We start from the raw sequence: 71373 nt of genomic DNA, 5'->3' as shown, positions 1-71373 counted from the left end.
GGACTAAAAGACACGCACTTTCTCACCCCAAGGTGACACCTCAGGCCTTTCCCCTCAGATAACCTAGGCACGTCACTGTACAAAGGCCCAGCGTCTTGCCTTGATGACAGTAGGAATGGGTCATCTCCTGGACTGATGGGTTGTTCTACTTTGGCCATCCAGCTGTCTGCTCCAGGCATGCCCAAATGTCCAACCAAGGCTTCTAGATGTCTTCGTATTGAGTTCCAAGTTTTCAGTGGACTCACTGCCCACCGCCCTTCACCCCACCTAACTTCCTCTCCCCTCCCCAATCCATCACCCTAGAGAATTTCCAGGTACTTTATTCCTCTAGAGTGGGTGCCTTGCTCTCCCTCATACTACCCAGAATACCTCATGGTACTGGCCCAGCTGCAACGCCCCCGTCCCAGAACACCTCGTTCCATGTAGCTCTGCCTGCCCTCCTTCCAAGTTCATGCATGAGTCCCCTTTGCCAAGAAGCTCTCTTTAATCAAATTCATCCCTACCACGCCCAGGTTCCTTCTCTCCCTGCCCCCAGCTTTAAACCGATTCTGGCTTATTCTGGATGTGGGTCTGCTCCCCACCAGCGAACACAATTCCGTCCTCAGGCAGATTTCATCTCATCCTTGGGTCATGGACAGAAATGGGGCTGGGGCCGGACAGTAGAGAGCTCGTGGGGGTGCACAGAGGGAAGTGAGGCCCCAGAGTCTGAGTTCTGGCAGCCATCACTGCAGGAGGGCCACCTTCCAGAAGAGAACACTGAAGCTCTCTCCTGGAATGGTGGGGCTGCCTGGAGCCGCAGACGGCAATTATCACAGTGCTCCGGGAATTCAAGTGCCATCAGCAGTTTCCAAATAGTCCCCTGGGGCAACAGAACACAGCCCTAGGCCCCCAAGACTTGTCTAGCAGTGGGCCAAGCAGGGGCTCCCCCCACCCACCCCCATAAAGGGCACAGAGTGGGGTTGGGGGCTGAGGTCAGGTTGAGCGTGGAGGGGTCCATATTCCACAACTCTGCAGTCAATTTCAGGGGGAGCTGGGCAATCCCCAGGCTCTTGGTGAATCAGAGCTAGAAGGAAAGTTAGTGATTGCCTGTCTTCTTGTGGTTCCTGGCCCGAGGCTGCACAAAGGCTGGGGTGGGGGCTCTCAATCTATTCGTTATAATTCATCTGGTGCAACAGGCTCTGAACGTTTCCCTGACATGAGGCTGCAGTCAAGTAACTTGGCCATAAAGAGCCTCTGCTTTTTCCTGGGATTTTATCATCTGGGGTGGCACTGCTCGCTATCTACTGCAGATCCGAGTCTGCTCCATACATCTTCTGTTAACAAGAAATGGGGAAACAAATTAATCATTACTTACATGCAGTCTGCTCAGTCGGCAACATTTTTCAAAGCATGACCTCTATGGCAGTGGTGGGGGTGGGGATAGACAACAGAAGGTGTCTTTGGTGGTGAAAAGGTAGGAAAGTATTAACCGCTCTAAGCCTGCAGAGGATGCAGCTGAGGTCCAGAGACCTCTAATCTCTTTAGATTTCTAAGGTTGCACAGCAAACTGGACGGATATCAAATTTGAACACCAAGTGTCCGACTCCTAGACCAGAGTCCTTTGCACCGGGCCATTTTCCCTCCCCACCTTCCCAGGGACCACAAAGACTCTCCTATACATGATTTATTCCCTTTGACATTTGTGAGTCCCTATTCCTCATGAGAGCCAGTATTTCAAACACTCTCTTGCTTCCCCTCTTCAGAGCCTTTGACCAGCCTATGAGTATTTGTTCAAGAGTAAGTGCCGAGAGAGTTCATCCTGTATGATTCCATTTATATAAAGTACAAAACCAGATAAAAGAGATGTATGCTGTCCCCAGCCAGTGATTACCCTTGGGGAGGTGTGACTGGGGAGGGGATGAAAAGAGTTCTAGGGTGCTGGTCACACTCTGTCTCTTTATCCGGGTTCTGGTTGCATAAGTGTGTTTAGTCGGTGAAAATGTCTCAGACTGTGTATAATAATGACACATGCATTTTAATGTATGTCTGTAATAGGCCAATTGAAAAATGTTAAAGGTATGCGATCAATAACTACTTGTCATTGATAGATGGAAGGGGACACATTGGGACTGTTCCTAAGCAATGCTTTAAATATCGAACAAAGCTACTCCCTGGTCAGTGGTCCGCAGAGCTGTAGATGCCCTTCCTGCCCCCACCTTTTAGCTGGTTAGCCAAAGGCCTCAGCAGGGGCAGTAGCTTCATCAGGACCAATAACCCCTGGCCCAGTTCATGCCCAGCTTCCTGGGATTAGTGCCTGTTTGTAGTGAGCGAGGACCCTGAGGGGAATGCCCAGCCTGGCAACAAAGAGAGGGCTTGCCTGCATCGATGGGAAGGAAGGCAGGGGATGGTAGACATTAAATGTCCTCTTGAGAAAAGGTCAGTTGGAACCCAGAGGCTGGTAGGACTTTGCTGTGAACTGACTCAGGTGGACACAATGACATCACCTTACAGATAGCTTCCAACCGGCCCAGTTCTTGAGAGAAGGATGCATCTGAGCGTATGAGCATATGAGTGTTTCTTGGTGCAAGTGTGTGCCTGGAAACAGGCCTTTGCTCTAGCCAGTCCATCTGCCTGGAACACCGTGCCCACCCTGCCTGAAACCTGCCAGTCCTTGTTTCTACCAGGCAACATCCTAGGCAGGCTTCCAGGCTCAGTTCAAAGTTCTCATGTGGCCTGATACCTCGCTGCCTCCAGGCAGAATTACTCCTGCCCTCCTGCTCTGGGCCCACTGCATGACTCTACACTTGGCCCGAGATGCAGAAGAGTGATGTGTGTGCTATCTCCGTGGACTGAGGGCAGGAACGCAAACCCTAACTCTCCCTGGATTGTTTAAGGGACAAATATGCGCTTGGAGCTCTGGGATTAGGGTTAATCCCTTTAATCAATGAAAATCATTAGCAGATTAATTAAGAGCCCTGTTTGGAGTGCTAATTCAAAGGCTAATAAGCTTTTACTTTAAGCAAGATCTGATGCTTTGATAAGACCTGCCAGTCATTGTTTATACTATTGATTGAAGCTGAGCTCTGGCTGTGGAATGCCTGAGCATGCAATTCACATATAATTCCTCAAAGTAATTTAGGCACACTTTTCTTGTATTGACAAGCATTATAATGACTATAATAAACTAAGGAAACCTCAGGTGAAACAACACATGACTACGCTTGTCAATAGAGGTATAGCCATGAATTTCATGAATGCATCTCCTAAGCCCTTTTTTGTTAAGGATTTTTGTCCAGGTTCTGATCAGAATATGAACTATATGAGCGACTCAATAGCATTCATTTATTGATCCACTCATTCATGCATTTATTCAGCCCCACCATAGTCCTAGGCTTCGTGCCAGAAGCCGTGGGAAATACTTTTAAGTAAATAAGACGTGATTCCTGCCCTCAAAGAGCTCATCTTCCAGTGAGATTGGTGATCCCAACAACCCCATGAGAATACAAAAATGCTTTAAGAGAAGTACTAATAAGACATCCAGAGGAAGCTAGATCCTGCATGGAGAGACTGGAAAAAGTTTTTAGATTGGAATGAGTTGAATATGTAGGATTTTGTTCATAGTAGTATATTCTTTTCCTTCTACAAAAGTAATTCATGTTTCAGAATGGCCAAAACAAATCTTGAAAAAGAAGAAAAAAGTTGGAAGAGTCACACTTCCTGATTTACACGTACAAAGCTGCAGTGGCACTCTGTATCACGTATCAAGACTCTGTGTGATAGCATAAGAATAGATATAATAGATCAATGGAATAGACTTTATAGTCCAGAAATAAATCCATATATGTATGGATAACTGATTTTCAGCACAGGTGCCAGGACAATTCAATGAGTAAATAATAATCTTTCAACAAGTGTTGCTGGGGTAACTGGATATCCATATACAACAGAATGAATTTGGACCCCTATACTAAAATTAAGTCAAAATGATCAAAGAGCTAAATGTAAGAGGTAAAACCATAAAACTCTCAGAAGAAAACATAGGAATCTCTTTGACCTTGGATTAAGTGATGGTTTCTTAGATATGACATCTAAAGCACAAGCAACCGCCCCAAAAATATTGGAAGTTATCAAAATTAAAAATTTTTGTGCTTCAAAGGACATCATCCAGAAAATGAAAAAACAGAAGAGCTCTAAGATGGCAGAGTAGATAAACACTGTGCTTACCTCTTTCTGTGAACACATTAAAATTACAACTGAATTATAGACAATCAACCTGGAGAACCATCTGAAGTCTGGTTGAACAGAAGTTTTATAACTGAGGATATAAAGAAGAAGCCACATCAAGACTGGCAGGAGGGGAGGGGGCATGGGACAGGTGGCCCCAAACCTCCGTGTGATGGTTGAGAATCAGGAGGGATATCTTAGCCACAGAGGCTCCCCCCGGAGAAGCGGGGGACCCCAGCCTCACACCAAGTTCTCCAGCCCAGAGTACTGGTGCTGGGAAGGAAAGCTCCCACAATATCTGGCTGTGAAAAACAGTGGGGATTTCGACCATCTGACCATCCGGGTAGGATGAAAGGCTGCGGAAAACTCAGATGTCCTCTTTAAGGGCCTACACAGAGACTCACCCATTCACAGGTACGCACCTTGGGCTCCAGCAGAGAGACAGTGACTCAGGAGGCATTGGAAACATACGGGGAGAAACGGAGTTTATGGTTTTGAGACGAGGATTGGAGGGACAGTTGCCATTTTGCCTGCGTGGGTCCTTCCCCTGTGTAGCTGGCAGGTGGGCTCCATCTTTCCTGTATAGAGACCATGGCCAAGTCTGAATCTGAATCGATCTGGTAAGCTCTGCTCGCTCAACCAAGGTGACTCCTTGAGACTCTGCCTCATCCAACTCACATACCACACAAGGTTCTATCAGCAGCTGAAACTTGTGGGATCCGGCAGGTAGCAGCAGGCCTTGGGGTGTCCTGGAGTTTTGCACAGCTACCCCAGGTCTGGTACTGGTGACAGCCATTCTCAGTTTACAGCGTGGTCTCTCCCACTCACCTCCAGGGTTAGCACTGGCAGCGACCAACCATGCATCGCTTTGTAGCTCCTACCAGGTAATCCCAGTCACAGGGACTAGCTGACCTGGACCTACACAGGAGTCCCTCCCAAGAGGCCCCAGAACCAGTATATCTAGAGGCCAGCTTCAGGCCACAGCAGAGCACCACCTAATTAACCCCACAAGTGGCACAATCAAAAGGTGATCTCAGCTGGCACCAGAGTCCACGGGGGCAAATCCCGCTCAGTAGGGTAAGCCTATGGCACAGCAGCATGTAAGCTATGGACATGGGCAAACCCCACAGCCAGTCAGCCTGAGGGTCAATTCTACCTAATGATGTGTCAGTAGCAATTAAGGCTCAACTCTAACAGGGGGACACACACAACCTACACAAGGGACACTCCTGAAGCACCTGGCACAGGTGACCAGGGAGACTGTGCCACTGGGCCCCACAAAGTACCTTGTACATAAGGCCAACCGGCCAAGACTGGGAGAGGTAGCAGATCTACCAAATACATAGAAACAAACACAGAGAGGCAGCCAAAATGAGAAACAAAGAAATACGTCCCAAATGAAAGAACAGGAGAAAATTCCAGAAAAAGAACTAAACAAAATGGAGGCAAGCAACCTACCTGATATAGAGTTCAAAACAATTGTTATAAGGAAGCTCAAGGAACTTTGTGAGAACTTCAACACAGAAATAAAAAAGGACATAGAAACCATAAAAAGAACCGGTCAGAAGAGAACAATACAATAACTGAAATGAAGAATGCACTAGAAGGAATTACCAGCAGGCTAGATGAAGCAGAAGATTGAATCAGCAATTTGGAAGACAAGGTAATAGAAAACACCCCATCAGAACAGCAAAAAGAAGAAAGATTTTTTTTAAATGACAGTTTAAGAGACCTCTGGGACAACATCAAGCATAACAACATTTGCATCATAGCATCATAGGGGTACCAGAAGGAGAAGAGAGAAAGGAAGGGATTGAGAACCTATTTGAAGAAATAATGATTGAAAACTTTCCTAACCTGGTGAAGGAAATAGACATACAAGCCCAGGAAGCTCAGAGAGTCCCAAACAAGACGAACCCAAACAGGCCCACACTAAGACACAATATAATTCCAATGGCAAAGGTTAAAGACAAAGAGAGTATCCTAAAAGCAGCAAGAGAAAGGCAACTAGTTACTTATAAAGGAGCCCCCATAAGATTGTCAGCTGATTTCTCAACAGAAACTTTGCAGGCCAGAGGGATTGGCACAAAATATTCAAAGTGATGAAAAGCAAGGACCTACAACCAAGAGTACTCTACCCAGCAAGGATATAATTTAAAATAAAAGGATAAAGAGTTTTCCAGACAAGGAAAAGCTAAAGGAGATTATCACCACCAAACCAGCATTACATGGAATGTTAAAGGGACTTCTTTAAGACAAAAAAAAAAAAAAAGAACAAAATGGCAATAACTACATATCTATCAACAATTACTTTCAAAGCAAAGTAAATGGATTAAATGCTCCAATCAGAAGATAGGATGGCTAAATGGATAAGAAAATAAGACCTTTATATATGCTGCCTACAAGGCTCACTTCAGATTGAAAGACACACACAGACTGAAAGTAAAAGGATGGAAAAAGTTATTTCATGGAAATTGAAACAAATAAACAAAAAAGCTGGAGTAGCAAAACTTATACCAGACAAAATAGATTTTAAAAACAAAGGCTATGAAGTCCGACAATTAAGTTCTCAAACTTGTCGCAATGATGTTGCTAACCTTTTTTGATAACAGAGGGATTATTCATTAGGAATTTGTACCAACTGGACAAACACTTAACCAAGTTTACTATTTGGAAGTGCTGAAAAGGCTGTGTGAAAAAGTTAGACAAAAACGACCTGAACTTTTCACCAACAATTCATGGCTTTTGCAATGTACCAGCTCACACGGCACTGTCTATGACGGAGTTTTTAGCCAGTAAACAAATAACTGTATTGGAACACCCTCCCTCCTCACCGGATCTGGTCCCCAATGACTTCTTTCTTCACCCGAAGATAAAGGAAATATTGAAAGGAAGACATTTTGATGACGTTCAGGACATCAAGGGTAATATGATGACAGTTCTGATGGTCATTCCAAAAAAAAAAAAAAGAGTTCCAAAATTGCTTTGAAGGGTGGACTAGGCACTGGCATCGGTGCATATATTCCCAAGGGGAGTACTTCGAAGGTAACCATAGTGATATTCAGCAATGAGGTATGTAGCACTTTTCCTAGGATGAGTTCACAAACTTAATTGTCCAACCTCATATATACAAATGGCCAACAAGCACTTGAAAATATGCTTAACATCATTTGTCATTAGGAAAATGCAAATCAAAAACCACAATGGGATACCGCTTCATACCTACTAACTAGGTTGACTATAATCGGAAACACAGACAATAACAAGTGTTGATAAGGATGTGAAGAAATCAGAACCCTCATCCATTGCTGGTGACAATGTAAAATGGTGCAACCGCTGCACCATACTGTAGAAAACAAAAATTAAACATAGAATTACCATATAATCCAGCAATCCCACTCCTATTCCATTCCATACCCCAAAGAATTGAAAATGGGGACTCACACAGATAATTGTTTGCTACTGTTCACAGCAACATTATTCACAATAGCCAAAAGGCGGAAACAACCCAAGTGTCAATCAACAGGTGAGTGGATAAACAATGTGTGACCCATCCATACAAGGAAATATTACTTAGTCTCAAAAAGGAAGGAATTTCTGACACATGCTAACAACATGGATGAACCTTGAAGACATTAAGCAAAGTGAAATAAGCCAATCATGAAAGGACACATATTTTATTATTCCATTGATATGAAATATCCTGAATAGGCAAATCCACAGAGATATTAAGTAGGTTGGTGGTGGCCAAGGGCCAGTGAGAGGGAGAATGGGGAGAGACTGCTCATGGGTGTGGGGTTTCTTTCTGAGGTGATGAAAATGTTCTGGAGTTAGGTACTGGTGATGGTAGCACAAACTACTAAAACCCATTGCATTATACAGTTTAACAGGGTGAATTTTATGTTATATGAATTATATCTCAATAAAAATGGTAATTCATACTTACCATAGTAACTTTGGAAACAAACGAAAAAGAAGCATTGCCATATTCTTACCTGGAGGATGTCTCAGGTGAGAGGACCCATCAGCAAAGAAGACAAAGGAAGGAGTGGGTATACCCAGTGTCCGGTGCCCGGCTGGCTCCAGTGAGGGGGTCATGAGAGAACGTGGGCAAGAAGTAGGCTCCTGTAATGATCACCATCCCACTGAGTACTGAATATGTGTCCTATTGACTTGATGGAAACCAGTACATGTTCACAATACGTATGAACAGCGAACAGCAAGCGGGGAGGGCTGCGTTATTTACAATGGAGAGAAAATGGAAACACACACAAAAGAATAGGGCCCCTGCAGTTGTGTCAGAGAATGTCACGTGGAAAGAGGTGCAAGATACAAGTGACAAAAAGCCTTCTCAATAAGAACTTGATTTGGCAAAATACAACAAAACAAACAAAAACCCCATCTTTGCACATGAGTGGAAACAGATATGCTACAATGTTACTGATGTCTCTGCTTGTGTATTTAGCTTTATTTTCTTTGTCTTGTGTTTTCTGTTTAAAAATTATTTTTGTATAACTATAATTATTTTCTAAGTAAAAACTAACGTGTATTACTTATGGAATTAAAAGAATAAAGATAAATGTTAATTTAGATTAAATGGTAGAGAGAAAATCCTATTTTGCCAATTTTCTGGTTATTCATGGGAGAGTCCAGTGAATCTAGGGATGGTGGGAGGCAATATCAACGGGTCAACTAATAATCTGAAAGCAACGTGCTTTTTACCTTCAACTACAGGGCAGAGCCAGGAGCTCAGAGGATGAAGGCAAGAACACGATTCTCAATATTTGATACCTGATGAAGCCAGCAAAATGGTAAAACATTTTAATTGACCATAAGAAAGGCCTTTTATCCATGTATGCATTCATTCATTCATTCATTCATTCACTCACCTGTTTGGTGGGCACCTGCTCTGTGTCAGGCATGGAGCTTGGTTCCAGTGTTCACTTGGATGTGAGACATAGTCCTTGCCCTCGGCAAGCCACAAGTTGATTTATAATCAAACTACCTGCCCCATAATAAAATCACCTGCCTAGTAAATAGTTAACATTCATCAGTGTTTCCTATGTGCCATGTATTAAGTGCTTTACATAGATCATGCTATTCACTCCTCTAGACAACCCTACGAGGTACTTACTAGCGTTATTACTCCCTTTTAAAGATGATGAAACCGAGTCCTTATCCAGGTTTCTTGGTTTGGAAGGTCCACCTTCCACCCTAGGACAAAAGCCCTCTGGGCTAACATTACTGAGCTGCCTGCCTCCACATGGCAACAACAGCCTTTGTTAACACAGCCAGGAGGCGTGTGCTGACCTCCATGACATTCACAAGCTCTGCCTTTGGGCTAAGAGCCTGCTGGGAGCTGGGGACATGATGACTAAGGCAGGGCCCACCCTCAAGCAGCGTACAATACCGAGGTGGGAAGTAGAGATGGATGCTGTCTGTCCTTATTCCACAGAATTTGAAAAACCTGAAGGTCTGAGAGGCATTTCTGAGTTTCACAAGTGACAAAGCTCGGGAAGGGTATAGACAGTGCCTGACACATAGTGAAGCTCAAGATACATTAGCTGTTATTATTTCTAAGGTCACACAGCTAGTCTGCAGCAAGACTAGGGCTCAAATCTGGGTCCTCTAGCTCAAAATCCAACGTTTCTTCGAGAGAAGTACCTGGGCAGAGAAGTGTGTCACTGAGCAGAGGTGGGTGCAGGTTGTGTGGTATGAACTTTATACAATTTGGGAGAAGCTCTTTAAGAAAAATAATAAAACTTACAAAATATATGGCCATGTGAACACATTGCTAAGGTCTCTTTCAAGGTCCTAGAAAGGCCCATGCAGGTAAGGGGTTGGCCATGAAGCTTCATGGTAAATCCACCTCTGCTCCCACATATGGAAGATTTGCTACCTGAGTGGTGGGCTGGGCTGGCTGGTCGCCAAGTCCCTTCTAAAACTAAGATTTTGTGATTCTGAGTTCTACGGTCTATGCAGCAGCACTGCTCTTAGACCCAGGAGGGTCCTGCTTTGGCCCCGTGCTTTAGAGGGCCCAGCATTTCACATACACTCACAAAATAGATTTGTTAAGAATCACATGGGCACCTCCTATACTCAGGATACAGCGTGGCCGGGAACCTCAGCATTCACTCCCATGACTAAAGCCCGTCAGGCCCTAGAGAAATGCTTCTCCACATCATTCACTTTGTGCCTTTGAAGCAAAAAGCTACTGAATCCTAATGCTGGAAAGAAGTGTGGGAGACAGACTGTTTTTGGAAAGAAGAGAAGGAAGAATTTGAGAGCAAAAGTGCTTACAAAAAGGTGAATAAACTCACCCAATCCTTCCTCTCAGGTAGCAGGAATGTAACAGACTCCTACCTAACAGTCTCACTTCCCAGAAGTGCCAAGTGTCTCTTTTCTTACTTCTCTTCATGTTCCAATTTGTGGTCCCAGATGTACGAATGAATTAGTGCATTAGTCATAAGGTGCATGTGGCAGTTGAGGGATGTTTTGTATAATTCTTGTATTTCTGTATTTATAGGTCTAGACATAACATGTAGGAGGCATCATACCAATTCTTTACACTCCTCTACAGCACTGGTTCTCAAAGTGTAGTCTGAGGATTCCTGGACACCCCAGAACCTGTCCAGAGGGTTCATGAGGTCAAAACCATTTTCATAATACTACTAAGAAGTTATTTGCCCTTTCACACTAATTCTCTCATGAGTGCACAGTGTTTTCCAGAGGCTGCTTGGTGTTTGATGTCATCATTGCTCTGACATCTAATGAAATGGGTGCTTGTGTTTTAAAAGTTACCAGTTTTAATTTCTATATATGGTAAATATTAATAGTTATAATTTACATAAACAAAAGCTCTTCGGGGTTCTCAACAATTTTTAAGGAGTTCTGACATAATAGTATTTGAACACTTCTATTCTATAGCTCCAGATACTGCTTTAAGAAATTTTCACAGTATAAGGGATACCAGTTTATATGATGAAATAAAAACATTTTGTAATTTTTTGTGACAGCGATCATGTATCATATGCCATCCCATTATTTTGTTTGTACATGATACATAAAATTTGTGGTTTAATTCTGAATCCAAGTATTGCTTTGAGAATTATATTGTTAATTTCCAGCCTTAGCAGAGTGAATTTTCTCCAAATTAAATTTTATAAAAAACTAAGAACTATAATGACTGAGGGAAATGTATCCAATTTAGCATAGCTGTTAACAAAACACAAATCATATGAAAATTTTAATTATAACCATAAAACTGGTGACTCTTCTATGACAAAGGCAAGAAAAATAAATTTTGTTGAATAAACATAATCATTTATGAATTACGTATATATTTACTGCTCAACCAAACGTTACCAGCCCATCAACACCCAGACAAGTGCAAAAAGATGAATAAATTAATTAAATTTAGTCTTTCAATGTTTTGTCACTTTCAGCTATATAATAACCATAGCTTTACACATTTAAAAATTTTGTTGTTATGACAGTATATTGTCAAGGTAGGCTGAGAGTACATATTTTATTTAACTCATTGGCCCTTTGTTAGCTTGATTGATAACTTCAAATTTAGACACATGGAATGAGAACCTTGTCAGGGTCCTCCAAAAGTTAAGGGTGATGGTGGTACAGTAGTACATTGGTTTTCGAACATAATCCATTCCGGAAGACTGTTTGAGTTCTGAAACGTTCGGAAACAGCTAGGTTTCAGGATCGTGCACTCGGTGGAAGCCGCGTGACGTGTTCGACTTCCACGGTGTGTTTGAAAACCGAAGCATTTACTTCCAGTTTTGCGGTGTTTGTAAACTGAAATGTTCGTCAACGGGACATTCAAAAACCGAGGTACTGCTATACTATGGACGGGGTCATCATTTCTCACAGAAGTGGGCAAGAGTTCCCAGAATGTTCAGATCTCACATCAGCCACTTTTTGCTCAAGCTGGTGGTTTTGCTACCAAGGGAGAGAGGGAGGTGTGGAATCCACACTTCAGCTTGAATCATGGTGCTCACTGTCTTTTTCATGGCCCTGGAATTGCCTGAGCAGTGTGAAGAATCACCATCCACACACAGGGAAGCCCTTGGAGAATGCTGTGTAAGGCAGACACTTCACATATGCAGAGAACAGGACAGCGAGACTAAAGGGGACCAATCCTCTTGTCCCCCAGCAGTCCCATGAGGGCTGCAACCATGCACTTGAGTCCTAAGTGAGAATGAAAAGCAAAGCATCTCCCTTGGGCCAGATTATCCTCACAGAAAGCTGGATCTCAGGCTGTGACTGGCTCAGGGCAGCTCCAGGCCCCAGGTTCCCTGTGGCTTGGCAGTTACCACTAAATAAGCAGTCCCATTTGGGTGCTGCATAGTGTTCAAAAGGTGATGCCATGGGGCAGTCGGTTAGCTCACTTGGTTAGAGCACGGCGCTCTTAACAAGGTTGCTGGTTCGATCCCCACATGGGTCACTGTGAGCTGTGCCCTCCACAACTAGATTGAAAACAACTACTTGACTTGGAGTTGATGGATCTTGGAAAAACACACTTAAATAAATAAAAGTTTAAAACTAACAAACAAAAAAACAAGCCCTCCCTAAAAAAAAAAAAAAAAAAAAGAAGGTAATGCCATTTCCTTACCCTCAGACACATCAGGGTCAGGAGACTTGGAGGACAGATATGCCAGTCTCTACCCAGGGTGAAACTCAAAAAGACATGGGAGCTGACTGGGCCAGGTGAGAGGGCTAAGGCGGAAGGGTGGAGATAAAAGCCGCGTGGAGGTGGGAAGCGGACTGATCATCCTGGGCCTGAGAATCCTGAGTGATGAAGGGCTTGCAGTATGGCAGATTGAGGCCAAAGGCTGAGGCCATGCTCTGTCACTAATTGAGTTCTTATGGGCACATACTACCTGCCAGACCTTATTCCATGCAAAAGTGGTCCATTTCCCCACAGTGCTTACAATGTTGAGCACTTACCACATTTCGGGAACAGAGTCCCAGAGAGCAGTTTCTAGGCTCTTGGCCTCACGTGGAAAGGTGCTGGCTGGATTATTAGATGGCCATCCGCTGTGGCTGGATGGCCATCAGCTGTCACCAGTTAGCCATTAGCCACTAATATAACTGCCTTGCCTACGCAGAGGGTTGGTGGATTGGTTGGCAGCCGGCAAATTGCAGGTCGTGTTGATCCTACTTCCGGTGTACCATGTACCGCCCGGCCGCCAGCCAGATGGGGATTCAGGAAGACCCCTCGTTGGGGTACTGGCGGATGTTTGCTTTTGTGTCTCAACCAGCCACCATTGAGAATATAATGGTATGACTCTCCTATCTATGACTCCGTTGTTCCTTTTGACCTCACTATATCTTGTGTTCTTGTGCGGGGAGCGGGGAGCGGGAGCCTAGTCACTGCATGACAAACATACTGGCTCAGAAGGGGCCACAAGGGTCTCAAAGATAAATACAATTCTAAGGAGCTTACAGTAGAGTGTGAGAGGGATAGATGCTAATTAACAGATGTAATTAACAGATGATTGGAGTAAGTCACTTAACAGCTAGAGGACTTGAGTTTTTTCATTTATAAAATAAGGGCGTTGATTGTCTATTACTTACATCCCACCTGCTTCCAAAAGATTTTGAGAGAGCTTCCAATTAAACACACATTTTATAATAATTTTGTTAAGCTAGAATTATAAAATTAAAAAGCAAGTGGAAGGAGAGAAACCAATTGATAGGGGAGAGGGAAAAACAGAGCTAAAATGAGGCCAGATTAAGTTAAGAAGTCAGATGTCAACCATCCTCATTATGTTGTTGCTGTAATGGACCGTTAAATATGGCTCTGAATTTGCTGGTAGTCAAACCAAAAAGAGAAGCAGAATGGGTCATATAATTACCATCACCTGATAAAAGAAAACGTATCAGGTCTTCAGAAGAGATAAAGTTTTTCCTGGTAGTAAATACTAAAGATAATTTGCTGTGTGGGTCCTTCCTTATATAAGTAATGTTGATTACCATAGCAGATAATGCCTTCAGTGGTATTTTTTTCCAGGACAAAAACAATGCAGTGTTTTGCATGTGGTCATTTCTTCTGCCAAACATCAACAGATGCCAAGAGTGTAACATTGAATGGAACTGGCCTGAAGCCATTTTTGCACGGGGCAGCTAAGCTAATGTGGCTCACGTGTATAGTTTCCTGATGATATGAACTGATAAGCAGATAGAAGTAAGAATATGTACAGGAACCGTTTTCGAGTAAGTTGTTTCCCCACACTATCACCAGCTCGGGTATTGGTGAATGTTTTCATTTTTGCCAATAGGTAAAAAAATGATGTCTACTGTGGGGACAGAGCCAGGAGTGCAGTTTCCAGGCTCTCGGCCTCACATAAAAAGGTGCTGGCTCAGGTAGTAAATGGCCATCAACTGTGATTGGATGGCCATCAGTGGTGGCCAGTTGGCTGTCAGCTGTAACCAGTGAGTCATTGGCCACTAATATAACTGCCGTGGCTACGCTAGCAGAAAATGGGGGCTAGCAAGGAGATGGTGGCTGAGCTAGCAAGCGCGGATTGTAGTTAGGACGGCGGGTTGCGGATCGTGTGGATCCAGCCTCCAGTGAGACTATAGTGCTGTCAGTGAGACTATAGTGGTATGACTCTGTGGGGACAAAACCCCAAAAAACAGTTTCCAGGCTCTCGGCCTCACATAGAAAGGTGCTGGCTCGGGTAGTAAATGGCCATCAACTGTGATCAGATGGCCAGCAGCTGTGGCTAGTTGGCCGTCAGCTGTAACCCGTAAGCCATTGACCACTAATATAACAGCTGTGGCTATGCTAGCAGAAAAGGAATGGGGGCTAGCAAGAGGATGGTGGCTGGCAAGCGCGGACTGCTGTTAGGCAGATTATGTAGATCCTGCTTCCTGTGTCTCCAGCCCAGCCGCCAGCGAGAATATATTGGTTTGACTCCCCTATCTATGGCTCCGTGGGTGTTACTTTTTGGCCTTACCATGTCCTGAGTTCTTGGGTGGGGAGTGGGAGCTAAGACCCTGCACGACAGACTCCCCCATCTATGGCTCCGTGGGTGTTCCTTTTTGACCTCACCATATCCTGCGTTCTTACGTGGGGAGCCGGAGCAGAAACCCCGCAGGCCGTCCCGCACGACACTACATTCTAGTTTTATTTTGTACTTCTTCAATTATGAGTGACATTGAGCATATTTATTGGCATATTTATATTCAATAAATATACCTATATGTTTATTGATATTTCTTTTTCTGTACGCTACCAGTTTATATTCTTTGCTTATTTTTTAAAACTGCTTCCTTATCCTTCCTCATCTATAAAACAGAGATAATAACACTTATAGAGTTACTCACTGTGAGATTTAAAAGAAATAATCTATGTACTTAAAACAGTGTCTAGCACATAGTAAGTGAACATTAAGTTTAGCTATTATGATGATTAGACTTTTAAAAATTCACTTGTATGAGTTTCCTTGTAAATTAAAGAAATATCCTTTTGTCATATGTTTTCTCCATTATTGGAGTAACATTTTTTATGGTAATTTTCTATATGGAAGGTTATTTTTTTTTGTTTTTTTAATTGTTATGTGGTCAAATGCATCAGTCTTTTCCTTTATGACTCCTGGGTTTTCTGTCTTGATTAGAAAAGCCTTCCCACTCCAAAATTATAAATCAATTCACCCATAGTTTCTTACAGAACTACTATGGTTTTATTTATTACACTTAAATCTTTTATCTAGATGGAAGTAGTTTTGACCCCGTCTTTGTTATCCTCTCTTCCTGCTCAACAATAATCCAGGTGCTCCAGGCACCATTTATTCAATACTCTCTTTTCCCCTGTCAATTTGAGTGGAAATGCTTGAGCTTTTCACTGGAGTTCCCAGCCCTTTTTCTAACCCAAGTTTCTTTTTGGTCCCAATATGTCAGGACGGATTACACTACACTGGAAGAGGCAGGCATGGATGGAGTATGGAAAGCACTGGATCTAGAGGTAGGAGAACAGGGTTCTAAACCTCTGTACCATTAGCTTGATAAGTGATCTTAACAATTCATTTCTGTTTTCTGGGCTGCCGCTCCTGTGATCTTAACAATTCATTTCTGTTTTCTGGGCCGCCGCTCCTCTTCATAAAATGAAGAGATAAGACTAGATGGTTTCTTTTCTTTTTTCTTTTTTGCAATATACTTATTTCTTTAAAAAATTGTTTTATTAGTTTCAGGTGTACAAAACAATGTAATAGTTAAACATTTAGCATCCCTCCCCCATCTACTACCTTTCTGATATTGCATATAGCCATTACATTTCCACTGCCTCTATTCCTAATGCTGTACTCCGCTTCTTGTAACTATATATATATATATATATATATATATGCATATATATATGCATATATATATATATATTTAAAATTGTAGTTGACATTCATTATTGTTCAGCTTCAGATGTACAGTGCAGTGATCAGGCATCTACATCTTCCCTGAGGTGGTCTCCCTAATGAGACAAGTGTCCATCAGATACCCTAAAATCTTTACAACATTATTGATTACATTCCTTAAATTGACTTTTGTATCCCCATGATAATCTTGTGGTTACCAATTGTGCTTTCTAATCCCCTCATCTTCCCCCTTAGCACCACCCCCCTCCCATCTAGTTACCCTCAGTTTTTCTCTATGTCTCTGAGACTGTTTCTGATTGGTTCATTCATTTATTCTTTAGATTCCACATATAAGTGAGATCATATGGTATTTGTCTTTCTGTCTGACTTATTTCACTTAGCATAATGTTTCTAGGTCCATCCATATTGTTGCAACTGGTAAGATTTCTTTCTTCTTTATGGCTGCGTAATGCTCCATTGTATAAATGTACCACAGTTTCTTAATCCAGTCATCTACCGATGGGCATTTCAGTTGTTTCCATGTCTTGGCTATTGTGTATAGTGCTGCAATAAACATAGTTGTGCATAAAGATTTTTGAATTAGAGTTTTGGATTTCTCCAGATAGATACCTAGGAGTGGAATTGCTGGGTCATAAGGTAATTCCATTTTCAGATTTTTGAGACACCTCTATACTGATTTCCATAATGGCTGCACCAATCTGCAATCCCACCAACAGTGCACAAGTGTTCCCTTTTCGCCACATCTGCGCCAGCACTTGTTGTTTGTTGACTTATTGATGATAGCCATTTTGACTGGGGTGAGGTGGTACCTCATTGTTAGATGGTTTCCAAGGCTCCTTCCAGCTTTAATACTGTTTGATTCTAGAGATTACAGAGAGAGCATGCACATGAGCAATTGAGCCAGAACAGGAGAATGAGGTGTCCAAGATGCCGGTCTGTCCCTTCAGTGCCAGCTTTGCCCCTCACCATCTACGCCCACATTTCAGTGCCCCTCACCATCTATGCCCACATTTCTCCTGCCCAAGGCCCAAGGTCCTGGGAACCAACTGCCTGCCCTCCCTAGAGACCCTGGCTCTGGCAGGGGAAGGCAAGGCCCAAGAGAAGCTGCCGGCTAAGGGTTAGTGGGCAGATGGCACAGGCAGCTGAGAAAGCCAGCCCCAGGCCAGCACCACTGGAGTGTGACCATCTCCAAGGCCCTAGATCCACCCTGAGAGAAGGCCTGTACAGGACTGGAAAGTGCTCCGATGCCAGGAAGTACTGTGAACATTCACGAGTACTGCATGTGCGCATGGGCACATGTGTCATCCCACAGTATGTACACACAAAGGAGGCAAAAGTACTTAGGCTTAAGGTAAGACAGATCCATTAAAATCCCTGCTCCACCACTTAATCTGTGTGACCTCGGGCAAGACACTTACCTTCCAGAGTCTAGGGAATGAACTTCACAAGATGTTTGTGACAACTCGATGGGTTCTAGCACAGTGCCTGGGACACAGTGGGAGGCCACTTCAGGCTACCCCATGTCCACTCCTGCTCCCTCTTTCACCATCCTGGATGCTGAGTCTTTGAACAGGTCCTTACATGGTGCAATGGAAAGAGAGCTGAGATTTGGGGTCTGACCAATCATGTGGCTTTGTTAGCTTACATCCCTAAAGCACCCAGCACGGTACATGGTCCCCAGTGGGTGCACAGTAAGTGTTAATAACATCACCACTCAATACATTCTCAATGATCCTGGGAACTTACTGAGGGCAGCATCCAGGCAGGTCCTGGGAGAACAGGGTGTCCAGACCTGGAGGGAAGAATGACTGGAAGCCCCAAGAAGGCCTGAGTCTGAGAGATTCACTAAAAAGTAAAGGCCTAAACAATGGCACTGCAACAATCTCACAGCCCCAGCAGGAGTCTTACCATGTCCTCACATTCAGTTCAGTTCTAGACAGCCTTTGCAGAGCCATTTCCTGGCTCCACATCCTGTCATCCCAGATAGTCAATAAACTGTCATCAGTAAGGTTTCCACATAAACCCAGGATGCACCGTTAAATTTGAATTTCAGAAAAACAACAAATAACTTTTTTGTATAAATATGTCCTGAAAGGTGGCAGAATATGTCACCCCAAAATATACCATTTTGACGTAAGGATTATTTTGAGCTAAAGGCACTTAAAAACCAGCGGGTACAAGAAGGGCATTCTAATATTCCTGTTTCTTCCTGAAAAAAGGAAGAAAATCTTTCTCATCTCATGTGAAAGATGCCCTCCCTGTGCCAGGAAAAAAGAAATATTTTTCCAAGGTTAGTTAAAGCCGAATGCAAACAGACCTTGTCACCTTCCTTTATCCTCCCCACATAGTTTGGGCCTCTGCGTTTTTGTTCCACAATTGCTTCTCTTTGTTCGGCTCCATATAAAAGGATGTAGGTTTTGCCACTTTTTTGGGTCTTCACTTCCTTATGAGAGCTCCTGTTTCTCATAAAACTTGTATACATTTCTCTGGCTTTCTCCTGTTAATCTGCCTTGTGTTCGTTTAATTGTCAGGCCCAGCCAAAATGCCCTAAGAGGGTGGAGGTAAAAATTTGCCTCCTCTATAGTCCGAAATACTGTGTGGGATATACTACAACACACAAAAATTTTTTTGTTCTTTGTCTGAAGTTCAAATTTAACTGGATGTCTTGGATTTTTGTTTGCTAAAGTTGGCAACCCTAGCTTTTGATCAGCAGTCACAATAACAGTAATAACTCACATTTGTAGAACACTTTAATGACCATTACATCAGCTGTGCAATGAAGGGCACATCCACTAGTGGGTATGATCCTACTTTCAAGATATGACTGGGTGACTCCTCCGTGGGGAGATGGGCAAGGGCTGCTAAGGGGAGGGTCAGAGAGAGAGCTTGGGAGTGGGTGGAGGCTGGCTCTGGGGAGCCCTCAGCCAAGAATTTTATTATTATTACTCCCATTTAACATGCAAGGAAACTGATGTGCGTTCATTTAAAAATGTGTATTGAACTCAGTGCTTTCCAAGGCCTGAAAGGAGAGGTTAACTGATTGGCTGGGAACTGATAGTTCCCAGCTGGTACATTGGGGCCAGCTGAACTCTGCATCCCTGGGGGCCACATACCTTCCTCCCTCTCACAATGCCAACCGCCTGAAAGTCCCAAACAGTATGCTGTACATGTGTGAGAATTTTCTGTGTACGTGTTTGTCTCCTTCCCTATCCAACTCCACACCACCCATCCCACCCCCAGCTTGGGCCCCCAGAGGGCAGGGACAGTCTCATTCACCTTGGGGGTCCCAGCCAGAAGCTCAGAGGGGGTGCTCAATAATTTAGATTCCAGGGACAGTCATTCATGGAGGGCTTCTCTTTCCTGGTTCTGTATCCTAAGCCACTGCTTCTCTGGGACAATGAGGACCGCCCTGGTCACCTGCTCTGCAGTGGCTCTGCTGTCCTTCCTCCAGGCTACAAAGACCTGGGGCCCCTGGAAGGAGTCAGGAAGGGGAGGGTTCCACCTGAGTGGAACAGAGGACTAGTAGAGTTGAAGATGCTTAGGATTAGGGAGGTAAAATACAAAATGCACACCTATACAAATAACATGGTTTTGGCATTAGCAGCTCTGGCATTTACTGTGATGGTGTGGAGGGGTGTCCTTAAAATTAATATTTAGTGGGGGAGGGGTCAGGGCAGGGATGGGTTCAGGGTCAAGATTCTTAGGCAGTGCTGAATACATCTTAGCATGCTGGAGCCAATCCACGGCTAAGCGCCGCTCTCCCTCCCGCCTCAGCTCCAGTCACAGCGGCCACCTTGTGTGCCCGCACCCACGTCAGGGCCTTTGCTGCACCCAGTGGCTGCTCAGAACACCTTCCCCAGATGTCCCCTTAGCCGCTCCCTCGCCTCCTTCCTGTGAGGCTGGCCCCTGCCCACACTATGGAACGCTCTCTAACTTCTCCCCAAACCCGCACTCTCCGTCGCCTTGCAGGTGCTGCTCTCCCCTTTCCTAGAACTTATCCATCTCATTGTTTTCTTCACGGCTATATCCCAAACCTCCGGAATAGCGCCTGGCATAGTGGGTACTCAATAAACAAACGTGTTGTATTGAACTTGTTGGACTGGATTTGGAAGGCACTTTCATCATGTAGTTGTTTCTAATCAAGTGTACTTTCAGAGTTTCCTGCGGAGCTTGTTAAAATACCCTAGCTAGAGTCTGTTCCCTGGACCTCCTGAGTCAGTCTGAGAAGCTCCCCAAGGCGCCTGATATAACACCCCTTCTCTGACGCAGTCCCCTCACTTAGCAGCGTTTATGAGGCTCCCAGAAGGGCCTGCCTGGCTCAAGGTCCCTGTGTGGTGAGGCCTGAGCCAGCAATCCCACAGTTCTCTCCCTAGGGGGCCCCTTTTGCTCTTCAGGCAGATCTGGGGCACTTCCCAGGACAGCGTAGGGGACCCTAAGTTCAGAATGGTAGTTACCAGAGTGCCTGGTGCTATTGTTCTCTGTCTAGTTTTCTTCTAAACCAGTTAACCTAGCACACAGTCAGAGCTCAGTGAACTATAGTCCTATTACTTACTGTTATATTCTTGGTAAGCAGAGATGTCTGGGACCTAAGCCCAGTTTATCATCTTCTTTTTTTTAATTTTCGATTATAGTTGACATACAATATTAGTTTCAGGTGTACAACATAGTGATCAGACATTTACACATAGTAGGCCCAATTTATCTTCATCTCACACTCCCCAACAAGGCTGAACAGGGAGCAGGGCTGCAGAAATCAGGAGATGAAGGAGGCCTCTGCCTGCCCCTTTTTTCATTATGCCTGAGTTATAGAGCAATGTCCTGTGGTGGCGAGAGCCTTGGCCTTGAGGCCTGAGCACGTCTCACAACCATTCGGAGTCTGTTCGTTAATCTGCAAAATGAGCTGGCTCCCAGGATTGACCTGAGGCTTCTACCTGATCATGTACCTCTTGGAAGCTTTGTAAAACACAAATCATCATGCAACCCCAAGCTTATCACTGTCATCAACCCTCTTGCTTAATGCTTCCCATGGCCACCCCGCACCCCTACCAAGGACATAGTTCCAGCTCCTTGGCCTGAAACCCAAGGTTCTTCTCCCTGGCCTCAGCACTCCCTCCCCTCCTCCCCATCTGCTGCCACTCCTCCCTACACACCCTTCACTCTGGCCACAAAGTTAGTCACCACCCTGAATAGAACATACCCTTTTACGCCTCTGCACCTTTGTACAAACTCTTCCTTCTGCCAGAAGTGCCCCCCTCCCTTTGCTCCCGTAAAATTTTAGCATCACCTGCCTCCGAAGTACCCTGACTCTTGTCTCTCTGTACCCAATATGGAGTCAGGTAGCCTGGGTTAGACTCCTGGCCCTGCCATCTACTGGCTGAGTCACCTCAGGCTAAGTTGCTTCATGACCCTTAGCCTCAGCTTGCTCATCTGCAAAATGGAGACGATAACAAGACCCACCTCTTTGGGTCATTGTGAGGATGAACTGAGAATACACAGAGCTTGGCCCCTGCCTGGAACATAGCAGGTGCTAAGGAAATGATCACTCTCATTGCTGCTCTTAATGTTAACCATACCTCCCCTGTCCCAGCTGCACCCAGGATCTCTGACTTCCATACCAACCAGCTAGGTCGTGGCCTGTCCTCTAAGACTACCCAAGGGCCATCTTGGCCCATTGACTTTGGGGAAGCAGAGGGAACTTTCTTGCCCTTACTGATTAATGAAGCAAGTAGGAGGTCTGAGTCTCAGCAGGTGAGGGGGAGCCTGGGGAAGAAGAGACCCCAGCTGCAATAAGAGTTTCTCTCCCTCAGTCACCATGAGCCAGACCCGACTGTGCTCCATGTCTGTGGGGAAGTGCCAAGACCAAGGACATCCTGGCTCATCCTGTGGGCCCTGCCCTGATCTTCCCACCTGCCAGGGCCTGCCCTTTCCCTGGTTAGCTTTTAGCCCCATTCCTTGCTCCCACGGTGGTTACTTCTACAACCACTGATACTTCTCACTAAGTATGCACCAACTACAGGCCAAAGCTGTGAAAACAGGGTATTGGCTAAGAGTGTGCGCTTTGGAGTCAGGCCAAGTACCTGGTGTGGTGCCTGGCATGCAGTAGGCATACGATGAATGGTCATCACCATCTCAAATCTTCACAATAACCACTAGACAACAGCGATCTTTGGAGCCAGACTGCCCTGGGTTCAAGTCTCTGCTCCACCGCTCTCTGTGTGCCCTAGACAAATTTCTCCAGTATCTATGCTTCAGCTGCCTCCTCCTCTCTAACGTGAGGATGATAATAATAGCTCCCATCTCATTGAGCTGATATGAGGATTACATATCATCATGTCATTAAAGTACTTAGCATAATACTTGGAAGGTGGTAAACACTTAATAAATGGTACTTATTACTAACCATTTCCCTATTTGACAGATGAGGAAATAGAAGGAGAGAGAAGTTAGGTAACTTGACCAAGGTTACTGGGCTTATAAGTGGCAGAGCCAGGATTCCACCCTTGAGGTGTTTGACTCCACAATCAGAGTTCTCTTGGCTTTTTCATGTTGCCCCTCATTCCCTAAATTAAAGCCAGAAATGCAATTTTTAAAAATATCCTAACTATAGGGGTGGCCAGTTAGCTCAGTTGGTTAGAGCATGGTGCTGATAACACCAAGGTTGCCGGTTCAATCCCCGCATGGACCACTGTGAGCTGTGCCCTCCTTAAAAAATATATATATTATATATATTTATATAATATATAATTATATTAATATAATATATATAATTTAATATTATATAAATATATATAATATATATATCCATATCCTAAGTATAATGGCAGTGGGTTGTGAAATATATTTAATTCCATGAGTTCATAATTTCTTTTAAAAAAAATAATTGGTTACTTCTGGAGATGCTAAGGAAGTATTAGGTTGGTGCAAAAGTAATTGTGGTTTAAGAGGTTAAAATTAGGGTGGCCGGTTGGCTCAGTTGGTTAGAGAACAGTGCTCATAACACCAAGGTCGCCAGTTCGATTTCTACACGGGTCAGTGAGCTGCGCCCTCCACAACTAGGTTGAAAACGACTTGACTTGGAGCTGAGCTTTTAGCCCACCCACAACTAGATTGAAAAAAAACAATGACTTGACTTGGAACTGATGGGTCCTGGGAAAACACACTGCTCCCCAATATTCCCCAATTAAAAAAAATTTTTTTAAAGGTTAAAAATAATTACAAAAATTGCAATTACTTTTGCACCAACCTAATAACTCATTATTTTCAAAACTGTAAATAAAGGGGAAAGAATTGAGCACTGATCTGCTTTTCCTGAATAGTTTATAAAAGGTAACTCAGGTTAACCAAATAGTTGAGAGAGGGAAGTTTCTCTTAGTAAATGCATGTCAAATTTTAAATGCAGAAGGAATGATAGAATGTCGCTGATGAAATAATGGACCCAGGACGTTGACAATTCATAGCTGTTTACATTGTGTATCTCCTGATGGAAGAACGCATCAGCCCCTGTGAGTAATGTTCCCAAATGTGGAATCTGAATCTCATCAAGCTTCTAGACATAGGGACACAACCAAACTCCAGACTGTGAGAAACTCTACAGGGTTAGTGACCTGTTTTTTCAACAGATAAATTACAAGGACGGGGGAGAGAAAAAGGGGTACCTATTGTTTGAAAAAACTTGAGAGACAGACATCAATCATTTGTAATACATAGGGTTTATTTGAACCCTGATTGAAACAAGTATTTTAAAAATGAGACAATTGGAGAATTTGAACAATGATTGGATATTTGATGGTATTAACACACACTATTGTTAACTTTTTAGGTACATTAATGGTAGTGTGGCTATTTTTTAAGTCCTTTTCTCTTAGAGATGTACAGTAAAATATTTACAGATGAAATGATATAATATCTGAGATTTGTTACAAAAGAACCCAGGGGTATGGCAGGGCTATAGACGATGCTCTTGAGTTTGCCCTAAGTTGATAGTCATTGAAGTGGGGTAATGAGTACATGGGAGTTCATTATATTATTCTCTCCACTTTTGCATGTGTACAGTTTTCCATAATGAAAACTAAAAGGAGAAACTGAATGGTATAAAACCATTTTATCTTTAAAACCCATTTCCCCAGCTGTAAATAAGGGAACTAGACTATTTCTAATATTGAGTGTTTACCACGTGCTGGGCACAACTCGAAGTCCCTGATTTGTTTTGTCAAATCTCTGAACCACCCTATGGGCAGGAAAACTGTATTATGCCCATTTTAGAGGTGAAGAAGGTCTAAAAAGTTTAGTAACTTGCCCAAGGTCCAGCCTCAGAGCCCTCCTGGTGCTTAAGTTCTACAATAGGCTGCTTCCCATCTGAGTTCCTCTGGAATCCTTTCTATATTCACAGGTCCCCCTTGATCCTGCTGTGTCCCTACCTTGCCTGCTACTGGGCAAAGAGGCTCCCTGAGGGTGGGGACTGTGGGAACTTGCCAGTGGACCCCACCTCGAGAGTTGAGGTGTGTGAGAAGGGTGCTCTTGAGAGTTGCTGACCCATGAATTGGGCAAGGGTGGGGCCTGGCTTGAAGTAGGGTCAGAGCTGTGCCAGGTAGGAGTAGCTGAACGTTTCCTCCCTCCCAGGGCTGCGCTGGCAGCCTTTACCATCCTGGCCTTAGTGTGGGGAGACCTGCTGAACTCTGGCCCAGGTATATTTGTGGGATATTGGGTTAAATAAAATATAGTAAAGTTACTTGTACTTGTTTCCTTCCTTTTTTTCATGTGGGTATTAAAACAATTTAAATGATGTACTGTGTGTGTGTGTGTGTGTGTGTGTGTGTGTGTGTGTGTGCCTACGAGGAAGGACCAGGCCAGAGCCTGTAGGAACAGGAAGAATCTGTTTCATTGAAGGGGACAAAGAAGCAGGAAGTTGGATACAACGACCTCAGGATGTTTTCACTGCCTGCTCCCTGTTTCCTACCTACTACGTCCAGTTTATATGAGTTTGGTCTAGCTGCTCTCTGGAGATTATAACCTAAAGGACTTAAGGAGTAAAATCTCTAAGTTTACCCAAAATATTATCACTTCAATATGTAACCAATATAAAAATTATGGATAAGATATTTTACCTTCACTTTTCATACTGTCCTGGAAATCCAGTATGTATTTAACATTTACAGTACATCTTAATTTGGACTACCCAGGTATTAAGTACTCAGCAGCCACTTGTGGCTACCATACTGATCTAAATGATCAATCGTGGCATTTGGTCTGCTTTACTTAGTTTTGGAGCTGGAAACTCAACTCCATTACCCAGGAAACAGGCTCAATCTCCTTAAGAGACTTTACCAGGAAGAAGAGTGGCTGCAACTTATGTCCCTGCCCAGAACCCTACCCAGAACCCAGCCCAGGGTGCCAGGCAGGAAAATGGGCTGAGGCTGGGCCGACAGTACGGCCCATTAACCAATTAGAGAGCTGAGGGGCTAGTGACTCAGGAAACTCAAGGGTCCAGGTACCCCAATGTGGGCACATAAAGAGCCCAGAGAAACCTTGGCCTTGCTCTGCCATCTCCTCCTTGCTGCATGCCTTTCCACCTCTCCCTCCAATCAAATGTGCCAAAATTTTACCTTCAAAATATTTAAGCTACAAAATTAAGTGAAAAAAGAAAGCAGTACAACATAAAAAAGAGACCAGAAGAAAGCACACCTACATTTTTAACCATGGTTTTCGAACTAGGTAACTATTTTCTTCTTTCTATACTTTCTTTAAAATTTTTCTTCTTTCTACACTTTGTTTAAAAATTTTTTAAAGTTATGACCTGTGTTAATGACTTATATAATTGCAAAAAGCAATCTGTATTAATCTGTGTTTTTAAAAATCCTGCTGATCTTCAAACACCAGTTAAAAATGCCAACTTCCCTGAGGACTTTCCAGGCCTCCCTCTGCATCACGTTCCGCTGCTACGTTTAAAAACACAGCGTGGCCTGTGTTGAGTTTAACCGTGGGCCTCTGTTCTCTCCACTCCAGCATCATGAAGGTGGCGTCTGCTTCTTGGCATCACCCTAGCGCCTGCCCCAGTGCCTGGCACCTCCTAGGGGCTCTCTATACATTGTGGAATGGGTGACTGAGGCAAATTAGAACCCAAAGGCTCCAACTGAGCTGGATAACTCAGGGTTTGCCAGCGTCCTGCTCTTCCTTCTTCTTGGAGACCCACTCCCTGACTTCCAACTCTCAATATCTAAAAATCACAAAGTCCTCAAGCCAGAGGACACCTCTGGAGAGGTCATACTGTCCAGTCCCTGTCATATTCCTTCCATCACTTCCTTCTCCTTGCCTCCAGATAGGGTATATGCTTCATCCGCCTGAGTCCAATCCACCTGGCTAAGGTTGTAATCATGTCAGAATTCAAAGCGCCCCAGTGTCAATAAATTAGATGGCCTAGAAGAAATGGATAAATTTCTAGAAACATACAACCTACCAATTATAGAAAATCCGAATCATGAAGATAGACAATCTGAACAGACCTACTATAACTAATAAGGAGATTGAAACAGTAATCAAAAACCTCTGGACAAAGGAAAGCCCAGAACCAGATGGTTTCACTGGTGAATGTTACCAAACCTTTAAAGAAAAATTAATGTTAGTCTTTCTCAAACTCTTCCCAAAAGTTGAAGAGGAGGGAACACTTCTAAATTCATTTTACAAGGTCAGTATTACCCTGATACCAAAGCCAGACAAAGAAAACTACAAGTCAATATCCCTGAGGAACATAGATGCAAAAATCCTCAACAAAATACTAGCAAACCAATTTCAACAGTGCATTAAAAGGATAACACACCATGGCCAAATGAGATTTGTTCCTGGGATGCGAGAATGGATAGACATGCAAACATCAATGAATGTAATGCACTACAGTAACAGAACAAAGGACGAACATCATGAGCATCTCAATCGGTGCATAAAAAACATTTGACAAAGTTCAACACCCTTTTGTGATAAAAACTCTTAGAAAAGGAGGGATAGAAGGATATCATCTCAACATAGTAAAGGGCATATATGAAAAGCCCACTACTAATATACTTAGTGGTGAAAAACTGAAAGCTTTGCCTCTGAAATCTGGAACAAGGCGAAAATGTCCACTCTTGCCACTTCTATTCAACACAGTCCTGGAAGTTCTAGCCGGAGAAATTAGGGAAGACAAAGAAATAAGGCATGCAAATTGGAAAGGAAGAGGTAAAATTATCTGCTTACAGATGACATAATCTTCTTATATGTAGAAAATCCCAAAGACTCAAAACAAAACCTGTTAGAACTAAAAAATGAATTCAGTAACAGTATAGGGTATTAAAATTAACATACAAAAATCAGTTGCTTTCCTATATGCTAACAGCAAACTATCTGAAAAGGGAATTAAGAAAACAGTCTCATTTACAATAATAATAAAAAAACATACTTAGGAATAAACTTAGCTATGAAAGCAAAAAACTTGTATCCTAAAAACTATATAACATTGATAAAAGAAATTAAGGAAGACACAAATAACTGAAAAGACATCTCATGTTGATGGATTGGAAGGCTTAATATTAAAATGTTCATACTACCCCAAATGATCTACGGATTCAAGACAATCCTTATCAAAATCCCAAAGTCACTTTTCACAGATAAAAAAATTATAAAATTCATATAGAACCACAAAGGACCCCAAACAGCCAAAACAATCTTGAGAAAGAAGAACAAAACTGGAGCATCATAATTCCTGATTTCAAAATATATTACAAAGCTATAGTAATTAAAATAGTATGGTGCTGGTATAAAGACAGACATATGGACCAATGGAACACAATAGAGAGCCTAGAAATATACCCACACATATATAGCCAACTGATCTTCAAAAGCATTATGATGAATACACAATGGTGAAAAGATAGTCTCTTCAACAGATGGTACTAAGAAAACTGGATATCTACCTACAAAAGAATGAAATTGGACCATTCTCTTACACCATACACACAACAATCAACTCAAAATGGACTAAAGACTTAAATGTAAGACCTGAGAGTATATAATACTCCTAAAAGAAAAAATGGGGGGAAATCTTCATGAAGTTGGTCTTAGCAATGATTTCTTGGCTATGACATTAAAAGTACAGGAAACAAAATTAAAAATAGACAAGTGGGACTACATCAAACTAAAAAGCTTCTGCATAGCAAAGAAAACAACAGAGTAAAAAGACAGCCTACGAGATGGGAGAAAATATTTGCAAACCATATATCTGATAAGGGGTTAATATCCAAAATATATAAAGCACTTCTATAACTCAGTGACAACAACAAAAAACGCTGAAATAACCGGATCTGAAAATAGGCAAAGGACTTTTTTTTTTAATTAAATTTATTGGGGTGACAATTGTTAGTAAATTTACATAGATTTCAGGTGTACAATTCTGTATTACACCGTCTATAAATCCCATTGTGTGTTCACCACCCAAGTCAGTTCTCCTTCCATCACCATATATTTGATCCCCTTTACCCTCATCACCCACCCCCCACCCCCTTACCCTCTGGTACCAGAGGGCAAAGGACTTTAATAGGAATTTCTCCAAAGAAGACAAGTGGCCAACAGGTACGTGAAAACAGGCTCAATGTCACCAATCACCAGGGAAATGTAAATCAAAACCACAATGATATATCACATCATACCTATGATGATGGCTATTACAAAAACCAATAACAAATGTAGGTTTAGATGTGGAGAAAAGGGAATCCTTTTACACTATTGGTAGGAATGTAAAATGGTGTAGCCACTATGGAAAATAGTATGGCAGTTCCTCAAAAATTAAAACTAGACCTACCACATGGTTCAGCAATACCATTTCTGGGTATTTACCCAAAACAACTGAAATCAGTATCTCAAAGAGATATTTAGACTTCCATGTTTATTGCAGCATTATTCATAATAGCCAAGATGTGGAAACAACCTACATGGCCATTGACAGATGAATAGATAAGGAAAGTGGTCATATACTTAATATTTCATTATAAGTGTGTGTGTATAAATATATACATATATACATGATTAAATATTATTCAGCCTTAAAAAAGAAGGAAATCCTGCCATATATGACAACATGATTGAACGTTGAGGACATTTTGTTAGGTGAAATAAGCCAACACAAAAAGAAAAATGCTGTATGATTCTACTTTTATGAGGTATCTAAAACAGTCAAACTCAGAGAAGCAGAGTCAAATGATGGTTGCCAGCAGCTGGGGGGAAGGGGAAATGGAGAGTTGCTATTTAATAGTTATAAAGTAACTGAAGTTACTCAAGATGAATAAATTCTAGAGCTCTGCTGTACGACTGTTGCACCTATAGCTAATAATATTGTACTGTGCATTTAAATTTAAGAGGGTGGATCTCATGGTAAATGTTCTTACCACAATAAAACATTTTTTTTTTTTATTCAAAGTTCCCAGAGGCATCAACCCAGGTAAACTTGCCCTCAACTCTAGTTTCAGCCTCTGCTGTACAAGTACAGCCTGTTTCCCTTGTTTTGTTTTTCTGGGCTCCCTGCCGCCCTTCTGGGACCCTTGGTGTGACAGAGCCCTTGGCACCGTCTGCAGGTTGGGTGGAGGAGCCATGGATGGCTGTTGGGCCTTGGCCACGGCCGTGTTCGAGAAATGGGACCCGGGGCTGGCTCGTGCTCTGGTCTCCATCCAGAAAAATTCTGCAGATTTGTCTCACTCCCGTGACTATCAAGTGTTCCAGGAAAAGGTCTTTTTGTGAAAAATAAGGCTGATCAGACTTGCAACAGGCCCCCAGACGTCACTATCACCAAGTGCTACGGAGAACAGGCTTCATAGCCTCCGCCACACAGATACCACTGAAATATTTACGAGGCTTCTGGCTCGTGAAAGGAGCTTTCCGCTCAGGAGAGAGGAGGGACGCAGTATGTGTGAAGTACCTACAACATGTCACACCACTCAGGGAGTTTAACTTTCATCCCTGAAGCCTTGCAGCTCGGTGAAGGAGCTGCCATTAACCTCAATTGGGAAATTGAGTATCTGAAGCAGGACGGTGTGGTGGTTGAGAGCTGGGCTTTGGGGTCTGGCTGGGCTGCCAGCTGTGGGAGACCTTGGGCAAGTCACTTAGCCTCTCTAAGTCTGCTTCCTCATCTGTAAAATGGAGATGATAAGAGGGCCTACCTCTGTCAGGACTAAGTGGAACAATCCAAGCAACACACTTAGCTCGCTGCCTAGCATATAAGTGCTCAGTAAACGTTAGTTATTATTACTGCCCCCCTCACATCACCCTGCTCTCCACTGTTCCCAGGTCTCTTTCCCCACCACTCACTCCCTCCTTGGCCAAGAACAATCCTTCCATGTTATTCCTCTGGGAATCATTTGCCCCCTGCCAAGTATCTCCTGGAGGCTGACTGTTTTCCCAAGGAAATAAATTTCTAATGGTGAAATGTTGAGCCTGACATAGTCTTGGCCAAGTGTAGAAAGCTGAGAAAGGGGTCCTTCAAACCCCACCTCTGGGGCAGTTGTTTCCTGTGCCTGTGAATACATCTGCCTTGCCTGGATCAGCTTCCAACCTCACCCTGAGCTAGGCCATTTTGGGATAAGCACGACATTGGTGTCTCTCGTTTTCTTTTCTCCATACCATTATTTGTATATCATTCTGGCCCCCTGAAGGACCTCCCTTCCTATCTGTGCCCCACTCTCTATCTGTTGAATCCTATTCTTCGTGGTGAATTCAAAAGCTACCTCCCCCAATCCTTTCTGATCTCTCAATCAGATATGACCATTTCTTTTTCTTTCTTTTTTTTTTTTTTTTCATTTTAAACAAGAAGCTTCTTTAAACAACAAGATGCTTGACTTGAAGGGAAAACTATCTAGAATTCATTTCTTTTAGAGTAATTTATCCCTACTTAAAGACAAATTGCCCTACATGTAACAGCTACGTACAAAAAAGTTATAAAATAGTCCTTAGTTTTACAATGATAAATGAAAAGCATTAAAATTCTCCAATCGAACAAGGTATGCAAGGATTTTTGTTGTTCTTTTTTTGCTAAACAGTGAGAGCAAAATAACTTACTGGAATGTAAGGATAAGAGCTGAGTGAGCATGCTACTAGTGGAGAAAGGGGATATTTTCACAGAACCACTATTTTCCCCCATTGCCCCATCCAATCTCCATTTTATGTTGATCAAAACATACCTAACTGGCCATTTAGTTTAAAAAAATGCAAATGCTTGTGCACATATATCAGTTACTTTATGTACAATAAAGGAATAGGGAAGGGGAAATGAAAGAATAGAGAAAACTATACTGTAGTAGTCAGGATGTGGTGGAACCAAATTACAGTTTTCTAATTGAGAATGTCTTCTTGGTTTGGAGGAACAGAATCCTGGAGTAAAACAGCAGGTTCCCTTTCTCGTAGACACCTCCTGTCTGCTGCTGGAACATATCAATTGTGTCTTCAGCCTCCATTTCCAATGGTGCAGGTCTGTGTGTTTCATTGACTGGCTGCCTATCAAATCAGAGCCTGATCGGCCTCATTGACAACCGCTGTTGTCACAATAGGCTTTCATCAGTTTACTAAGCGGTGCGTACCTCTTAATCTTAAACTGCATCACAGAACCTTCCTGCCCTGCCCCCTTCAAATTAATATAATCATTGTTCTCAGTCTTGATGCCTTCCTTAGGCTTTTCATAGGCCGTGGCAAGCGCCAGAGTCTCCTCAGCTGCTGCTTCCCAAAAAAGGCACCAGGTCCGCACCCAGCAAGCGTACAAGCAGCACCAGGAGTGACAGAAGGAAGTGGCAGCGGTGGAGTAGGGAGACAACACTCCTTTTTCTGAACCTCCCAAAAGCACAGTGTTGATAACCGTCAATCATGTGTGGCTTTGTCTGAAGGGTACATGAAGAACTGTCTTTGCTACACCTGCTATTCTAGAATTTTATGATTCTTTGTAGCATACAAAATTAGTGCTGGTTATAAGCTTCTGAACAATGATGAAGATGGTGCCCATTCAACACACAGCAGGTGCATTAGACTGTGAGTTCCTTGCAGTTGTGGGTGGAATGTTCTGCATCTGTCTCCCGATCGCCTAGCATAGTGCTGGCACGTAGTAGGTTCTCAATAAACGGTTCTGAATGGGTGTTCACAATAGCTCTCATTTGGTAGGCCCACCATGTCAGGCACTGTGCTAAGCCTTGTCCACATATGAGCTCGAGGCCTCACAAGCACCCTCTGCGATGGGCACTAATATGCCCCACTGAAAAGTCAGCTCCGCAGGGCAGGGATTGGCTTCCTTTGTGTTCCCGGCTGTATATACATCAGTGCTTGAGATGTAGTAGTCCCTCACTAAATATTGGTTGAATGAGTGAATTCATGAATATTCATTTTAGAGATGAGGAAACTGTGCTCCGAAAGGTTGAATAACTTGTCTAAGGTCACTCATCTAGTAAGTGACCAGGTCATCTCTTCACATCTCAATGGACCTGATTTCCGAACCTTTATTCTTCACCATTGAACTCTACCAGGTGGGAGAGAGGGGGTAGGGACTAAAAGGATCAAGATACATAGTCCCCCTTTAAGGAACTTTCTATCTGGTGGAGAAGGGGAAATGCACACTCACATAGCACAACATGTGATCATAACAGAACCCCTGGCCATCCCAGGCCTAGGGAGGGCAGGCACCAACAGCAAGACCTAGGAGAAGGGAATGACTTCCCAAGGGCCTGGACACTGCACAGGGCCGCAGAGCAGGTGGGGCTGGGTGTGAGGAGCCTGGAAATCGACACTCCTGCCCCAGCTCCCAGCAGTGGTGGGGGAGAGGGGAGGGTGAGAAGGAGAGGGACAGGAATGCGGTTCCACACCTTAAGCAATCCTGCAGCTGGGAAGAAGGATGATATTCAAGGTGTGGATGCTTGCCAGAGGCTTTGTGTCCTTGTGCTTTGGAGACTTTATCTGGGCAGGTAGTGCAGCACGGAGTGAAGGGGGAGGGGAGGCCGGAATGGAAACCTCGGCATCGCGGGGTTGCACAACCAGGCTATGGCTGGGTGGCACAGGATGTTGGCTTCTTTGCTATAGGGCTGCTGGTGGGAAGGGGGAGGTTAGAAGGGCCTATATGGATAGCAGTGAGAGGGGTAGGGGCCAGCGACATGCAGGGCAATGACAGGCTTTGAAAGTTGTGTGGGGCAGCCATGGCTGAGGCCCACGTACCCCCAGGATGGTGCGTTAGGATGCCTGAGTTCACCTGGGCTACCACCTCTTGCAGAAACCTGCCTACTGAGAGCAACCTGGGCTCTCTGACTCCTCCCCCAACACTGGCCTCAAATGCATAGGTTCTCTCTTCACCTTTGGGGGACAGGGGCTGGTGCAGGTTGGGTGTGCAGGTCTGTGTGTAGGGGGGTGGATATGGGTGAGGATCTGGGGAGAGGTGTCTAGACCACTCTGATTCTGCCCCCCTAGGGAGAAGGAGAACCTCCCAACTCCTCCTCCATGCCCAGTCTAAGTATTGTCACTAACACACTCAGGTTGATGACCCTTGAGCTGGAGTCACATCCATTCTTCTCACCTTGGCTTGGCCCCCAACGTATCACATAACTTTGGGTAAGTCACTCACTATCTTTGTTTGGCTTTTTGCTTTTATGACTGTAAAATAAGCATCGCCCCTGTCCACACCTTCAGCCCCCTCCTCTACCCAGAACTCACCCCAAACAGAGCTGGCTGGCAACCAGAGCAGAACATGGAGAGGGAAGGGCTGCCACAGTGTAGGCCTGAAAGGAAGAGAGAGGAAACAGCTGGGGCCAACAACTTCCTCCACCTGGGGTGCAGCCCTGAAAACACTGATGCCTGGTCTTTGAATCTCTCCACTCTCACCACAGCCCAGTCAAGATGTTGAAGGAAAACTCTGGAGGGAGGAAAGAACTTCCTTCTTTCTCCCCCATCCCCAGGTGCTGCCCCGGGCTTGCGGTCCTTGCTCTTCTCTTCTTAGCCTCCCTCTCCAGGGGACGTCCTCACTCACTCAAGGTTCAGCCACTGACCAAATCCAGCCCAATATCCGGCAGCTACACTGCTCAACTCCATGAGACCAGCAGGATGGGAAGGGAAGAGGTGTCCCCTTGAATCACAGTGCACGGTGCCCTAGAGCTGTGGACGGCCCTGCCAGGACCTCTCTCCTGGACACCAGGAGCCCCTAGTGGATTGCCCACAGGACATCTAGGCCTGGATTTCCCACAGACACTGCAAGCTCAACCTGACCTCACCCAAACATGGCAGTTCTTCCTTCCTTTTAATAATAGCACCATTCTCCCAGGGACTCAGGCTCAAACCTCCATCCCTTCTGACTGCCCTTCTCCTTTTGTCTCACTTCCAGCCTCTTCCCATGTCCTGTCAATTATGACCCAAGCTGTCTGCCTCTCTCCATCTTTTCTTCTCCTGGATCATTTGTCTTATTTTCAAACTATCAAACACATAAAGAACACTTGTTATATGCCTGGCTCTGTTCTAAGTGCTTTACCAATACGAACTCACAACCTTCATTTTACAGATGAGAAAACTGAGGCACAGGGAAGTGAAGCATCTCACCCTGAGACAGGATGTGAGCCTGTCACAAGAACTATCACAAAATCTCCACACTCATCCCTGCACCTTCAATCAAGCCCTCATTCAATCCCTCCCACACGTTGCTCCCAGGCTGGTCTTTCTTCCCTTCATGTTTAAGAAAACACTTTATTAATAACAGAAAGTACTACAGCAGTTTGGTCTTTTTGAAGCATGACTTTGAACTTGTTATTCCCTGCTCACAAAACTTTGAAATTCCCCCCACTGCCCCATCTCATGCAAACAGGATAAAGCCCATCCTCCCAGGCTAGGAATTCAAGGGTGTGACACCAATAAACTGTTCTGGGATACCCCTCATGTTCCCCTCAGTCACCCCTTCCTCTCGCTGTCCTGCCTCACCCGCTCTGCATGGGGTAAACTCTAAATGGACTTCTCCTCCTTGAAGAAAGGCTGCTCATCCGATTCCTCTTTGAACCACCAAAGCCATCGATCACAGTGAGTCACACAGAGCTAGGCACAACACACGTGATGAGTACATAACAGGGGAACTAAGCTGCTTATGAGGCTGGAAATTAGTTATTTCACTAAACATTTGTGGGACCCTTACGGCTAATACTAATAGTGAACACGGGGCACTCTGTGAAACACTTTACACATATTATCATTTAATCCACTCTATAATCTTATGAAGTCAGTACTCTCACTATCCCTCATTTTCCACAGGAGGAAACTGAGGCTCTGAGAAGAGAACTAACTTGTCCCGAGTCACGGAGCTTTTAAGTAGAAAGGCTGGGATCAGAAGCAAGGCTGCCCGGCTCTGAAGACCATGCTCTGATCACCACACCTTACTGCCGGAGGAGAGCTAGACAAACGTTCCAATGTCTGAGTAACGTCCAACGATCACGTCATGGGGACATGGAAGGGATGTTGAGGTCATTGAGTCCGACATCTGAGCTACATCGTAGCACTGACATGTCAACATGTCTGAGGCATGTGAGGACTTTGCACAATGTTGCACGTTAGTCATCCAAACATTTATCAAGCACCTACTACATCCGTGCCAGGCACTATTTTAGCTCCTGGGTGTGGAGCAGTGACAACCCCCACGCCAAAACACCTCCTCTCATGTAGCTGATATTCTAGTGGGGGGGAGAAGAAAAGAAGAGGGGGGAACAAAAAATATATGTCAGAGGTGACCATTGCCATGGAAAAATATGAAGCTGAGAAGGAAAAAGGAACTGTCCAGTGAGCCGAGGGGGGCCTGGTGGTGACATGTCTACTTGTACAGGATCAGGAAGCCCTCTCCCCTCCAGTAATGTCTGAGCAGAGGCAGGAAGTAAGTGAGGGAGTGAGCCATGCAGCGATCTGTAGAGAACAATCTAGGCAGAGAACATAGCAAGTGCAAAGGCCCTGAGCTAAGAGCATGCTTGGCTCAGTCAAGGAAGAGCCAAGAGGCCTGAGCGGCTGGAGCAGAACACAAACACATGAAAACACCGAGGCTTACATAAAGTCAGGCTCTGGGTAACATCACATGTCTGGGTAATAGGAATAGCTAGATTTATTGAGTGCTTTCCACCTGCCTAGTACTCAGTACTCCCGATACTAAACCTGCTACAGACAGGCTCCCTTAGAGTCTAATGGGGAGACAAAGAAACCCCGCAGTACTGTGACAGGTCTTATGTCAGGGTGCCAGGAAACTACAGAAGAGAAGCATCTAATCCAGGCTAGGGGCCAAGGAGGCTTCCTGGAGGAGATGGCACTTGAGCTGTCAAACAGGAGAAGGAAAACACTCCAGAACACAGATGTGGAGAGGGAAAGGCAAGCCAGAACCTTGAATGGCCAGGCAGAGCTCAAGGAGCAGTACCTAGGGATAGAGGTGGGTGTGAGGGGTTTGGGGAAAAGCTTGTGGAAAGAAGTCTAGGAGCAGGGTTGGGAGAAGGAGAGAAGGGATAGGGAGTGGCTCAAGTTTGTAAGGGCTGAGAAAGCCTGTGGACAGGGAGGCCCCGGCTTAAGTGTGTGTGGGGGAAGTTGGTGATCATGTAGTGAGGGACAAAGGGTGAGTAGAGGTGGAATAAAGCCTTTGATAATTTACCTGCCCACCCAGAACCCTTTCTCACTGGCTATTAGGTGGGTCTAGCTGGTTGTTGACAGGGAAGCAGAAGGTAAGAGGCCACTCCCACCTGCACCAGGTCTTGGTTTCTCATCCCATCCTATGAGATTCAGATCTTTATTTTAGGCAGCTCTCTGAGTCCTGACCCTGGGGCAGCACAGGACACTCTGGTAGGAGGCTTCTCAGTTAATAACAACTCGCATACTCGCAGCACCTCATGGTCTTTGATGGCTATCTGCTGCTATAACCTGTGTGTCTTACAGTCAGTCTAGTATGGACAGAGCTCCACTGTCATCCTCCTGTCCATAGGAGATGCTGCAGCTCAGAGGTGAAAGCCTTGTGAAAGTCACACGGCCAGTGGGTGACTAAATTGGGACTTGAGCCCAGCTCTTGAGATTGCAAGCCCCACAGTAACACTGCAGCAGCTGTGGAAAACAGGGCCTGGTGATGGCTGAGTCCCAATGACAAGCCTGGGGAAAGGGACGCAGCAGTCTCCACAATGGGGGAAACATGTAGATGGGGTGATGGGGGCTGGGAGTGGAGGCAGAAAGGGAGCAGTGCAGGGGGTTAGAGGGCCTTTGAGACAGAACTAGAGGTGTCCCCAGAAAGACCTGATAAAATGTCCTGGCAGGGTTATGAAAGCTGCATGTTCCCACACCACATCTCTATGAAGGCAGTGAGGGACCTCTTGCACCCATTTCACAGGTGAGAAGACCAAAGCAAGGAGCGGTGCCCACCTGGCTTGCCCAAAGGCCCATAGGAATTTAGGGCCCAGGGGCCCTGTTAGAAGGCAGGTAGGGTAAACAACAAAAGTCAGACTTTCCCCAATCTACCCTGGATGATGACATAGAGATGATGAGAAGGGAGGTGGAGATGGAGGCGGAAATCAGGGCTGCGTCCAAAGACGGAGGGGAAAAGAGGCAGAGAGAGGCACGGCTGGAGCCTGTGAGCAGCAGAGATAGTGGGGAGATGAGGTCCTGACACCCAGCTTCAGTTCTGGGCAGGCAGCATCAGCTGACTGGGGTGTCACGGAGTCCCTGAGCCTCCTCCTGCCCGCGCGGACCGGTCCACTGGCGTTGTGCTGCCCCGCAGCGCGCGCGCTCCCTAGTCCCCGGGGTGAGGGTACCAAGGAAGAGGGGACAGGAGAAGGGGGGCGAGGGCGTGCGACGCCTCCTCCCCGGGGCTCGCGAATCCGCAGAGGCTCCCCTGTAGCCGCCTGGCCCGCCCCCGTCCGCTCCTCCCTCTGTGACTGGATGGTACGTTCCTGTCCGCCTGGCCCGGCTGCAGTGGATGTTGCTAGAATCCACGCCGAGGAAGGAGGAGACGCGAGCAGGCTGCAGTAACCCAAGCGGCAGCCCCTGCCTCAGGGACCCCTTCCCCGAGAGACGGGCACCATGACCCAGGGAAAGGTACCGGCATGTCCCCCGCCTGCACCATCTTCCATCCTCCATCCTCCGGCTTCCCTGCTCCCTGTCATCCTAAGCAAGCTCTCTGGACCTCCACAAGCACCCTCCCCTGTATCTTTTGCGAAGGTCCTCTGTAGTCCTTGCTGAAGTTTTAGGACCAAAAGGCCCATTTCAAGGAATGGGTGGGGTCCTCTTCTTGCCCACCAAGCTCACCTCTCCTCCCCTGTCTCCGTCTTACCCCTTGTTTTCATATCATAGGACCCAGCACAGAGGCTCAGCACCCCTTAAGGAATCAGCCTGGGTATCCGTGTTGCGTGTGTGTGTGTGTGTGTGTGTGTGTGTGTGTGTGTGTGTGTTTTCACCAGAGTGAACCCTGGGGGGCAGTTCCTATCCCTCTGGTCCAGTCCCAACCCCAACCACGTTAGCTCATCTTTCACACCCTCCACAGAAACACCCTTCACTCAATTCCCTTCATTATTCTACATCTACATACATCCTCTGCCGTTGGAGGTTACTATGGCAACCTCGCATCAGGATGCTCTAATTTTTGTTTTGGTTTTGGCAGGGCATGGAACTGGATGGGACCAGAGAAAACGTCTCTTTTTTTCCAGTTCTAGGCCTGAAATGTAGAGGAGGGGCTGGGGCAGAGACTTGGCTGGCCTAGTAGGATTATATAACATCAACAGCCTGTGGAATTATACAACCAGCAGGGCCTGGGGCAAAGGGGGAGGGTCCTCTGGCCTTCTGTTTAGATGTGCTAAGGATTGGGCCAAGAAAACAGGAGCAGGACCTCCCCTACGCTCTGCCTCTTTCGTGGCTCAGAGCCAATGGCAACCTCCCTTGGGCTCTCAGACCCTCCTCTCCCTGTTTTTAAGCTCATCAGTTCTCAAAATGATGTCATTAGGTGATACCATCTCCTGCTGTTGGGCAGACCTCACTTGGGAATGCCACGTGTGTGTAAGGGGAGCAAGACCCAGGAGGCTCTGGAGGCTTGAGGGGCAGGGTGGGGTGTGCTGAGGAGGACCATCTTGGGGCTGAATTCAGACGTGATCATTCTTTTCCCAGGCACCAGCCCTGGGTCTGGGCTCAGAGGACCTGGTTCTAGGGGGCTGAAATGGATTTTCCTGGGCATGGCCCTCCTGGTTGGGGTGATGATGGAGGTTGAGGAATGGGAGGGAAACAGATGAGCCAGGACCCCCTTTCCTACAGGCCTGGGCTCCTGGGCCCTCCAGGAAGCCTGAGTATGTGAGCTCCCCCATTTCTTGATCCACTCCCCGCCCCCACCTCCATCAGTCAGTTTGCTGATGCTGCTTCCTGTCCTGGGGTAACTATATTATCCCTGCTTCCTCTGCCCCTTTGTCACCAGTTTACTCACAGGCTTTCTGGTGATTGAAAAGACCCCCAGTTCAGTGGTCCTCAGGGCTGGATGAGAGCAGAGATCTGGTGCTTGATCAACTCAGGGTTGCCTCAGCTAGACGCACCCTGCAAAGAAGGGACGTGGAGGCCTTTCTCAGCAGCCCTGCAGGTTAAACAGTCTTTTTGAAACCAGACCTAAATCCCATTTTCTGAGGTTTGGATGTTTTGTTTTTGTTTCAATTTTCCTACCACGCCCCCTACCCTAACCTTCCCTTCTCTGGCAGCATAGTTCAGGCTCTGCCAGCTCATATCCTCGCACCAAAGCTAAATGTGTATATTGTGGGGCAGGGGGCACATCTGAATGTAAATGAACTTGAGTTTTCAACCTGCCACAGGTACATTTCCCTCTGGGCCTCAGTTTCCTCATCTGTAAAGTGAGGAAAGGGGCTGAATTAGATGCCTCCTGAGATCCCTTCCACCAGTGATACTCTGGGATTCTGTTCTGATTTGGGAGAGAGGCTGAGATTCCAATAGGACAAGGCCAGAATAGGCCCCTCAGCCGGGGCCCTGCCCTTGCTGTGCCCTTCAGACCCCATTCCTCTTCCAGTTTTCCCCCTCTCTCCCCACTTCCTGTTTCCCTGCTCTCCCACCCCAACTCTCCTTGTGTTACCTCCAGCCGAGCAGGAGAGCAGTCCCAGTGGATGGTGCCTGGGCTTTACGGCCCAGGGGCCATGTGTGGCTTTGTGACCTTTGTGACCTCCTCTCTGATCCTCAGTTTCTTCATTTTCAAGCAGAAGTCAAAATAAAACTAGCAAGATAGCAGAGAGATTAAATGAGAGAACTTTTCATTCAATAATACTCTTGAGGCCCTACTATGTGCCAGGCCCCTCCTTGGATCCCAGGGAAACAGTGGAACCATACTGACCCAGTCTCTCCCTTGGGGCAATCACCACCAATGGAGAGCTCTCCTAAAATTTTTCTCCTTCCTCAGTTCTTATCCCAGTTTCAGTGTGTGCCCCCGGCCAGCCCTGACCCTCCTGGAGCTCAGTTCTCTTGTCTATAAAACAGGGAGATTTTTTCCCCAGCTTTACTGGGGTATTAAGTGACAAATAGAAATTGTATACAAGGTCTGACAATTAAGTTCACGAACTCATCCTAGAAAAAATGGTACATACCTCATTACTGAATATCACTATGGTCACCTTTGAAGTCCTCCCCTTGGGAAACTATACACTGACACCAGCGTCTAGTTCACCCTTCAAAGCAATTTTGGAACTCTTTTTCTGGAATGGCTATCAGAGCTGTCGTCGTATTACCCTTGATGTCCTGAATGTCATCAAAATGTCTTCTTTTCAATATTTCCTTTATCTTCGGGTAAAGAAAGAAGTCATTGGGCGCCAGATCAGGTGAGTAGGGAGCGTGTTCCAATACAGTTATTTGTTTATTGGCTAAAAACTCCCTCACAGACAGTGCTGTGTGAGCTGGTGCATTGTCGTGATGCAAGAGCCATGAATTGTTGGCAAAAAGCTCAGGTCGTCTAACTTTTTCACGCAGCCTTTTCAGCACTTCCAAATAGTAAACTTGGTTAACTGTTTGTCCGGTTGGTACAAATTCATAATGAATAATCCCTCTGATATAAAAAAAGTTAGCAACATCATTGCGACAAGTTCACGAACTTAATTGTCAGACCTCGTGTGTGTGTGTGTGTGTGTGTGTGTGTGTGTGTGTAAGGTATACAACCTGATGTTTTGATATATGTATACATTGTGAAATGATCATCACAATCAAGCTAGTTAACATATCCATCACTTCACATAGTTCCCTCGTTTTTTGTGGCAAGAGTACTTAAAATCTAACCTCTCAGCAAATTTTATGTACACAATATAGTATTATTAACTAGTTACATTAAGTCTCCAGAAGTATTCATCTTGCATAACTGAAACTTTGTACCCTTTGACCAACATCTTCCCATTTCCCCCACCTCCCAACCCCTGGCAAACTCCATTCAACTCTGTGCTTTTGAGTTTGACTATTTTAGATTCCACATGTAAGTGAGATCATGTAATTTTTTTTGTGTTTCTGTGTCTAGCTTATTTCACTTAGCAGAATACACCCCAAGTTCATCTATGTTGTCATAAATGGAAAGATTCCCTTTGTTTAAGGCTGGATAATATTTCATTGTATACATATGCATATACCACAATAATAGGGAGATTCTGGTCTGTACCCCCGCCCTTCCTAGTGCAAGTGAGATAGTACCCATGGAACTTCCAAAATTGAAGGGCTGGTTGAGGAGGGCTTGGAAGGTGCCCTCTCCTTGGTGACCGTCTCTCTCCGCCTCTACTCCACAGCTCTCCGTGGCTAACAAGGCCCCCGGGTCTGGGTCTGAGGGGCAGCAGCAAGTGAATGGTGAGAAGGAGTCTCCAGCAGTGCCCTCGGCCCCACCCTCCTATGAAGAGGCCACGTCTGGGGAGGGGCTGAAGGCAGGGGCCTTCCCTGCAGACCCCTCAGGTGTGCCTCTCCACCCTGTCTGGGCCTATGTGGACCCTAGTAAGTCGGTCAGCTTCTGGAGACTGGAGTATCAGGGGCGTGAAGGGCTCACATGGAAAACGTGGGCAGGAAGAAGTTGCCTGGAAATACTAGTTGCACTGTGTGGTTGTTGTATGAGGCTGTCGTCAAAGGCTTGGGATTTGAGGGTAGGGCAAGGACCCCGTGAAAAGGGAGATGGACAACGTCTACAGTCAGAGTGTTCTTGGATGGGGATAAGTCACCAAACAGATGCAGGGAGAAAAACCAAGGGCTAGTCTAGAAAGGCTCTCCTAGAAGAAAGGGATGCAGAGAAGGGGTGGGGAGAGGCCAGAATGGAGGCAGGAAGGGACAGTATGATGCTGCATCTAGCCATGGCCTTAGCTGGGGCTGGCTCCCTGTGAGTGGGAGTATAGCATGTGTTATGTTAGCTGATATGAAACCTTAGTGAGGACATGTCCCCATGGAAGCCCCAGGATGTTGGGGGCCAGAGGCCTGAGGATCCACTTCACCCATCACTCTCTTGTCTCTGCCCTTCGCCAGTCCATTGTTTGGAGACATGATGTGAGAAGGTGAGTGGATGTCCCTCACGATCAGGAATAATTCATAGGCAGACTCACCCAGGCTGATGGCAGTTCCTTGCAAACTAAGAATTGTAGCTGGCGGGAGCCCCTCAGTTAGGTTGAGCAGCCTGTGAGAGCGTTGCCTCAGGGCCAAGAACCTACAGCTTCCCACAAGCTGTCAGGAAGGGGCCCCTCTCAAATCTTCCTCAGCCCCGATAGCCCCTCAACCCTTCTCTCCCACCTTATCACCCCCACCCCACCCCCACTCCCAACAGAATTCTAGAAGAGATCCTGGGGACAATGCCCCAGACAGAGCCTCTACTCAGAGTGGCCGTCATGGTCCACACCACTCACCACAAGACCCCCCCTCCCAGACCCAAGCACACCTACCCTGCCGTGACCTACTGGAAGGCCAATGAAGGTCTGATGCTCGTGGGAGCCCTTCTCGCTGCCCCAGACACCCACAAGACCACGTCTTCTCTTGTTTTCTCCCCTTTCATAGTCTGGCCGTGAGTTACCCTGGTAAACAGGCAGGGAAATGAGTGTTCAAACTGAAAGAATGGAATGTGCAGAGACCCAATGACAAGAAGACACATGGCTGAAAAAATACAGTCAAGCTGGAGAAAAGAGGAGGGAATAAAGTGCAGGGAGGCTGGAAGGCTCATGGATGCTGTGGAGTTTTGTTAAGGAGCTTGAACTTGAGTAAAAGGCAGGGGGCTCCATTGAAGAGCTTGAAGCAGGGCAGTGCGGTGGTCAGCTTTGAAAGACCAAGACTGAGTCTATTACCATGGAGGGGAAATCATATAGAACTGGCAGGGACAGTGGAGAAAAACAGAGTAGACACATGTGAGGAATGGCCCAGATAGGTGCAAGGGAGAGGGCAGCGAAGTCTCCATCAGGCACAGAGCCAGAGGCTTTCATTTTTATTTTATTTTGTCCCAGGAAGTGGGTATCGTTAACCCATATCACAGAAGAGACTCAGAGAAGGCTGCTGATTTCCTCAAGGTCACACAGCTAATCAGTCTTAGAGAAGGAGCATATGGGTCTGTTGGACTGTGGAGCCCTTGCTCTTCTGAAAACCTGAGTTCTGGAACCAGCCCCCCAAATTTAATCCCCACCCATACCCTACTTCTTGCCTTGTTGTGCCTTTATTTCCCCTCCAGTCTTCCCTCAGCTCTGGTTCCTAGCTGGAGCACCAGTAGGCCCACCCATCAAACTAAGTTCCCAGATCCCACCCCAAAGGCCTCAGAGCAAGCTGGGGTCAGGACCTTTGACCCTGAGATGAGTTAGGTAGCCCTGGGAGTGTGTTTGTCCCTCTCTGGTGCTTAGCCACAAGGGAGCCAGAGTGTCCAGGGTGGGGTTGGGGGACACGAGAGGGAAGGGTCACATTTGTATGCCAGAGTTTGGCCCCCAGGGAGTCCCAGCCAGGGTGAAGGGAAATGACCGTTATTCTCAGGGCTCAGAACAGAAAAGGGGAAAAGCAAGTGGGGAGAGAGATGTGAGGATGGAGTGGGAGGTTTGAGAACGGGGCTGGAGAGAATGGGGCTGGGACGGTCCAGAGAGCAAGTCTGACAAAAGGCAGCTCTATGCAGGTGACCGTTAGGGTCAGTATAATACGTACTCCTTCTGCCCACCCAGACAGCAGCTCCAGCTATGACAGTGGTTTCCCCACTGGAGACCATGAGATCTTCACCACTTTCAGTTGGGATGACCAGAAAGTTCGCCGAGTTTTCATCAGAAAGGTAATTGCCTCTCCTCAGCTCTCTAGGACTGGGGATCTGGTTAGGGGAAGCCCCTTGAAAAGCCCCTGGTCCACCTTTCGACCTGCAGAGACCACCATCTCCCCTTCTCTTGTGATGCCAGCTGACAGTAGCTGTTGGGAAATGCTTCCTTTGGTTTCACCTCACTGCCATCTGCTATTCCTAAACACACGAGTATTGTCTCTTCTCTCCATAGACTGTGGGGCCCCTTTGCCCGTGGGTATGGGCTCTGAAACATCTTTATCCCCTTTTACCTTGGCCTGGATCTGTTCCCTGACCCTCAAGAAGGAGGGTGGAGGGCACAGGATGTGGGTCTGGAAAGTCGATTGAGTTACAGGGAAGCTGAGGCCTCCTTGGCCTCCAACAGGGCTCCCCAAGCTGAGCGGAACCCCCTCCCACCTCCAGGTCTATACCATCCTGCTGATCCAGCTGCTGGCGACCTTGGCTGTCGTGGCTATCTTTACCTTCTGGTGAGTTGACAGCGTAGACTGGCACCTTCCAGGGATATCTGTGGCCAGGCCTGGGCGGCGGGAGGTGGGGGGTGGACCAGAACCAGACTTCTCTAGGGATGTTTGTATGAAGAGATTTGTGGGGGGCAGTAGACCTCTTCGTGCCGGGGGAGAACCTTAGAGAGTGCACACGGAGGAGTCCTCCATCCAGGATGGGGTAGACCCGGTGCCTTCTGGGCCTGCAGGTGTCTGTGAGACAGTTGTTTTTCTCAGATCCTCCAGCCTCACACCTAGAGTCCTCCGAGTCCCAGCCTGGGACTATGGCTGGGGCTCCCTAAGCCACCAGGGGTACCTGCCTCCTCTCTTCCTCTGAAGTCCTGTGAACTGTGGGGGCAGGTGCAAATGTTGAACCAGAAATGGAGACAGAGGGTAAATCGTTATTCTTTCTTCCTCCCTTCTCTGCAGTGACCCTGTTAAGGACTATGTCCAGGCCAACCCAGGCTGGTACTGGGCATCCTAGTGAGTATTCCCCAAGCCCCTTCCCAGAACCCTCAGCAGCACATGGTGGGAAATAACAGAATGCAAGCTCATGGCTTCTCCCCACTCCATAGGAACTGTTCTCACAAGGGCATGGCCAGAAGGGCCTTTTGGGGGTATTTAGATCCTAGGGGGGAGGGGGAGTGGAAGAGATAGGTATAGGTTCTGGTGCCTGCACAAGGCTACAGAGACCGGGACCTTGGCCCTGGAGGGAAGGGGGAGTGGGACACCTTGCCCTACACTAATTATAATGTTGCTACTCTTATTAACATTGTTGTTATTCGTGCTTACAAATTGAATTATTAATTATAATAGCTACCACTTACAGAGTACCTAATAAGGGCTGGGCATTGTTCTGTGTGCTTGATGTATGGTATTGCATTTGTTCCTCAACTCTACTGGGTGTGATTTCCTCAGAAAATTAAGGCTCAGAAAAGTTGACTAATTTGCCCACGGTCACACAGCTGGTTTTTCGTGGAGCTGGGATTCAAACCCAGGATTCCGGTTGAAACTTCAACTCTTAATCTTTCTGCTTGGCAGACTCCCTCTCTAGCCACTCCACTCCTGGTCATTCTGTACTCTTTAAAGGACATGGCAGGTAACTCGAGAGAAGAGGTTTGGTGGCGTAGGTGATTCTGACCCTCGTATCAGGGCTATTAAGTAGTCATTCTGGTAATTCCGGGCCAGAACCCCTCTGGGCTCAGAGCAGAACTGCTCTCACCAGAGTATCCTTCATCACCCCTGTTAGCCCAGCTCTGTACTGGGGCTGCTGGAGAGGAGGGGACGGTAGTGGGCAGCACAAGACAGCATATGAAAGAGGGGTTCAGAGGAGGGGAGGAGGGAGCCCCGTGCACAGAACCTTTAGTCTATATAGGCGGTGCACCTAAAGGGATGGAAACTGCAGTAGCTTAATCAAAAGCCTGGCAGTGGCTGCACATGGTACATTTGGTAAGTTAGGGGTGGGACTGGGCTGTCGGGACTGGAAGGCTCTGTGTAGAGGAACCTGGGACATGGCAGAGAGCAGTGGGGCCCTATCGGGCAGAGGCTCTGAATGCCTGGCCAAGAATCTTACACACGAGGGCTATCCCAGGCCTGTTCCTGGAAAGGGATCTGGTGGGGATGTAAGCTCAGCCCAAAGCCCGCTGGACCACCCCATGCCCAGAAGAGTCCCAGAGAGGGCCTAGAGTTTATACACGCCAGCCAAAGGCTGATGGGAAGGAGATGTCTCAGAGCCTCTGGGGCTCCTTGGAGGAACAGAGGAGTGGAGGGGCAGCTCGAGCAAGTTGTGGGTCTCAGGGGAGGCGCCCTTCACACCCAGAGCCTTCTTTAGGGCAGCGGGCTTGTCTACAGACCAGGCAGGAAGCATGTGTTCTGAGGGAACTGAGAAGCGCTGTGTGGTAAAGCTAATGAGGCCCCAGGGACTGGCCCCCGGGCCCGCTCATGCAGCAGGTTGGCATGGCGCCCAGCACGTCAACACCACCTGGGAGCCTCGGGCACACTGAGAACTCAAAAAAGAAGTCCCCAGGCCCCTCTCCAGGCCTTCTGTGGGAAGGTCTGCAGGACACCATGCCCTAAGCAGATGGGGGACAGCCCAAAAACGAGCAGGCTTGGAAGTGGGGGCAGAGTCCACCCCACTGAGGGTGGGCATGAGAATCTGGCCTCTGAATGGAGAGCTTTATCAACACCCCTCCTCAGCTTCTCCAGGCAGAAAACTGGGGTGCTCTCTGGCTCGGGTACGAGGGATGGAGAGGAATCAGAAATGAGCGAGGACCATGTGCTTTTTATGAGGTGTCCCAAGCTTTCCACATGCTTGGGGGTTCTGCCACCAAGATGCTGCTCTTTGCTCCAGAAAAGCAGCCTGTGACTCTGCACTGCCCCTTGTCCACCCCTCAACTCTGTCCATTCTGCCCCCTGAATCTGCCTGGGTCTGAGACCTAGTGGTCTCACCTCCTCGAACACACTAAGCCCTTAATAACAGTAAGAATAAAACAGCTCTTTTTTTTTCTTATGTGTGAGGTGCTGTGCTGAATGCTTTACAGGTATTTTTCATTTGATCCTTGCAACACCCCTACCAGGCAGACACTATTATTATCCGCATTTTACAGATGAGGAAACTGAGGCTCCGAGAGAAGTTATTCCTTCCAAAGCAGCATGACAGGATCTAAGCCCCCAATCTTTCTGATTGCAAAGCTCATGCACTTCCGCTCGGTGCACTGCTGCCTCCCCCGTGACCCAGGACTGGTCCTAGAGCAGGAGACTTCGGGGGAGGGCACTGGGTTTTGACCTCCCTCCTCTGTCCTGGCCCTCTGAACAGACTATGGCTCCCCTCCAGGGCCCCAGGCTCTGCCTTGCAAGTCAGTCTTTCACTTCTGCTATGACTCATCTCTGCCCCCTGGGATGGCAGCCTTCCAGACCTCCCTTCCCCCCTCCCCATGGCTCTCTTGAGGCCCCAGTCATCTCCTTCAGTGGGCTCTTGCCTCATTGTCTGATTGTTCCCTCTGAGCCCCGGCAGTGGGAACTGCTGGCCTCCCGAAAGTGGGAAGGAGTAAAGACTATGCGGTGGGGGTGGGTGAAGCTGGCAGAGCAGGAAAAGTGGCAGACCAGAGCTGGGAAGAGGAGGGTCAGAGCCTCTCCAGGAAGCTGTCAGTCTTACGGTAATAACAACTGCCGTCCTCAAGTCCTTACCCCACGCCAGGCCCTGTGCTAAACGCTTGACGTGCATTCCTTCATTCAATCCTCACCTCAGCCCAGGGAGTTGGTACCAATATTCCTGTTTTCCAGAGGTGGAAACTGGGGCTTTGCAATTAAGTAACTTGTTCAAGGTCACATGATAGGAATGGCAGAGCAGGGATATAAATGCGTGTGTCAGGTTCCAGAGCGGCAGCATAACCCCTAGGTGGAGACTCTCTCTGCCCTTCCTCCAGACTGCTTGTCGTGTGGGTTGAGGGTCAGAGAGAGAAGGAGCCTGGGCCCTTGCCCCCAGGAGGTTTCCAGTCTAGCCAAGGGGGAGCAGGACCCACACCCAGGACACACATAGATAAGGTATTATTACTATTGTTGTTGTTGAAGCAACAACACTCAAACAACACCAAAAGAAACAGATGCTGGAGTGTGTCTCGCTGCGACAGGAGGTCCTACTGCCCCTCACTGCCCTTCACAACGTTCCATGTCATTCGAGAACCACTGAACGATAGGAAAGGGTGATGATGGAAGGCTCCTGTTCACCAAATCCAATAGGCTTGTCTCAACCCTTCATTTCCTGTCCTTTTGCATTTCATCCAGAAATATTTAAAGATCACCTCACCTGTGCCAGGCCCTGGGTTAGGAGGTAAGAATACAAAATAAGTAGGTCACAGACTGATCCCCCAGATGTTACTCCTGGGAGTCAGAGGAGCAGGCCGTGGGGGTGTGAGGACGCAGGCTGCAGCAGGCCCATGGTACACGGAGGAAGTCCCTATAACCCTGGCCTCAGGCGTCCTTGCTCGTTGGTCCTTCCAGCAGGAGCCGCGTAAGGGGGCCGCGGGTGATGAGAGGACGGTGGAGGGATGGAGTGTGGTGAGGGATGGGCTGGAGAGGTAGGCGGGGGTGGATGGTGCAGGGCATTGGGTATTTTTAAACAGGGGAGTCCCACAATTGGATCTACCAGAGAGAGAGAGATGTGGCCTCACCTAAATGGGTGGTAGTGGGAATGGAGAGAAGCGGGCAGATTTGAGAGCTGCCTGGGTAGGAGGACCAGCAGGTCCAGGTGATTAACTGGGCATGGCTGTGTGAGGGTCCAAGATGAGGCTGAGTCCTCTAGTTGGGCGACGTGGAGCATACGTACGTGGTGTCCTCTGCAATAGGGGAGCAGGAGAAGAACAGGGAAGAGGGCGAGTTTGGGTCTAACCTGTTGAGTTTAGCGCGTTTCTGAACAGCGTATCTGCCCAGGAAGCAGTTTGAAATCCAGGTGTCTGGTTAAGAAGGAAAATTTAGATCAGAAATACGAGTGTGAGTCATGAGCCTTTTCCTGAAAAAGGGAGTCCCAGAGAGAGCATGAAGGGAGACTTGCCACACAGGACCCTATGCATGGAAGGACGGGGGCATATTTAGAAGGAGATTGAGGAGGAGTGGCCAGGGAGGTAGGACGGGACCCAAGAGTATATCATTGTGGAATCAGGGGAACAGCGAAGAGATCAGATGATGTTGAGAAGTCAGGTAAGATATGACCTGACAAGTGTCAGTTGGACTCAACAGAGTCACAGGGAGATGGGAAAACCAGCTCTCATAAAATGAATCCGAGGTTGGGTGTGTTGGGTTGGAGAGCGATTGAGAGATAGAGAAGAAGACAGTGAGTGAGATTCCTTTTTCAAGAAGCTTGGCTGTGAGTTGGTAAGGTGGCAATAGCTAGAACCAGGGTAGATGTTAGTTAAAGATGGAAAATAGCTGAGGAGGTTTGTGTGGAAGGAGAGGTAGCAGTAGAAAGGTTTAGGTAATAGAGATGGTGGGGCAGTTGAGGTGGGACCCAGAGCCCAGGCTGGGGGGCCTGGTGTGGGAGGAAAAGAGGGACAGGAGGAAGGACACAGAGATGCATGCTGTCATGGTTGCAGGTGGCAGCAGGGAACGAAGGGAGCCCCACCTCATCTCAAATCTTTCTGGGACACATCAGGCCAGACCATGCAGGAGAGGGAGGCAGCCTGGGAGCTTTGGGGATGGGGAGGATGGTTGGAATTGCTACTGTGGTGGATGTGTGAGAGAACCAAGGAGGGAGATGGGGAAGGATGGCAGGTGCCATGTACAGGGCCTGCTGGGGGCTGGAGACCATGCACTGGTAGTGGCACCAATCTAGGTAGGTATGATCATGCCCTACACTGGGGTCCTCAGCCCTCGTCTCCCACCTTCTACACTGGCCTCCACCTCCACTGCTCTCCAGAAAACCCCCAGTCTTCAATCCCTGTATCGGGGCTACACCTGAGCTCCCTGCCAGTCTCCCACTGGACACAGCCACCTGATCCAGAAATGTATGCCGCAGGTACTTCCTGCTTGTGCCAGGTGCTGGCAGGATAGCAAGGGCCCTGCCTACTGAGCTTTCAGTCTAATAGGGTAGATCAACAATAGAGTAACTAACAGGATTGTTACAGGTAGTGCCAGGGCTGGGGATAGCCTGAAGAACGCAGCGTGGGGCTAGGACTCTGGAGCCAGAGTGCCTGGATTCTAATCCTGCCTCTGCCACGTGGTAGCCATATGACCTTGGACAAGTAACCTAACCTCACTGTACCTCAGCTGTAAAGTGAAGAGCATGCTTCATAGACAAGATATGAGGATTACATTAGTTAATATTCATAAAGCACTTAGCACTCTGCCTGGTACATAGAAAACACTGCATATGAGCTTTTCCTTTTAAGTAATAAGGTAGTGTCCAGGGAGGCCATTTTAGATTGGGTGGTCAGCTGTCCCATGGCACCCAAGCATTTCTGGAAGCAGGCTCATCTTATTCATCTCCCTCTCTTTTAGAATTGGACCACCAACCTGCCCATTGCTAAATTCTAGGTTGACTGTAGCCTTACCCCAGCCCCCATCACCCTGCCTGGCTCCCTGTTGGGGTAGAGAGTGGGAAACAGGGGACTGGATGGAGAGGCCTCAGGGTGGACTGACTGACTCACCACCCGTCTTTCACAGCGCTGTATTCTTTGCGACCTACCTGACCCTGGCCTGCTGTTCTGGACCTAGGTATGATGATGCTTGAGGAGCCACTTGTGGGAGCATGAGCAGGATCTTGGACATTCCGACCCCAGCCCTGCCTTCCACCAGTGTGCACCCTTGAGAGAGCCCCATCAGTCTCTGGACTCCATCAAGCAAACCTACCCCTCCCTCCTTTACTTGACACCTCTGAGGTGGGAGGAGGGTGGACAGACTAATTGGGGCACATGGAAATGTGGCTGAAGAAACAGCCTCCAAGAAGTGGGGATGGGGTTGGGCAAAGACTTCTTCCCTGCCGCGGTGACCCAGCCTACGGCTGCTGGCACCCCCCACACTCCTCTGAACTTGGTGGCTTGCCTTGCAGGAGGTATTTCCCTTGGAACCTGATTCTCCTGACCATCTTTGTAAGTGATCTGAGGGTGGCCGTGGAGAGATGCCAAATGAGGATGGAGGGAGGAGGGCGGGAGGATAGGCTTTGAGTGCCAGGAAGTCCAGGCTGGGGATATCTAATGTGAGGTCACTGGGGGAGACGGGTATTTTCACCCCACTTCTTCCAAAAAGATGTTCCACCCTCTCTTTCCAAATGGGCTTAGTCTCCCCGCTACGCCATCCATTGTCTCTTTTCATTGTGATTTTTTTTAAGAGGTGTGTATAGGGCATCCTAAGCTAGGGATAATTAAAAGTGTGTGTGTGTGGGGGGGTCTTAGAAAAGGGGGCAGAGCAGGGCTGCAAAAGGAAGAAAGGAACAGCTGGCACAAGACCTGTTAAGAAGCTTCTTCGCCAGGCACGAGTCCTGGAAGTAAATGTGGGTGTGAATGAAGCAGACATAGAGTTAAGGGATATATGCAAGAGGTGGAGGCCCGGGCTGACCCTTGAAGGTGTCTGGGGCCCAAAGTCTGAGTTCTGGAGCGTTCCTGCTTTTCTTTTTAGACCCTGTCCATGGCCTACCTCACTGGGATGTTGTCCAGGTAAAGGGACAGGTGGTAGGGGAGGGGGCCTTAGGCCAGGCTTGGAGCCAGGGACTGGACACACGGTGTGTGGGGAGGAACTGCCCCCAAACACTGTCCTTCCTGGGAGCATTTGAATGGGAGAGGGGACCCAGGCAGGCAGGAAACCTTGGCCTAGAGCCACCTCCCCATACATGCTACTGGACTGTATCTCTAGGTCCGTGGGGTGGGGTGGGGGATGGAGGAGACCAAGGTGACTCCCGTTGGGCTGCAGCTTAAAAGACCCCAGATCTATGAGCATGAAGTTCCCACCTCCAGGCACCAGCACAAACCCCTCGCACTCCCACTGCCACCTCCCCAAGAGTCTAACGTGTTGGGAAGGGAGGACCTTGGGAAAAGGGAGAGAGTGGGGGGCCAGAGGTCATGGGATCAGGTCCCTGCAGAAGAGCGTAGGCCTAGAAGGAGGGCCGTAGGAGAGCGGAAGCCCTGCTGAGGCTGAGCCCCGGCCTGTGGTCCTGCAGTTACTACAACACCACATCCGTGCTGCTGTGCCTGGGAGTCACAGCGCTGGTCTGCCTCTCAGTCACTGTCTTCAGCTTCCAAACCAAGGTCAGTTCTGAGGCCTGTGGGCAGGGCTGGGTGAGCTGGTGAGAGGTAAAGGCGTGAGTTGGGTCTGGGGCGGCCACGTGGGAGAGGGGAGGGGGAGGGGACACTCTGTGCTAGGGGTCAGCACTAGGATTGGCCTGTTGTACAGCCCAGCAGCTGACACCTGTCCTGTCCTTGCAGTTTGACTTCACTTCCTGCCAGGGCGTGCTCTTTGTGCTGCTCATGACTCTGCTCTTCAGTGGACTCATCCTGGCCATCCTCCTGCCCTTCCAATATGTGAGTCTCAGGGGCTCCCAGCGGGCCACATGGGGAGGAAGGGGGCCACGGGCCCAAGGGTGCTGTTTCCTCCCACACCCTCCAGGGAAGGCCCAGAGCCAAAGGCTCACAGCCTCCCATCCTGTCCGGCCCCTCCTGGCACCTGCCCTGGGCTGGTTGGCAGCGTAAGCAAACCAACAAGGAGGCCTTTCTTGGCAGGCCTGGGCACCTGCCTGCTTCGTGAGCCACATCCGGCTTCACCTTTCCTATCCTCCCCTCTCAGTGGAAGGTGAGGCTGGGGTAAGGTGTGCCACGGAGCGTTTAAAACCCTGGCCGGGGAGGGAGCTCTGGAGCTCCAAGGGACCACCAGGCCCAGACGGGCCCTGACGAAGGGCCTCCCGGGAGTCTTGGGGGATCAGTCACGTCCAGAGGGGCAGACTCTGGCCAGCCAGGCAGGTGGGGTTTGGAGAAGTGGGCCCTGAGCCTACCCCCACCCGACTGGAGCATCCATGAGGCCAGCCAAAGCTCAGCTCTTTTACAAGTGTCCAACATGCCCTGAGAAAGCCAGCTAGAACTGCTCAGGCTCAGTGACCATTCCAGATGCCCACTCTGCTGCAGATGGAGAAGGGGGCTGATGGAGGGCGTCACAGGAGGGCCTTGAGGTTCATATCCTGGGAACCCAACAAATAAAGCTATTGGACCCCTGCTGAGGGCTCAGTGCTTATACCCGCCCCCTGCTCCTCTTGGTACACGGTCCCTCATGGCCCCTTTCCTACCAGGTCCTCACCCCACCTTCCCCCACCCAGTCCTTCGAACCCCAGCACCCAGGGCATTGGCTCCCAGTCCAGGACAGTGGGATTGGTTCTGGCACTTCCTTGGCTCTTTCCAGAATCCTGTTGACGAAGGGAGGGGCGGAGCTAGCCTGGGGCCCTCTGTGTATCTAGGATAGGGGGTACAGGAAGCTGCCCCAGAGCTTCAAAGAAACCTTTATTGACCCAGGTCAGGCTGCTGGGATGCCTGTGCTTCCAGAAATATTCTGGGGAAAGTCCCTACAGAGGGCACACCTGGTGTGGTACCTCTTATAGGGTTTCTACACTGAGCTGGGTGCCCCTAACACCTGGGGGAACCTGAGATTGGGAAGAGGTGCTGCTCCAGCCCCTGCAGGCAGTCCCATTATACACAGCTGGCAGGGATTCCAGATCGCTACCCACCACACCCCTGAGTTCAAGTCTTTGTCCCCTTCCACCTGAGCCCCTTACCTGCATAGGCAGAGCCCGGGAACTGCCCACAGAGAGACAGACAGACCCTGCACAGGACAGGCAGGAGGGAGCAGCCTCAGGCCAGACCCAGGCTGGGGGAATGACAGAGCCCAACAGGATGAGTCACTCTTGTGCTGCCTGAGCCTGGGGCTGTGTGTGGAGGAAACAAGTGCCAGGCAGGTTGGGCACTCCCCTGCCAAGCCCTCCATGGTCACTGTTATCCTGGGGTTCCCCCACCCACTCTGAGCACACAGAGAATCAAGAAACCCTCTTGGTCCTGGGGCTTCCTAGGGACTGCTGGGGAGGGTTGGGTGTGGTAAGAAAGCCTCACTGGGGAGGTCTGTCCCACATCCTCCATTCTCTGGTCTGAGCCTTCCTCCCTGCCCCACCGCCCCCTCTAACCATCCCTAAGCTCATTTTGCCTCTGCCCCACAGGTGCCCTGGCTCCATGCAGTGTATGCCGTGCTGGGAGCAGGCGTGTTTACATTGGTGAGTGTAGCTCCCTGGGGCCCTGCCTTCTCAGTCTCTGATCATCTCCCCAGGCCCCTCCATCATTCCTGCCTTCCTCATAGCCCTCCTCCCTGAACCCTTGTGAAGCACCTGTGGGCAGGGTGGGCTCAGGGCTAAGGTGAGGGAATTCTCTCTGGTCTCCAAGACAGAGCAGCTGGTCTGGGCAGAGTAGGGGAAGAAGGTTGCCACAGGATTGAAGCTTTAGAAAGCTGGGAAGAGGTACCCGTCACTCCTGGGGAGAGCTAATGCTGCTTGTGGGGGTAGGAGCATGAGGGTGTCCTGATCATGTGACTAAGGTAGTCGTCGCTCTCCTAGGGATAAGCTGGGAAGGCTTCTTGGAGCAAGGATTCCAAGTCCTGTGAGGGAGAGACACGTCCATTGACTTTGTTCGTGGCCGTTCCCACCAAACTGGAAGTGTTGATGACAATGGTTGTGATTCTGACAACAATAATAGCGAACATTTATTGAGCACTTGCTCCCCCCTCCCCTGCAAGCTCTCCACACGGGCTTCATCCTCACCGTAACTCTACAAAGTAGGTTCTATTGTTATCAAATTAAGATGAGGACTGTGAAGCTCAGAGACGTTAAATAACTTGTCCAAGGTCATCCAGCATCCTAGGAAGTGGTAGGGCCAGATTGGCCACTGGATGGTCTGGCTCTAGAGCCCCACTCGGGGGGGGGGGCGTGGGGTGACTAGAAGCAGATGCCCAGGGGACAGAAGGTGACCAGACGCAGACATCTGCCTGAAGCCGCCCAACACAGACCCCTTGCTCAGGTGGGCTCCAAATATGAGTGTGACAGTGCTCCAGGATCCAGCCAGGGGGATAGGCTCAGATTGGGGACATCTCCTCGGGAGGGCATCCAAGGTAAATGTCCACGGCCAACAGGAGCAGTGATCAGACTGTCCTCTCCCTCATTGGAATATTCAGCTGAGTTCAGTCTGGCCAGAGTTCTAGGCTCAGTCACAGCTTCCAAAGGCTTGCGGGTGACAGATTGGGGAAGCAGAGAAGGGGGAAATGGGGCATCAGATCTATGAGCAGGAGTTATGGAGATTCTGGATTGAGATCAAGCCAGGAATGGGGTGTGGTAAATTCATTCATTCATTCCCACAGGTCTTTATTGAGCACCTATTATGTGTGATAGGCTGTGCTGTGTTCCCAGGGTACCACGGTCAACAGGAAGAACACAGAGCATGGCACATAGCAGCACTCAGTAAATATTTGCGGAATGAGTAAATGATTTCCCGGCTCAGAACTTGAGGGTTAGAAGGGACTAAAAAGAGATCTAGTAAAACTCCAAGCCCCTCCTTTCACAGATGAGAAAACTGAACCCTAAAGAAGTTAAGTGATGGGGCAGCCAGTTAGCTCAGTTGGTTAGAGCGCAGTGCTCTTAACAACAAAGTTGCCGGTTCAATCCCCACATGGGCCACTGTGAGCTGCATTCCCCTCAACTAGATTGAAAACAACTACTTGACTTGGAGCTGAAGGGTATGGGAAAAACGTACGTAAAAAAATAAAAGTTAAAAAAAAGAAAGAAGTTAAGTGATTTGTCCCAGGTTTCCTGGCAAGATGATGGCACATCAACTAAGCATGGCCTTGATCAAGCCTAGGGTGACCAACTTATCCCAGTTTACCCAGAACTTTTCCAGTTTTAGCATTAAAAGTCCCACTTCTTGAGGGACCCCCTAAATCTTGGAAAAACCAGGATGGTTGGTCACCCTATGACACTAACTTTGCTCTTATGTGCCAAAGACAAGTTTAGACTAGAAGGATGGGATGGGAAGTTTGCTAGGAGGAAAGAAAGACAGAGGGTCACACCGGAGTGAGGGAGCCTGTGGGGACCTCAGAGGGTGGCCTGAGGGCCAGGGTCAAATGGAAGCAGAGGGGTCAATGCAGGGCAGAGTGGGAGGAGTGCAAGCTTGATGAATGGAGGGTCACTTGGCTTCATGCAGATCACGTCACAACAAGTATGTCAGCTATGTGGGGAGGCTGTCTGTACAAGTAGCGTTGGATGAACAGTAATCCATTAAATTTGTTTAATAATCCTTTGTGTTATCAGAATAATAAAAATAATCTCAACCATCTGTTCCACCATTTACATTTTACAAAGCACTTTCACACCTATTACCTCACTGGATTTCCACCATCACTCAGAGAGGGAGGCAGCGCTGATGTTATAAGACCTACTTTCCACATATGAAGCCCTGGGTGTGAAGGGGCTAATATATATAGAGTCCCACTGCCAATAAGGGGCAGATTTAGGATAGGGCCCAGGTGTCCTGTGCACAGCCTGGTGCCATTTCCAGTGCCACATGGTCGTCCTCAAAGAGGGCCATCACCTATTGACTTGGAGTTGGGAGAAGCTGAGGAGGTCTCTCCAGTAATTTCGCTCTCTTGCATTATCAGTATTACCCTCTACTGGGTTATTCCCATCAGCATAGAAATAGGCTATAACACACACACACACACACACACACACTCACTCACACACACACACACACTCACACACTCCCTCCCTACTCCTCACCCTGCTTTATTTCTCTCCATAGCATTTCTTATCCTCTGAAATACTAGATATTTGTATGATTTCTTTGTTTCTTGTTTGTCTCCCTCCAGCAGTATTTAAGCTCCTCGAGGGCAGGGATTTTTGCTCTGACTTGTTTATTGCTGCATCCCCTGTGCCTAGAACAGGGCCTGGCACACAGTAGGCATGCCTTGATGTCATGGAATGAATGGATGCCTGAGAGGCATGGCCGAGGTGCTGTCAGAGCCAGCAAAGAAAGTGGCTGCGCAGTTGACTTAAGGGCCGCTGTGTAGGTCTTCTGTGAGTCACAGGGGAGGAGGAACCACAGTGCCTAATTGCCTATTAATGTCTCATTAAGAGATCACACCTGGAAAGGCCCTGGTTGGGCTCATCCTTCAGGTTATGTAAACAACAGTCAGGAGCACAGGTATGAATCCTCCAGTTCCATGCCCTGCCCACCCTCGTCTTCTTGCGTCAAAGGAGGGAGGACATGCAGCAGGTGCCCTGGGTCCTGTGAGGTAGGGGAGAGTGGAGGAGGGGACACTAGACTCATTCCCCTTCCTCCCGTCAGTTTCAGGTAGACAGAGGCCCTCAGAGGCCCTGCCCCTCAAGAGCTAAAGTCCCTGGGCCTTTCTGTTAACTCCGACTCAGAAGGTCGTTGACCTCAACCTAACCCTGCTTCCAGCATCAGTTCTGTCCTGCGCCTGAGGTTGTCTAGCTCCGACCCATCCCCAGAACCAGTGCCCAGCACCCTTGGTCTCTCCAGCTGCCTATCCTGACCTTTGGGGAATTCTCAGCCTCACGAGGGGCCCTCCCTGCATTGCAGCGAGAAGAATCACAAGATAGCATGCAGTGGATCCCGGCCTCAAGGAGGACTTGTGAGAAAGGTGAAGAGAAGGGTCAGAAGAGGTCCAGACCCCCAATGAGAACCACCCCTGAACTCGCACCAGCCTGGGCCTTGCAAGGGCTGTGAGAATCAAATGATTTTCTCTGCCATCTTTGAGGGGAGAGACACCTAGCTGGACAAGGCGAAGCTTGGAGGGTGGGGAGCCCAGGCTTCTTAGGGCTGTGGTCCAGCCTTGCCCTCCTGGGCCTCACCCCATCTAGCCCTAGTACATTCTCAAGGGGTTTTCTGCCTCACCCTACCCCATACCCACTAGGTGCCAGACCCGAATGCCAGGAAAAGTAGGTGAGTCAGCCGGAAGGTACTGGCCCCATCTTCCTCTCCCCTCTAATGCCCTCTCCCTGGGAGCTTTTTGTAGACTCATAGAAAGTCAGGCAGGGGAGCCTGAGGGCTGGGCTGGAGTGGGAAGAGAGAGAACAGGTGGGGCCACGGGCTTGGTCAGCAGGTTTCCCGCTGCAGCTGAGCCTCCGTGCCCACCCCACTTTAGGCAGGTTGCTCTTCCTCGGAGTTAGTTCTCCTTTGGGGACTCCCAAAATCTATTTAGGGTCTCTCAGCCACCTAAATAAGGAAGCCAAGCCTGGAGGCCTAGGGAAGAAATGAGGCACAGGACTTTAGAAAGTAGGTGAGAGGCCCAATGGGAACAAAACTCTGCTCCCTGCCCAGCCTGGCCAGTTTGAGGACCTGGGGAAACATCACAGTCTCTGTATTTTAAGGAAGATTATTGAGAAGCTGTATGGATAGGATAGAGGCTGGGAGACCAGTTAGAAGGCCACTGCAGTGACCCAAACTCAGGGACAGGGTGGCAGAGAGAACATGTGTGGTCAGTACTAGATGCTTCAGGGCCAATGGTATTGGGATGAATGAAGCTTGGATAGGAAGGTGATTTGTTTGTAGAAATGCTGGGCCCCCAATACTGGGTGTTGACCCCAACCACTGGGGGACATGCACAACCACCTGTGCTCAGTCCGTGGAAGTAAAGGCAAGCCAGAACTGAGCTGAGCCCTCAGATCTGGGAAGGACCTCCCTGCACTGAGGCCTGGAGAGAGCATGGCCAGACACACACACACACACACACCCCTCACATGCCAAGCATAACACACAATACACACACCACAACACATACTAGACACACGCACACCACACACAAATACCATAAACGTGCACACACACACACACGCAGTGTTAGCTTTATGCAAGCCCCATTTCCCTGATTCAGCCCAGCATTCTTTCCACTCTTGGCTGTCCATATCACACAGAGCCCCAGCGAAGCCATGCAGGTCAACTCCCCCACAGCAGGAGGACCCAGAGGCCTTTTCATCTGCCAGCCCGAGGCAGGGCTTTTAGCAGCTATTTCCAGCTCAACAGGGACTCTGTCCTCCAGACATGACAGCATCTGAGGGATTCAGGAAGGAAACTTCAGTCTGCCCCATACCACCTGCTTTTCTGGCGGGGGCCATGATATATGCCCTACCTTCTTAATACTTAGAGAAACACTTTGAAAAGTAGAAATGGCTGCACAAACCCAAGGCAGAGATACGGTTTTATTTTAGACTTATCTATTTCATTCAGCATTTAGAGGCCCTTTTGCTTCAGAGGTTTACACGAGCCTGAAAGATCCAGTGAGAACCTTCTCTGTTCTGTCACCCACCCTTTGCCACTAAAACAGTCCTGACACTTCCCCTGAGGCCTCACCTGACCCTCTGGAAGTTGAGTGGATTCCTTCAGAGCAGGAGGGAGGGTGGATTGACCGGTAACTGCTCGCTTGGTGCAGAGTGCACTAAAAGGTGTCCCTCTCCCAGGCCTCACCTCAGTCTCAGTTCCTGAGGTGCTAATCCTCAGGTACCAACGCCCTGCTCAAACCAAGCCCTAACAACACCCAGACCCAGAGAAGGTGAAGGAAGCCCCCACCCCAACCCTGGAGGTAGGGGACTGAGGGAGAGGGTGATTCAGAGGCCCTGGAGGGAGCAAGGCAGAGGAGTGTACACTGGCAGGGGCAGGGCAGGGAGGGAAGGAGTCACTGCTCTCACACTCAGGGTGAGGGTTCTCCAGACAGAGCCAGGGAGAAGGACTATCAGAGGGCCAGGCGAGCATGCAGAGTGGGAGGAAGCTCGGCAGACGGCCGCATACACCCCACCCAAAGCGCATTCAAGGCCTAGCTCATCCTTTTACCACTGTGACCTTAGGCAAGTTATTGACTTCTCTGTGCCTCAGTTGCCTCATCTTTAAAACGGGGCTGATATTAAGTCTCCCAAGGCTGTGGTAATGATTACATAAGATAATATACAAAAAAAAAAAGAAGACAGCCTAGCACCCGAACATGGTAGTTTTTCAACTATCATGGTGGCTTATACCCTTACTGTAAATGTTAACCTTGTAATTCAGAGCACTGGATTTTGGAGCCAAGGTACCTGGGTTCAGATCCATTCTCAACCACATTGTAGCTGTGTAGACTGGTCCAATCAGGTAACCTCTCAGTGCTTCCAATTTTTTTTTATCCGTCAAATGCAGATAATCATAGTACCCACCTCACAGGTCGTTGTGACTTTAAATGAGTTAATATATACAATTTTTGTATATATCAGTGATCAGTAAGTATTACCTGTTAGTTGCCTAAGGTCAGAGGCAAGATTTGAACCCAGGTCTGCGTGACTCCCCCGTCCGTGTTCCTGAGCACTGTATTACATGCATGCCCTGCCTCATAGTACCACCCATGGGCTCTCTCACATACTTTCGTACACTGCTCCCCTTTTATCCTGGACCAAGCTTGCTGGCTCCCATGCCTGCCAGACCCTGTTCCTTCAGTGGCTCATCTGGAGGTGGACACTGGGATCCAGGGTTACCTGCAGTCGTTGTTTGTGTCATTTACATTTTTGACACCCCGGTCAGTGGAGACAACAGAAGTGTGTTACATTGGCCCCGGGCAACTAATGGACTCTGGGTCTCCACTCAGCACCTCTCTTCCCTCACACTATCCTGCATTCCCACCTAGGGCACAGAGCTTAAGGCTGGTTGTCTTTTTCTAAAGACTCCTCAAAGGCCCTGCTCACCCTCTCGTCCAGGAAGTGATGGCAGGACCAGGGGGGCCCAGGGCTTCCTGCATCCCCCAGGAAGCCTGGAGTGCTCTTGGCCGTGAGCTCTGTTTGTGCTTTTCTTTCTACCTCTTCCATCTTGCTACACACACACACAGACACACACACGTGCGCGCGCACACACACACACACACCCCTTCATACCATGCTCCAAAGCAATGTCATATCATGGAAACAAAGTAGGATTCGGGGGTCAGAAGACGTGAGTTGTCCCCTTGGCCGTGTGAAATGGCAAATCACACTCTCTGTGCTCCAGTCTCCTCAGCTACATGATGGAGACGATAATGCAACACCTGTCACAGAGGCTTATGGTGAGAGTTCAGAAACTCTTCCTTTGCGTAACTTTAACCCTTCTTTTCAAAATTTCTAATTACATAGTATTGGAATGTGTTTGTTCATACGTTTCAGTTTTTTAAATCTTAAGTAATACAAGAAAAGCAGACGCTGTTTGGACCATGTCCCTTATCGCCTTCCCCAGTGGTAACCACTGCTGTTCATCTTCTTTCAGCTCTCTCTATATGCGTTTTACAGATATTTGCTATGTAGGCTCCTATGACATATAGTTTTGTAAGGTTTGTCTGTTAACATAAAGGGGATCATCTGATACGGATTTTCCTGCAACTTGCTTTTTTCTCATAGTAGCATGTATCAGAGATGTTTCTGCCTCAGTACGCTGCCCACAGTTTATTTGAACATCCCCTAGTAGATAGAGTTTGGGGTTGTTTTCAGTGTTTCGCTGTTAGAACCAATGCTGCAGTGGATGGCCTTGGGTGTGCTGCTTTGCATACTCGTGCTGGCGTTTCTGTAGGATGGACACGGTCCATGTGTTATTTTTCATGCTGATTCAACACATTGCAACCACAGCTTTTTGTATTCAGTGCCTGTTTGTTGGTGGCTCTGAGCTGACCTTTCCATGACATGGCTCCCCCAGAGCTTCACAACCTCACCTTTGGGAGGACAACAGACATAAGCCTAGGTCCTAGACATGGCAGGGTCAAGCCAAGTGTGTAAGCAGGGGGCGGGCCCTGGCCAATAGGATGAACCAGGAAAGTTTACTTTGGCTCCTCTGCCCTCTGTGCGTGCCCCCTCCCTCCCTGCAAGCCCACTCGAGCCCTATCTCTATCAGAAAGAGACAGGTGATCTGGTTCCAGCACTAGGAAAATAACCGTCAGCAAGTCGCTCACCTGCTCTGAGATTCCTTTCCTCATATGTAACATAGTGATAATAATGTCTACCTCCTAGTGCAAATTGGGCTAGTGAGATAAGGTAAAGGATTAGTGTGTGAGAGGACTATTCAGACACCAATTAATAGCATCCTAGTCCCACTCTTGCCTCTTGTCCCAATCCCACATGCTCCTTCTGCAGGGTCTTGTATTCAGCTGGCTACTAACTCAAGTGCCTGCTGTCCTTTCAGTTATTAGTGGTTAACCCATTTTTAGTTGTCTACTGAGATCTTAGCTGCCAATAAGATGTTAGCTGTAACCAAGGTATTGACTCTCAACCAAGACGTTAGTGAACAATGCCCAGGGGGTTATTAGTAGGTAACTTTCCCCTATAATGAATGCTTGCTCATGATGTAATCTCTGATAATGTCTTTTGCTCACATTAGACTGTCAGTTCTCTGAAGGCAAGTTCTCTAGAACATAGTAGATGCTCGACAAATGTTGTTGGGTATAAGTGAATGAAAAGCCTTCAGCTGACTCACAGACATGAAGTTGCAGTGATGGGCGGTACAAGGCAGTGGGTTTGAATGTGGGGCAGGCTATCCCAGAGAGCACCATGTAGACAGACATCCATGGCCGTAGGCCAAGGGCAGGAGCAGAAATAATTTCATTCCTCTTTTCTCCATGAGAAGAGCCAGCTGGCTACTGTAGGAGGCCTTCTGGGTGAATGGTCTTTCGAGGGGCCACTCCCAAACCTGATCAGGTCCAAGCCTTCTAGGTTGAGAGATTCATTTTCATTAGCTCACCCAGGGGTGACCAGGCTCTGGGAAATCAACCAAGCAAGCTACTGATTGATAAGCCAGATCAGCAATTTATTAACTTCTGCTGGCAGCTGTGACTGCCAAGCAGCCTGTAGCACTGGAGTTGGCCCCTCTCCTTGCTTGTTCTCTCTACAGAAGGAAATTTATTTGGGAATCCAAATCAAATTCAGAAAGAGCATAGAAGGGAGTGAAATAATACTAACGCAGAATCATAGTTGATGCCATCTGCACTGTCCTATATTTACCCTCAAAACCACACTATGGTGTGGTCGTTTTGGGACTACTGTCCCATTTTGTAGATGAGGACACTGAAGGCAAGTGACGGCTGCTGAGGGATGGAACCCACACTCAAAGCCAGGTGTTCCAGCTCCCGTCCTGTGTTCTCAGATGCCCTTCCTTCAGTGCCACTGAGCTCAGAGAGGCTGACATACCCTGCACAGAGCTCTCTCATCCCTGGCGATGGCTCCTCATTTTCCTTCTGTTAAAGCCGCACAGCTTTCCCTAGTAACGTCTCTGCCTCCTCGATGAGGCCCAGGAGACACTAGAGACTCCGCATCAGTGTACGCAGGTTCTCACGAGGGCACCTCTCCTTCTGCAGATAATAACAATAAAACCACAGGAATAGCTACCATTCATTAAGTGCTCACCGTATGTCAGGCGCTGTGCCAGGTGCTTTGCACATATTGTCTCCCTGTCACAACAACTCAGGAAGAAGGTACTCATCTCCCTGTTATGGATGTGGACTCAGGCTCTGAGAGACTAAATATCTTGCTCTGGGCCCCACCACTACTGAGTAGTGAGGGTGAGACTGGAATCCAGTTGGTCTGACTTTCAAGCCCACATGCACCATCACCCTCGACCTCCCTACCTTTGAGGGTGATGTGCCTTGATGTCCCACTTGCTGGTGTTGCTCCCTGTTGGAGTGTCTGCCCCCTGTGCACTGGGGGCATTGGTGCCAAGGCAAGGATCCTCACGGGCTTCCATGGGGCTGCACCTAAAATAACTCCAAAGAGCGTAGGTGCTGAGCCTAGGTCCCCAGGAAGCGGTGTCTGGGGTGAAAGAAAGAAAGCTGGGCCCCAGCCTCCAGAGTGAAGTACAAGCTTCATGGACAGGCTCCAGCCCCTCTCTCTGTCCCCCCTGCTCCTGCCACACTGAATTCCTCACTTATCACACCATGACCCTCACCTCCAGGGCTCCCCTGGGCCTTCTCAGTCTAGCAAACTTTTACTCATCCTTCAAAGCCCAAGTAAAGCGTCATCTCTCCTGGGACACCTTCCTCCTGCCCAATCAGTCCCAATTCTGGCATTTACTGGGTTTTATTGTAATCATCTCAGTGTTCCCCACTAAGTGGTAAGCCCCCAAAGTCAGGAATTTGTGTTCCCAGTTGTCTGCAGCTCTCAGCACATCGCTGGCACCAGCTCTTGCCCGTGCATATTTATGATATAATGAATGTTTCAGAGGGCCCAAGGAACACAGGTCCACGAATAAGTGACGGAATTGCCGGGCACAGCCCAGTTAACAAGAATGTGAATCAATTTAAAGAATTCCAATCCCATGTGGATCAGTGGTTCATAACCTTTGAGACACTGGTGGAACTTTTTGACTTCTTTCTCCCAGAAAAGTACACCATGCCTGTCAAATGTAACATGCCGCTTCTAGGGGGGTTCTGCTCTGCAAGCTGGGACCACAGAGAAAAGCTATGTGGGAGGAGTAGGCATCAGTGTGGATGGTGCAAAGGCCTGGTCGGGGGCAGCAGGGTAACAGAGAGGAGCCCTTTCTAAGGGAATAAATGTTCGTAGTCCAGTAGGCCAACAAGGAGCCCTGGGGAGAGACTCTTTCCGGACCGGAGGCACATTAACCCCAGGTGTTGCCTGTAAGCAGCAGAGCAGGATGGTTAAACATGGGGGCTCTGGAGCAGAGCTGCTTGGGTTCAAATCCTGACATTGCAATTTCCCAGCTGTGTAACTTTAGGCAAGTACTTAACATCTCTGGGCTGTGGTTTCCTCTGGGAATAATAGAATCCCTACTCAGTAGAAATAAATGGGCTAACGTCTGTAGAGCACCTAATAAGTGCCTGCTTATTCTCTGCTCGCTGTTATGTGAAACATTCACTTATCTTCTAAGAGCAGGCACCTGAGGGAATGGCAAGAAGACTAGGCCCTCAGCTTGAAGGTCCCCTCCTCCAGGAAGCCTTCCTTAACTCCCTGCCACACTCACATAGAGTCAGGTTCCTTATGATCAGTACCCCATGTTTTGGTTATACTCATCGGACTAACAATTACTTCCCACTAGACTTCAAGGTCTACGAGGTAAGGGATCCTGTATGTTTTGGATTTTGCTGTGTCCCTGTGCCTGGCACATAGTAGGTGCTTAGCTAATAGGTGTTACATTAGGGACAGAAGGTGTTGGGAAAGTTCCAGATACCGGGCTGTCACAGGAGGGTCACTGAGCAGCCAGGCAGCAGGTGATGGTAACAAACTCTGGGGTGGGCCTGGGTGGGGACAATGGGACCCTTTGGTCAGTGTCACCGTGATTGAAACTTCTGACTTCTCCTTTCTCTTCCCCTTCCCTCAGTTTCTGGCCTTTGACACCCAGTTGCTTATGGGTAACCGACGCCACACGCTGAGCCCCGAGGAGTATATTTTTGGAGCCCTCAACATTTACCTAGACATCATCTACATCTTCACCTTCTTCCTGCAGATTTTTGGCACCAGCCGAGAATGAGGAGCCCTTCCCAGCCCTTCTTCCTTCAGAGAATGTTCCCTTGCTGGTCCCCTCACCCTCTCTGTGCTCCTGCAAGCCCAGATATAAACTAGCTGCCCTCCCGGCCTGTGGCCAGCCTGCTCACTCCCTCAGCCCAGCCCTTATCCTTACCCTCTGCCGCTTGTATGAGTGCCCTCGGGGGCCCTGCAGAACCAAGGTCACACCATCCCTTGTGCCGCCCGTCCCCCCAATTACATCTCCCAAAGTGGGACCATCAAGTCTGGAGGCTCCTCTGAGTTTGAGGACCCAAGAGACAAGTGAGAGGAGATGAGCGGGATTTCCAATGTGGGAGAGAGACCCCAGGAAGCCTGGCTGAGGCCTGCACCCCCACCAAGATTCCTCCTAAGGCTGCCACTGCTGTGTGACCTTGGGGCACACTGTCCTGTGTCCAGTTCTCCCCTCCTCTCTTTCCTTCTAAGTCAGGCGTTAACACTTTGTAAGGAAGCGGGTGGAAGGATAGCTGGGAGATGAGGTGAGGGTGTTTTGCAGGTGGGGAATATGGAAGGGTAGTATGGCTGTCCTGGGCTGCCCATCCTCTCTCTGCTGTAGGACCAGTAGCTTGTTCTAGGGACTTGAGCCCTGGGGCCAACAGCAACCAGGGAGGGGTAGGAAACCAGTGCCATCTGTAATTGCCTTGGTTTCCCCTCCTGGGTCATGACAGAGCACTGTTGGGGCAGGAGGCCCTGCTCCTAAGTGAAAGCCTGCCCTGAGGCTCCAAGGGAAGAGGGAACAGTGCAGCCAACTGGGGGTCTGGGCTCTGCAGCACTGCCAGTTCACCCCAACCTGCATCCACCTGGGAGGCGTGTGGGGTTGGCAGGGCTGAGACCTACTCCTCTGAGCTTCTCCTCTCGGCCCCTCAGGATGTGCCCCAGGCCTGAGGCTGAGTGCTTTAGCCTTGAGGACTGGATGTTCTGAGGGCGGGAGAGTTATTCCAACTGAGCCAGCCCCATCTGGAGGGAATCCTGCCCTGCCCCCAGCCCTTCCCAAGGCCTTTCTGCCCATCTTATTTCTTAAACCCTCCCCATCTGATTCCATTTGCTGGCTTATCCCCAGCCCGGCCTCCTGAGGCCTCAGTTGGCAGTACCTGTGTCCCTTCCTCTAGCTTCTCTGGCCACTCTGCACAGAGTTGCTAAGCCCCCTCCACTCCTTATCTCCTCATCTCTAATTTTGAAGCTATCCAGCCAGGGCCAGTCCCTCCAGCTGGTCCCAGGTGAGGAGGCCAGGTCTCCTTATCAGCCTCTAGGCAGTTGAGATCTCAGGCAGGGAATGCGTCAGCCACCCAGCCCCCTGCAAACCCTGCTGGGGAGGGGACCAGGGGGCCACGCCTGGGGGAAGCGTGCAGCCAGCACGTGCTAGCAGCCAACTCCCAGCCAGTGGAAAGTTACTGGGTGGGGTCAGAGAGGTTCAGAGTGGATTCTTCTCCCTCCAGGGCCACCACCTCTCTTACCCCTATGCTGAGGGACCTGTTTGTCCCTGGGGAGGGTGACTAGGTATGCTGTCTATGTTCCCAACCCCTCCCTCCCCACCCTTCCTATTTCCAGCTTTCAAGAAATATTGCGGAAGCATTTGAAGTTTTGTTCCATCTTGGATATTTGAGGAGAGAAGGAACCAAGAAGTGATGGTGGCGTTTGTGTGTGAGATAGGAGGCAGTGGGTAGGATGCCTACTGTGTGCTGTCCCAAATCTACTTAAGCAATTCTACAAAGGTGGTGTTCCGCGTATCCACATGGCAGAGGGAAAAGCTGAGGTGATCAAGGGGCTTGGGCGTGAGGTCGTACAGGTAACAGATTCAGTGGGGCTGGAATGAGGCTGCTTGGTGGTCAGGCCCTCACGTCTGTGGGGATTTGTTGTTCTCAGTGCCACTCCTGACCTTCCGTCTCCTCTCTCACTACCGCCACCATTTTCCTCTCTGTGGTTTCTACCTTCTGGCCATAAACTAGGAGGCAGGATGCTGGTGTCTGATTCCCAGCCTCACTGCCAACAGGCCCATGGTATTGAGTGAGTATTTCTTGCTATCTGTGATTCACTTTTGCTATCGGCAAGAAGAAAGACCATGGCCAGGGTGGTGCAGGAGAGGCACCAGAACACTGTTTCTACCGACTTCCTTACCCAGGTGCCCCTTCGATTCCTTTCCTAATCTCTGGTCCCAGTTCTGAGGGGTCAGAACTCTCCCCTTTTGCCCTGCCACTCTCAGCCTGGGCCTTCGTTTTGCTTCTCAGAATCCACACTCAAGTCCCCCTCTTCCTGGGACAGTGGACGCAGAAACTGGGGATTGAGAAGCTTATCAAAGGCTGACATGCAAAAACTGGGGGAAAGAAGCAAGCTCTCAGCAATAAACAACGTGACAGCAGCAACTCAGGGTCATCGCAAAGCAGAGTATGCTGCAGACTCTCCTACTCTGGGTCCTGAGAGGGGTCCAGGGCACACTGAGCTGGCAGCAGAGCCAGGGCTGAGGCCCTGGCATTCCACCTGCATCCAGGCCCCCAGGAGGCCCAGGCACACCTGGATGGGCCTTGGAAGGAGGAAGGGCAGGGGAGCAGGAATGTGGGATTATAAGAAACTTGAGACACCTAAAATGGGCGGGTGTCACAAGCTGCAGAGAAGGAGGGGAGCCTCCTGGCCCCTCACATTTTTGGCAGGGGTGGGGCTGGGCCCAGGAAGGGATAGGTTGGATTTCATAAAGCTAGAGGCAGCCAGGAATCTGACCATCTGTGATAGAAGGTCAGAGGTCTCCTACTGAGGGGAAGACAGACCAAGAGATCCTCTCCTGGGGATTGCAGATTGGGGACCAGGGAGCCAGGGAAGTGCATGTAAGTCCCCAGACTCCTGCACAAATTCCCAGGTGTATGCTTGCCGCCTCCTGTGTGTCTGGGGAAGCCCCAAGAATCTTGGTTGTTCCATCCTCTGCTCTTCTTCCCAAGGGAGTCAGGAGCAGACAGCCACCCTTACTCTAAAAGGTTTCGCCTCTCCCTTTCCTGGCCCACCTAGGGACAAGTCCCAGGGCCTGTCACACACCACCTCCCCTCCCCTCCCTCCTCCCCTCCACCCCCCCCCCCCGCCCCGCGCTGGATTTCATGCCAGCACTTTGCTGCCCCTCAGTGGCTGTCTGAGGAAAAGCATGGGCTGGTTCTGCGACAGAGAAGCAGAGGGCCCTGGGGCCCAGGTAGCGGGCTGGATTTGACCTCTGGCTTCAGCCTCTGGCTTCCATTCCAGGCTCTTCTCAGATCTCCTCAGACCTTTCATCAGCCTTGGGCTTTCTCTTTAGTCCAGCCATTGTCACATTTCTTGGACACTGTTTACCTGTCTGCTGGAAACCACTCGTGCACCACCCCACCCTAGAGCTTCCTCCCAGTGTCTGAGGACAGAGGCACATCCTCAGACAGGGCTGTCTTTCCCAGGACTCACCTTCCCTGTTCGTGACTGACAGAAGATAAGAATAAAGTAATTATGATACCTGAGCTGTTTCCTTTGCCCGCCTTTTGTTTGTTGCCTCAGATGGCTTCGGGAGTCTGTATGTGAAGTTGAACCGGATTCAGGGTGAGTTTCACACCAGAGCTGCTTCACCCAGTGTAGCTAAGTGTGAGTTAATTCTCCAAATTTATGCGGAGGGACACTGGTCCCCCTGTCGATACTGTGTTTCCCTGAAAATAAGACCCAGGCAGACCATCAGCTATAATGCGTCCTTTGGAGCAAAACTTAGTAAAAGACCCGGTCTTATTTTACTATAAGACAAAGTCTATAATATAATATGATATGATATAATAATATCATATCATATCATTCCAGGTTTTATACTAATTTTTGCTCCAAAAGACGCATTAGAGCTGATGGTCTGGCTAGGTCTTATTTTTGGGGAAAGATGGTATATGCAGAGACTCTTGGGATCGCAGAGTTGGGATGTTGTAGCATGTCATTCCTTTTTATGACTGAATACTAGTCCATTGTATGGGTATGCTACATTTTGTTTATCCATTCATCAATTGGACATTTGGGTTGTTTTTATTTTTGGCTATATGTATGATACTGCTATAAACATTTGTGTACAAGTTTTTGTGTGGAGATATGATTTCATTTCTCTTGAGTATATACCTAGAGGTAGAATAGCTGGGTCATAGGTACCCATGTTTAACCTTTTGATGAATTGCCAAATTGTTTTCCAAAGGAGCTGCACCATTTTACATTTCCAGCAGTGAGGTATGAGGCTTCCAATTTCTCCACACCCTCACCAATAATATTTGTTATTGTCTATCTTTTGTATTTTAGCCATCCTTTTGGGTATGATGTAGTGTCTCACTGTGGTTGTGATTTGCATTTCCCTAATGACTAGTAAGCATCTTTTCATATGCACAGATTTTTTCATACATTACTTTTTAATTATGAAGGGAAATATGATAACGTTACAGCAGAGAAACCTGGTAGATTCCACCTTAATCATGAATCAGTTTACATCATTTTTCTCTTATACCTAAGCTGTTGGGTGGATACAGAGACTTTCAAGGCTCTAGGAGGGGGAGCCACAAGATGAAAGGTACCTGGGTTCCTAAAAGCCACCTGACAGCCAAAAATACCAGCCCCTGACTTTTATGTGAGCAAGAAATAAACTTTCATTTTTCAAGCCACTGGAAAAAAAATGAATCCATTTATATCACAAATAATTGACACTACGTGACTTCTGATGTGATGTACTGAGAAGGACAGACTCTACTTATATAATTTTTACCAAAAAATACAAAGTCTGAGTCTTATCATGAGGAAACATTAGATAAAAGCAAATTGCAGGATATTCTATAAATTAACTGGTCTATATTCCTCAAAAATGTTCTGAAATGTAGGTTTTTGGTGCTGTCTCCAAAGGAGGTATTATCCACAGCTACGTTAGATTAAAAACATTAATTTGTTTAATGTTAATGAAGTATATATAAATACACAGATACGTTTTATATATACTTATGCATAGGAAAAAATCTAGATGGATATACATTAAAATGTTAATGTTGCGGTTATTTCCAGGTA

The 71373-nt window shown here is 47.9% G+C and overlaps 2 protein-coding genes across 3 annotated transcripts; one reads left to right on the top strand and one right to left on the bottom strand.

The window, feature by feature from the left end:
- Positions 1–31927: 31927 nt before the first annotated feature.
- On the bottom strand, positions 31928–35496 carry LOC308501880 (small ubiquitin-related modifier 2-like; the record flags this gene model as incomplete). Its single annotated transcript, XM_081058964.1, has 3 exons — positions 31928–32091; positions 32148–32423; positions 35490–35496. 3 exons carry the CDS (start codon positions 35494–35496, stop codon positions 31928–31930), a joined length of 447 nt encoding a protein of 148 aa, XP_080915090.1.
- A 2782-nt stretch (positions 35497–38278) lies between these two features.
- Positions 38279–69818, top strand: FAIM2 (Fas apoptotic inhibitory molecule 2). 2 transcript variants are annotated; one of them, XM_081058555.1, is made up of 12 exons: positions 38279–38657; positions 42362–42560; positions 44738–44841; positions 45265–45329; positions 45774–45827; positions 51501–51551; positions 51886–51925; positions 52452–52489; positions 52990–53077; positions 53255–53350; positions 55024–55077; positions 66173–69818. In XM_081058555.1, exons 1-12 carry the CDS (start codon positions 38643–38645, stop codon positions 66320–66322), a joined length of 954 nt encoding a protein of 317 aa, XP_080914681.1. In that variant the 5' UTR covers positions 38279–38642; the 3' UTR covers positions 66323–69818. The 2 variants fall into 2 exon arrangements, with proteins under 2 accessions (XP_080914681.1, XP_080914682.1); XM_081058556.1 differs by having other exon boundaries at positions 38498–38657; positions 42362–42521.
- Positions 69819–71373: the final 1555 nt, after the last annotated feature.

Source organism: Rhinolophus hipposideros, assembly GCF_964194185.1.
Source record: "Rhinolophus hipposideros genome assembly, chromosome: 9".
Taxonomy (NCBI): domain Eukaryota; kingdom Metazoa; phylum Chordata; class Mammalia; order Chiroptera; family Rhinolophidae; genus Rhinolophus; species Rhinolophus hipposideros.
The sequence above is the reverse complement of the archived record's forward strand: the minus strand, read 5'-3'. Positions and strand labels throughout refer to the sequence as shown.

Coding starts and splice junctions, on each gene's coding strand:
- FAIM2 (XM_081058555.1), top strand. Junction 45,828..51,500: donor GGCTGGTACTGGGCATCCTA/GTGAGTATTCCC, acceptor CGTCTTTCACAG/CGCTGTATTCTTTGCGACCT. Junction 55,078..66,172: donor GAGCAGGCGTGTTTACATTG/GTGAGTGTAGCT, acceptor CCCTTCCCTCAG/TTTCTGGCCTTTGACACCCA.